The following is a 72089-nucleotide window of genomic DNA, read 5'->3' as shown; positions in this document are numbered from 1 at the left end:
CTTTACAATCACCAAGCGAGGATTATGAAAGTCCAGGCCCCCCCTTCCGGCACTCGGGGTCCGACTGGGCCAAGTTTAGGACAGGAAGGGCCCCCCATTCCGGCCCTCGGGGTCCGACCGGGCCAAGTTTCGGTGCGGGGGTCCCAGTTAGGCCTTAGAATAAGGTATTCAAATTTCAGGGCGGTAGGACCTTCCTATCTCAAAAACTGTTTTTCCACCACATTCTGAACCATAAGGTCTTGCAGGTAACACTTCTGAGGGGCTTTGTCCAAATGACACTCCATTTGGGAAAACTAGAACTCCAAATCTCGGATATGTCGTTCTCGGGGCCCCGGGAAATGTGTGTAAACATTTTAGCATCCCTAGCTATCTCGAAAAGGCCGGAAAAGGGGCGTGACCTCCCACAGTACAGTAAATGTACATAAGACAGAGGTTAGTTTCTAGTCCCCATTTTTTGTGGGATGGAGGTGTACATTTGTGGCTTAAGGTGTGTAGTCACAGCTGGCCTGTGGCCACGTTTTTGAAGTCTGGGGTCAAAAGGTCAAAAGGAGCCGGCACCACGCCGCTTATGAGATAACAAAAAGTGAATGTGTATTTCTCTAATAGCTTTTTGTCATTATTAAAGAGAAGCCTGATTCTCAGATATGCAGGTTGGATGGCTACGGTGTAGGTCTGGGAATAACTTCAGGCCAAAATCTTGCAAGCGAGCCGCTGGGTGCAGGTGCAACGAGATGGAGCATTTGCTGAGTCATTTCCTGTAGGGCTGGAGCCACAGGTTGAAGCGTACGCGTCCTTTGAGACCCCCTTTGATATATAAGAGACCTCAAAGTAAAGCTTACTTAAATGTCGTCGACCCAGTCACCTATTGCATCACTTCCTTTAGGGCTTCGGCCTCCTAATTGATCATTGTAGTATAATTGAATGCCCTCTTTCATATATATGATACCTCCACCACTGGGACGTGGCAACAATTCTCCAAATCCATATGGGGAGGGGGGGGTGATGCTTGTGGACAGTAGGGTTGTACACTAGACATAAATAGGAAGAAAACTCAGGAGAAGGAATGACCTCTCATAAATATTTATTTAATAAATTGTTTCAAATAACCCTGCCTCGTTAAATCAATGAGCTTGGTGTTTTGCTTTCAAAAATAGGTTATAGAAGAAGTCTAAACTGCAGAAAATAAAAACATCCAAGCTGCCTTTTAAGGATACCTTGGAATATCCGTCTATTTTTTAACCATCGGACACTAGTTTACGACAAAAACAACACAATTTACGGCAGCTCATTTGCCGCGTGGTTTTTAGAGCCATGTAAGGATTAGAGGGGCTGGTGGATAGCAACCACCATAGCAACCATGACGGTCAAGTGACTGGATTCAGCCCCGTTGAAAAAAATAGAATACCACCCTCAGGAGATTAATGATATTTAAATGATTATGACCATGAAGTCTTTATTTGCATGGGTTTACATTTCGTTCTGTGTAGCATGGAAAAATCAGAGAAACACTCCCATTCGGAATGCATTGGTTCACATTTCTTTCTTTGGAGCACAGTTATTTTTATTTATTTTCAGTTTTTGAGGAGGTGCTTCAAAGATGCTAATTTTTCTGCAATAATCCAAAATCAAATGGAAAAACCCGTTGGCTTTTTGTCAAGGGAACCCAGGGCGACGCTCACTTCCGGGTTGGCCAACACACGTCATCCCTCCACCACTATACTGTAATAACGCATGTTGAAGTTGAATGATAATGAATTAATTTATTCTTTATTCTGCCTTAGTATTTATTTATTTGGCAGCGAAATGCAGTGTGTGTGTGTGTGTGTGTGTGTGTGTGTGTGTGTGTGTGTGTGTGTGTGTGTGTGTGTGTGTGTGTGTGTGTATCGTATGCACACGAAATGGTCATTTGGCGTATGTACTGCACGCATTTTGAAAGTGTCAAACCGTGCGATCTGTGCGCATATTGGTGAGACTGGAAAAGCTGTCATATTCTTAGTTATCACAGACAATTTTTAACAATAAATGTTCTGTACGGAGCTCCTTAAGGGACAATAGGGAGAAAGCTCCCGGACAGAACCTTAGATGGAAGTTGTGCTTAAATCACGACAAATACTTCCAATTGATATGCATGAGTTTGAAAATTGTGCTTTTTGACACAAACATTTAGAAAATACGTGTACCTGATCACGTTTCAATAGATTAAATAACGTGACAGTGTCACCTATTTTCGTGAGCCCGGGATGCCTGTACGCCGGCCATTATCGCCCGATGAAATATTCTTCGTCATATCTATCAAACCAAACATCCTTCACATTCGCCAAACGACGATTATGAAAGTAAAATGCACATTTCTCGCTACATTTTTTTACATAAACACTTTTAATGGTTTAACTAATATAGTTCAAACAGGTAAACTAATGTTGAATTGAAATCAAATCAATTGTGCTGTTTTGCCTGCTGTACCTAATTTAACAGCTGTATTCAACATGTGATGGGCCTATATTTAAGCAGTAAATGTAAGTAGTACATTTCCCAGCCACCCCCAACAATGCCAATATTTAATAGGATTTAGATATATTAGAAGGCTACACCTAGGCAAAATGCATTATTTATATATATATATATATATATATATATATATATGTCTTCAAAATAGCGCTTACTGAATATTAGGGTAACATTTTCCTCCATGTTAGCAAATCGAAAAAAAGCAGAGGCCCGGAAGAGTGGAGGGGGTCCACCTCTGCAGCCCTCACAGAGGCTGAGGAGATGGCCCTCAGACAACAGAGTATGCGTCCTGTGGCTGAGGGCATCCCTGGGGGGAGCTCCACCCCCCAGGATAGAAGTGCCTTTATAAGAGGTTGGTTATTCAAAATAATTAAATATGTACACGCAACCCAGCATGTTGCAAATTAGATGGGGCAATATTCTGCGCTCAAGTAATAATTTCACTGTCTAATCATCTTCTTCCAGTTACTGATGGCGTCATCGCCCTACTTGAACCAGATGCCCTCACCAACCTCCATGCAATTGTAACAATTCAAAATATGCAAAAGGATGCTTTGGAGATCCAAATTTTGGAACATAAGTTAAAGGTGAGTGAGGTGCAAACGGGGATACTGTTCCCTGCTCTAAAAACATACCCGATATGAATGACTTTTTTTGTGCTTTCAGGAAACAAAGAAATCCTCATAAAAAGTAGATTGTCTTTATTAGAACACGGGCTGTGGTGGGACAAGTTATTTTGTTGAACAGTTTACTCAAAGGGTTGTACTTCAGTGAACAATGCAGACGATTATGCTGAGCATGTGCATGTAGAGAAGAACAGCATCTGGTTAAAAGCAGTACCAGGGTCCTTTCTGCCTTGCATTCTTAAAATTAGTTTCTTGACTTGCAGCAGTTATAGGTCCGTGGTTAGTCAGCTACTCTGATCATGGGAAAGCCACAACGTTAAAGTGACTGTAGTAGCCTACAGAGCGGGTGGGATGCACGGGGCGGATCATTCTGCACATGCGTTAAAAAACAACAACTTAAACTTAAAGCATGCCCCCGGTGCGTTTGACAGTTAACATGGGGACTGAGAAGGTGGTCTAAATAAATGATAGATTGCGCTGAAAAACGATAGCGGTCGGGAAGAAAATTATCAGGAAAAGAAAGTATATCCAACCGGGGTCTTAATAATCGTTCCTCACAGAGATTCCTTCTGAGGATCGCAGCCTCTACATCCACAGGCTCTCGTAGAAAAGGACATGCCATTTCTAACACTTCCTTCTGTCGGAGAGCTGCCTTCAGCCTTATAGAAAACAAACTCAGAGTAGGTCTAACCACCTCCCGAGCAGGTTAGGTCCACGGCGTATGTTGCCGCAGCAACTAACTCTCGGTTGCGCTGAACCTGCTACCTGAAACGGAAAACCCAGAGTTTCCACTAACTCGGAGCGAACAAAGTCGGGGTTGCCTCAAAACCAGCTACCTGAAACAGACCTCAGATATGATCCAATGAAAGTGAACGAGACAACACCTGAGGGGCCCGACCCTATCCAGCTGTAATATGTAGAATAGTCAACACCTATCCTATTCTAGTAGAAGCACCTGTGTCTAAAATAATCAATATCCTGGATTTACTTGAATAACTAATTATTGAACCACCAAGACGGGTTGTGTTTGTTATTATATAGTATTGTTTGGTTGCGAGTGCAACCCGTTATTTCTGTATCGCTGCATTGATAATGGTACTGTTGATCTTCTTTGAGACGGTTGTTTACAGATTTCCTGTTGCTGACACGACAACGATTGAACGCCTGAAGGAGGCTCCCATGATGTGAAAGTAACCTCTCTGTGAGCTGAGCCCTTGACAAGGAGGGACGAGTCTTGGGTTCATGAATTACAGGCCCCGACGGCGACAGAAGAAACAATGGCTGCGATAATAACAACGTCCAAAACCACCCACATGCAACAGCGCACCAATACACGAAGATCACCTGAACCACCCAAATCCATGCTAGCCTATCAATAATCTTGAATTTTTTACATTTTTATTATGACTACTAATTTTGTACTTTACTTTTGCACATGTTGAAAATATTATGACCTTGTTGCACATAACCAAAAAGTATTAGCTTAGGAGTTCTATGGATACTTTTGTTTGTGTGCTGTTTGACCATAGGATTGTATGATAACCAGGATATTGTCGGGTTATTCTTATAATAAGGCTCGTACAACGACGTAATCGGAGTGTCTTTATTAAGCTTCTTCTCCAGCCGTAACCGTACACTAGTGTGCGCATGCACGGGACTCCAGCTAACCCCGCCCCCGGTACAGACGTCATTAGGTTGCTACAAAATAAAGGCATTCCTTACAGTATTATTCAATAATACCACATCTCCCTTTCTTTGAGAACAAAGGGTGGACTACCTTTGTCTCTGCAGGTCTTAAGGGGTTTATCTCGCGTCATTCCTTTTCTTCTCCTTTTCTTTGGCCTCCAGCGCATTGTAGTCAGGCAACACTGGATTCAGCAGGGTTGGAAGGGCAGGAACTGTAGTGCGGAGGCGGCGCCCCATCAACAGTTCGGCTGGGCTATAACCGTTCTGTAGAGGGGTTGCTCTGTAGGCCAGCAATGCAAGATATGGGTCTGATGCCTTTGTTAGCAGGTTTTTCACGGTTTGTACAGCGCGCTCCGCCTCCCCATTGCTCTGAGGAAACCTGGGGCTGCTCGTGATGTGCACAAAGCCATACTCTGCTGCAAAGGCTTTGAAGTGGCTACCGGAGAACTGGGGCCCATTGTCACTTTTAAGAAATTCACAAATTCCATGACGAGCAAACATGGATTTCAGGTGCACCACCACATCTGTGGACCTTGTGGGTGACAGCAGTGCAACTTCCACGTACCTCGAGAAATAATCTACTACCAGTAGATAGGCCTTGCCTTTCAGGGTGAAAAGGTCAGCTCCCAAGGTTTGCCAAGGCCTGTCTGGCATCTCCGTTGGCATCAGCGGCTCTGTGACGTTCCTTCTCTCCTGAATGCAGGTCCTACATTTCAGAACCATGTCATTCAGCTGGCTGCTGAGTCCTGGCCACCATACCGTCTGTTTGGCCCGGCCCCTGCACTTTGTCACCCCCAGATGTCCCTCATGTAGTCTCTCCAGCACATCACCTTGTAAGGCCGATGGGATGACGAGCCGCGTGCCCCGCAGCAGCAGTCCATCGTGCACAGTCAGCACTGCTTTATCAGCCCAGTAATGTCTCAGCACTCCCTGCAGTTGGCTCTTGTCAGGCCAGCCGTCTGTGCAGTACTCCATCAGTGCAGAGCATGTGGTCACGTAGGCTGCTCAGATAATCTCCACTGACAGGAATGTTGCTCATGTCAGTCTACATAGATGTTGGTGTCCTCTAGTAGGCTTGTTTCTGTGTTCGCTCTTGCGGCTCTCAGAGGAGCACGAGATAAGGTGTCGGCCGTCCACAGGCTTTTCCCAGGGACATGATTGACTGTATAGCTCTACCTCATGAGTCTCATCCGAAACCTTTGGATTCTTGGTGGGAGGTCATCCAAAGCTTTCCCTCCCAGCAGACTCACCAACGGCTTATGGTCAGTTTCCAGCTCGAATGGTCTTCCTAGGATGAAACAGCTGAACCTTTCTTCTCCACTTGAGCATAGCGCTGCTCTGTCGGTGACATTGACCTGGACGCATATGCCACAGGTGACCACATGGCATTGCTCTTCTGCAGCAGGACTGCCCCCAGGCCAAAGGAAGAGGCATCAGCAGAGATTTTTAGTGCACTGTTTGGGTTGTATAGTGTGAGCACCGGTGTGGATGACAGCTCTGCTTTTAACCGATCGAAGGCGGTCTGCTGCTCTATCCCCCAGTACCAGTGGTTCTTTTTGGACAGCAGGACTCGTAGCACTTTGTCTTTTTCAGCCAGGTTAGGCAAGAAGCGGCCCAGCTGATTGACCATGCCCAGAAAACTCCTGAGTTTGCTGACATTTTTGGGTGCATCCAGCTCTTGTACTGCTCTCGTCTTCTCTGGATCTGGCTTCACTCCATCTGCAGAAATCACATGACCCAGGAATCTGATTGTGTGGCGTGTGAGCATTTGTCCATGTTGAGCGTAATGCCGGCCTTTTGTGCCTTCTCTAGCACCGCATGTAGCCGCACATCATGCTCCTCCTGTGTCTGTTCCCAGACCAGGATGTCATCCATGTGACACAGTACCCCCTCCAGGCCACCGGTCACTTCTGTCACCATCATCTTTTGGAAGTGCTCGGGAGCTGATGCTATGCCGAAGGGTAGACGGTTAAAATAGTAGTGCCCAAAAGGCGTGATGAAGGTGGTGTATTTGGCCGACTCTTTTGTCAATGGTACTTGCCAAAAACCCATGTTGGCATCTAGTTTGCTGAATACTGTTGCGCCAGCTAGCATGCCCAGAGTGTGTTCGACAGAAGGCAGGATAAACTTTTCTCTGCATACTGATTCGTTCATTTTTGTGAAATCCACACAAATGCGGACAGCACCTGCTTTTTTCGGCACCACCACCATCCCGGCACACCAATCAGTCGGCTCCTCAATCTTGGTGATTACGCCCATCTTCTCCATACGGTCTATCTCCTCCTTCACTTTTCCCATAAGCGGTAGAGGTACTCTGCGTGGTGTGTGGAGAGAGAAGGGCACAGCCTCTGGCTGTAATTTAATTGAGTAGGGCCTCTGAACAAGACCCAAGCCGCTACACAGCTTCGGATACTGTTGTTTCAACAATTCCATGGTGATGCCGTCAACCCTGCACACAAGCTGAAGCTTTTCTATGGCAGGCTTTCCCAATAGTGCCGTGTGCAGGTCTTTTACGACATAAATGTCCTCTATGGCTGTCTTTTTGCCAACGCGCAGTGTTTCTCTGGCTACACCTAGGACAGAGAGTACATTGCCAACTGGCCCAAACAATGGGCGTGTCGACTCTGCCAGGTGCTTCACATCATGCCCCCCTGTAATCTCATGGTACACCTCGGCTGGCAGGGCGGTGACATCAGCACCAGTGTCTATTTTAAAGCACACTGTTTTTTGTCTCACTTGTAGCTGCACCGTCCACGGGTCTTCTCCAGAATCCACAGCCCCCAGGAAAAAGCACTCCTCTTCCTCTGTAGTGACAGCATTCAGAGATTTCGCACTGTTTCTGCACACCTTGCCATAATGTCCATTTTTGCCACAGTTGTGACACACAACATCTTTAGCAGGGCATTCCATTATTCCATGCGAGGGCATTTTTCCACATCTATAACAGGCCTTTGAGCCTGACTGTGGCCATGTATTAGGTTTACCTTTGCCTGGTGATTGTGCCTGAGGCTTTGAGGGAAATTTTCTGTAGCTTTTAGCATGCACAGCATCAACATTAGAGCACCTTACCCGTCAACCGGGTAGAATAAAGTCATCAGAACGTTTAACAATTGCGGTCATATTTGTGTAAAAAAGGTACAAGACCATACAACAAACAATTAAACAAACGTTGCAAGGAGAACTCCATTGCATTGGCTAAAGCCAGGAATTCACATTGCCAAGACAGCATTGCCCCCCAATACTACCTTACCATTTGGTTAATAAAATGGTCATCTATCAGTTGAAGCTGATAATGGACTTCTCCTTGCAACGTTTGTTTTATTGTTTGTTGTATCGTCTTGTACCGTTTTTACACAAATATGACCGCAATTGTTAAACGTTCTGATGACTTTATTCTACCCGGTTGACGCAGAAAACGATTGACGTGGTCCGTAAATTCCCACCACAAATCCTTATACACAATAAATCGAGGTTAACCTACCTGGACAACTCACAAGATCATCTTTCACTTCCTCGAATGAAGTTAGGGCTTATAACTTTGTTTCTTGACGCAAACTCTCTTGACTTCAAGCTGTGGATGGGTCGTCTTCTCCGGTGCTTGAGCTGTCCTTCACTCTATGCGTCAATCACGTGTGCAGTGCGTCTTCCGTCAACAACGTGCCATGCTTGATTGTAGCGAACAATTATTTTGTAACTGTAACTTACATATGCAATTCCTTTAATTTACGTGTCAACAATTGCTATATATTATTTATAAATATATATTATATAAATTATAAATTCCAAAACGTTCCTCCTTGAACTGAACTCCGGCGCATTCGGCAATCGACTTGTGTGGACTTCATGTAAACACGGACCTCCCGGTAATGCTTGTTAAACTGTCTTTTTAAATAAACTCCGGGTTTGCAAACTAAGTTGTTTGTGCTTCGTTTTATGTGTAGTGACCCTAGTCATGCTACTGCAGAGGTTTGGTGCTATTTAGTGGTTCAAAAATGACGATTTAGAAGCGAAACACTATGCCCCAAGTCAACAACATGGACGCCAAACATTGCGCCCGGCAAACTATAATACTCGATTTTCAATAAAAAAGGTATCTGGGAGGCTTATTTGATGGGTTTTAATGCCAAAACAAAGATCCTGGGTTCAATTTGCGCCGGAATTACACTTTAAGCTTCTTCTCCAGCCGTAACCGTACACTAGTGTGCGCATGCACGGGACTCCAGCTAACCCCGCCCCCGGTACAGACGTCATCAGGTTGCTACAAAATAAAGGCATTCCTTACAGTATTATTCAATAATACCACAGATATATGTTCATTGTTGTATTGTTAATATGACTTGTACTACCTATGAGACCCATCAGGGCGAATGCCCTTACAGTGTTATGGTAATCCGTGGTGGTTTAAACTCGGTAAAAACCGAGTTTTCCCACTCGGTTGGTGGTGTTGATGATTTATCCTACTTTGACTATGTTTCGGTGTGGTAAATGGTGTTTATGATTTAAAATATTATTGTATGGTCATCTGAGATGACCAAGGAGGGATTGTTACGTATTTTAAGAAGCTGTATTACCCTCACATAACCACTAGGAAGCAGGACCAAACATATAAGCCGTAAATACTATACATAGCCACAAGGGGAGCAAGACCTTATTGAAGGCTGCTCCATCCACAGAAGGCATCACCTTTAGTTAGGTGAAGAAGCTGAAGCCATTACGTCACCCCGGCCACGCCCACTACATAGGACACGCCCACTTGACGTCCCCTAGCGGGTGATTCGAAGGAAACAGGCCAGAGATCAATAGGTAGACAGCAGAGAGCCACCGGGCCTAAGCCCGGGGGCTTGAAGTAGATCACGGTATTTTCCTCTCCATGCGTTAGATACAATTCCCTCCCTTAAGCTTCATAGTTTACCATACCGAAACATGCCTACTTTATAACAAATAAAGTGAGTTAAAAGCAACCCGGGATTGGACAACTTTCTTCAAGAATGCTGCAATAGTTAACTCATTGTTTGTTAAACCTCCGTTCATGGAACACCCCTCAGCTACCTGAAAAAGGCCTCTGGCTCAGAATTCCCCCCGTAGGACTGCGGCTCTCCTCGGGTGGAGGAGAGCCGCAGTGGGGCTCCGGGAGAGTGGGCGATCACGGGTTCATACGGTGAGAATTCAAGTCATGATTGAAAAATGGAAATAATGTATCGATTTGTTGTTGACCAACAAAAAACTAGATAATATACTGTTATACTGTTTATGTAATGGTATAGGCAGGTCAGGGACTTGCATAGCTAAAAAAGCAGTTTTGGAAATAGTAATGAACATGTCGGGGACATGTACAGCTATGAATACGTAACGATAAAACTGGGTTTTACTTTACTAGAACAAGTCGTATGCAAATTCAGATTCAGAAGTAGTGGGTTCTCCTTTCAAATGCCACTGCTACTGCTGTAACACTTTGAGAAAAACGTTAGCATTTGATAGTACGATATTTGTAACTCTGATAAGTTGCGGTACATAGGTATACTGACGCATGTAACGCTTACGGTTTAGTGCATGACTTTGGGAACAGCGTTGTTTCAGGGTGACTGATGGTTAACCCACCAGTATAGACCTTTGGTTTTGGATATGCTGGTTTTGATTTCTCTTCCCAATAGGTTTTATTTACAGATAGTTAGGAACTTCAACTTGGATGCACCAACGGTGTTGTTAGGTTTGGTTATCATTTAATGCGCATGGCTAAAGCCATGCGCAAGGAGGGAAGTAGTGTGAAATTAAATCAAGGTGGATACTGGAATCAAAAATTATGACTAGAAATGTCATGCCAGGGTTGAAATTAGCTCAGAATATGGAATAGGACACTCAAATCTGTGCAAGCACTAAATAGAATTGTTTAGATGCAATATATATAGCACTACTGAGTTATCACATACAAGCTGATAGAATGACACAGCTAACCTTGGATGAAATGCTTACGGTTAGATTCATGCCTTCCCATACATTTCAAGGGTCCCATAAGGGACTTCCATTAGAACAATTAACTGCTGTACATGAGTTTGTATTCCAACACTAGAAACACAAAGTTCCAGAGCCAGATGCCGACACACCTGGAGCCTACTGCTGAGTTCTTCGAAGAAAGTAGTCCAATCGCTTTTAACTCACTTTATTTGTCAAAGTATTTCGGTATGGTAACTACGAAGCAAAAGGAGGGGAATTGTATCAAACACGTGCGAGTAGGGTTGCCACCTGTCCCGTAAAATACGGAATCGTCCCTTATTTGGCAATTAAATGTTGCGTCCCGTATTGAACCAATACGGGACGCGATTTGTTCCGTATTTCCGTAAATGTCCAATACACATGTCTGTCACACAGGCAAATACTAAATCTAACAATAATGATCAAAACAAAACACAGGGAATACTAAGGCCAGCAAAATTGTCGCGGCGGGATCTACGCAGGACCCGCTCCGGTCCTCTGTGTGTCTGCGCATGCGTGTGGTGGTCACGGTTGCCTAGCGACAGACACCACACACCGGCGCTGCTCAAAAAAACCCGCGCCTTTTAAAAATGTCCACTACACCCGATACTCCACCACGTCCTCAAAAGCGAAAACGCTTGTAGAAGTACAGATGTGAGTGGGAAGAGGCACATCATTGGCTGGACAGCGTCAGTGGAGATGTTTACAAGGCAAATTGTAAAATATGTCAGCGAGTATTTTCAGTGGCGCACGGTGGGCTGTCTGACATCAGACAGCATGCAACAGGAGAGCAACACTGCAGACACGAAAGATCACAGAAGACCCAAGCGTCAGTGTCACAGTTCTTCATACCCCAATCATCTCCTGAGATTGATACGGTATGGGACATTATGTTGTGATTGATTTCCTATTTGGTTGTGCTTTTGCCAGAAGATGGCCCTGCATGGGCAGAGCCTATTTTAGTAAACTGTTGTGGTTTGATTGATTGTTTAGGATGTTGAGTTTTAAAAGTCGAATGAACAACCATTTATTTAATATACAGTAGTATTAGCTAATATAAATATTATATATGGCAATTTAAAGAACAAATCATTGTAATGGATTAACAGCTAATAAATAAATAAATACATTTGTTAAAAGAAAACGTTTATTCTTTAATATATATACATTTCCTAGATTAAAAATGTTTGTAGAGCTTTCTGTGTATTCTGCGTCAAAATGTTTATATTTTTGAGGAATGCAGTGTTCAGTGATCATTACATCAATTACATTATTAGTGTGGTTTAACTGTTTGGATGACCTGACTTCTTTTCAAGTCATAAGACAGGCAGCAGACAAATACTGTTCAATTTAATCAACAATATGTCATCCCACTCCTCCTCTCTAGATTACCGCAGCTGAGGTGACACAGGTGTACCACACAGTCAGACACAACCTCAGCTACAACAGTGCTGACTGTGCACATAAACTGAATCAAAAGATTCTCCCGGATTCAAAAATTGTAAAAAAAAATGTCTATAGGGAGAACAAAGGCAGAGGCAGTGGTTAAAGATGTCCTTGCTCCAAAGGCAGTGGCTGATGTTCTCAAGGCCCTAACATCAGATAAACCCCTCCCATTTTCCATTCAAACTGATGCATCAAATAAAGGCAACAGGAAGATGTTCCCCCTTGCTGTTCAATACTTCAGTCCAGAATGCGGGGTCCCCAACAAAATGCTGGATTTCATTGAAAATGCAGATTAATCCGCTGCTGGGATTGTAGCTCTCATAGAGCAGTCGCTTGACAAATGTGGCTTATCGTTTGATCAAGTTACAGCATTTAGTGCAGACAATACAAATGTGAATTATGGAATTCACAACTCTGTCTTCACCAACTTGAAGAAGAAACAAAAAGATCTGCTGCAAGTGAGGGGAAAAACGGTCTGTCTAGTTACTGGACCAGATGAAATGAGACGGAGAGGTAATAAAGTCTGTCGGCACGAGGACCTTGGATTTATTAAGTAAAGTGGCAACGGTTATACAGAGTCATAAAGCGTGAGAGATCTAATATGTCTAAGTCCCTAATCAGCGCTGATGGTTCGTCCAGAGCTTCGCCTCCGTGGAATGTCTGCTTCAGAAGAAGATCAAGAGTCCCAGTGTGATACAGTCTTATGCTGTATCCTCCTCTCGATGAGGTGTGTGCGTTTGAGGTGTGTGTGGTTCTGTGTGTTTTTGCTTGACCTTGGCTCCCAGACCCTGGTATATGCATGTGTCCTCCTAACGGGGGAGAGCTCCTCAAAGTGTCTCCTGTGTGATAAATTAATGTGGCTCTCCCGTTCTTGAGGATGACTGGTGCATTGTCTGAGTGTCCATCATCTGCCTGGCTGAGAAATGGGGCCTTCGGCTCCGGCCTTGACCTGACTATATATTATCATGTTTGTGTTCGTTGGGTTAGAGCAAGAGTTGACTATATTGTAATGTGTCTGCCATGTGATGTGCTCATCAGGCTAGGGTAGGAGTTAGCTATATTTATAATGTACATGTGATGTACTCAGCAGGTTATTTTGCCCAACAACTGACCCACTTTCCTATGGACAGCCCAAGCTGCTCAGTGAGATGGCTGCAACTGCTTCTCTTTCACTAGGCCTCTGATGTCGGATGGCGATGAAGATGAAGCTACCCGCAGTTGATTTTCCAGGTGTTGGTCTGTTAATCTTGAGCGGAACCGAGATTTTGCAAGAGTCAATTTTGAGAAGAATTGCTCACAGCAGTAGGTTGTCCCAAACACAGACGCAAATCTCAGTGCATGTCTCCTGAGAACAGGAAAATCTGTAGCAGGCACATACAGTTTATAGAACTCAAGCAGAGGGAGGTTGTTGTACTTTGCTTTGAGCTCGTCATTGCTTTGCAGCTCAATGATTTCGTGTTGCAGTTTGTCAGGCACGTCAGCTGGTTCCACATTAAATGACATTGCAAAATCTTTGAGTTTGTTTGTCTTACTTTTAATGTCCTGAAACCTCTCACTCTCAAAAAGCATGAAGGAGTTTTGCGCACTCTGCTGCATATTCAGATGTCACAGCAGGCTTCTGCTCTTGCAAAGTAGGAAAGTGCACGCTGTTGCCCTTTGCCAGTTGCATTTGCCACAGCTTTAGTTTCCCTTCAAATGTCTTCACATTGGAGACCAGAGCACTGAGTAGCTGGTTGGGACCTTGGAGCTTGACGTTCAGCTCAGAAAGGTGTTTGGTGATGTCCACCATGAATGCCAAATCACACAGCCACTTGCTATCTCTGAGTTCATCGACAGGCTTGCCCTTCATATCCATGAATTGTTTGACTTCTTCCCTCAATTTGTAAAACCGTGCGAGCATCTCCCCACGACTCAGCCATCGCACTTCACAATGGTACACCAGATCTCCGTATTCCGACTCAAGCTCACTTAGAAGTTCCTTGAACTGGCGGCTATTCAGTCCTCTGCTTTTGATGAAATTGATGGTGGAAACGACTGTTGACATGACATGACTTTTCTCTTGATGTATGATACAGTGGCATACAACTAACTCACTCGGATCTAGGTTTTGACGGCTCATTTCTCTTCTGATCAATGCGGTTAATCCCTTTTGGCCGCCGACCATGGCTGGGGCCCCATCTGTCGCAAGGCCTCTTAACTTTTCGAATGGAAGTTGAAACTGGTTCATAGCTGACATGACTTGCCCAAATAAATCCTCACCTTTGGTCGTGCCATGCATGGCTTGCAGTGAAAGCAATTCCTCTGTAGAGTCGAACTCTGCAGTAATCCCACGCACAAAAATGGCTAATTGGGCAGTATTCGTGATGTCTGTTGTCTCATCACAGGCTAGTGAAAAAAACTCAAAATTCTGTGTTGTGTCCTTCAATGTCTTTTCAAAATTCACTGCCATATCCGTAATCCAATCGGAGACAGTTCTTCGCGACAAACTCACACTTTGGAACAATTTGACCTTGTCAGGGGCAAGCAGTTCTGCTGTAGCGACAAGGCACTCCTTCACAAATTCCCCATCCGAATGAGGTTTCAGCTTCTTGGCTATTAACTCACTCACCACATAACTTGCACGCACAACGTTTTCTTTCTCCAAATTCGGTCTGGTGAAAGCTGCTTGTTGGGCACCCAAACTTCGCTTAAGTGCGTTTATCTTGTCAGAGCGTAACTGCCCCAGCAATTCACTTAGCCTAGCATGTTTAGTACTGTAATGACGTTCCAGGTTGGTCTTTTTCATTACAGCGAGCGACTCTCCGCACACAAGGCAAACTGGCCTGCCCCTTACTTCAACGAAGAAGTAATCATCAGTCCACTTCTCTTGAAAAACACGACATTCACTGTCAACTTTTCTTTTCTTTGCTGATGCCATGCTAGCTGTCAGATTCAGTAGCTGTTACAAATGGAACTGTGACAAGTGGTTGTTTAGGCAACCTCACACGACCCTCAACATTCCAAACAAAAAAATAAATATAATTGTTTTCCTTCATTTCGTACAAACGTTGTCACTTATGCTGGTAATTTGTTAACATTTTATTTCATATTTTATTTTATTTAATATTATAAAAATATATATACATATAGCCTATTTATGGGTTTCTTGCACTGCTTTTTTTTTTGCCTTGCCTTGCCTCCGCGGTCCGGACGAAAGGCTTTGGCAGGCCGTATACGGCCCGCGAGCCGTACGTTCCCCACCCCTGTTTTAAAGTGTCCCATACAATTTCTGAGGCAACTTCTCCATTATAATTATTTTCCCTTAAGAATTGTTCTATTTCTTTCTTTATTTGTGTTTTAAAAGGCATATTATTAAGGATACTTGAGTTTAGTCTCCATAAAGTATTTCCTACTTGGCTGTTTATTTGAATTGTTACCATAACTGGGGCGTGGTCTGACAAATCAATATTTCCATGTTCACACTGTTCCACTCTATGACGGTCTCTCTTGTAAATAAAAATATAATCAATTCTTGTATACACGTCATGAGGATGAGAATAATGGGTGTAATCACGCCCTGTCGGGTGTATTTCTCTCCAGAGATCTATCACCCCCAGTTCTGACATAAGAATTTTAATTTCTTTGTGAGTTGAGGTTTGAGTATTCATCCTCGAGGAGTCTAATCTCGGGTTGATACGTATGTTCCAATCACCCCCGCATATAAGGATGCCTCTTGCTTCTGACATTAAATCAAATATTTTCCTATAAACAGAGATGTGACTGCCTGGAGGAATATAAACATTTAGTATTGTTACTTCAGTATCTTCTATCTTCCCTGAAACCATCAAATATCTTCCTTCTTTATCTTTTAACTATATACAATAATAAGATGAACTTCAATCTTATTAGAACCATTCTACCTGTTTTAGCGTAAGTCGCTTCCATTGGTGAGGCTCGATCTAGTCAAGCCTTTCTAGTGCCTCTGGTGTTAAGGCACTCATGAAGGGAAAATCCTCTCTTTCCAGAGAGAGGAGCCCTAAAAGGTGGTTGCATATCGTCCATTGACATGCACACTACATCTTTGTGCCCCGACTACTTTCTAGCGTTATCTGTAGGAGTCCTCAGTACTCGCAACTCAAAATAAATCAGTACTGTCTCAGCCCTCGCAGTTTAAGCTAGGAAATACACATTGCGTATAACAGTCAGTCTTATAGTTCCAGGTTAGCTCTTAATAGGTCCACAAAAAAACAGAATTGTTCAATTAAATCCGGTTGCTAGGCTTGAACCACACAAATCAGGCAAATATTTACTTGGTGGAGTGTGTGTTTCGTTTGAATTCCTGCAGTTTTTCTCTGATGGACCGCTGCCTGGTTCTCCCTTCTCGTTGCGTCTCTGCGGCTGTGCCAGCTGTCATCCTCGGGTCCCCGGCCACCTGCCATGCCGAAATGAGTTGAAGCTCCCGGTCATCCTGGTCGAGTGGTGCCGTGATGACGGTGACCGGTAATCCCCGCAAAACCATGTCCTCCGTTGCCTGCGCCGCGCTCTGGTACAGCTGGATGCCATCGTTGTAGTAGACTCGAAGTTTTGCTGGGTAGGGGGTTTGGAACTTGATTTTCCGCTCCTTCAGTATCTTCTTCGCCTCAGAGTATTCAAAGTGACGTTTAAGCACCGCGGGTGGATAGTCATGGTCTATGAAGAAGCGGGTGTTGTTGTAGTAAACCGATTTCTTCTGCTTTGCTCGGCGGATCACCTCTTCCTTTACTCGGCAGCTAGAAAACTTAGCAACAATAGACCGGGGCTTCAGCCGTGCGTCCCCTGGTTTAGCTGCCTGAACCCGGTGAGCTCGCTCGATCCGGACCTCCATGTCCTCCGAAATATCCAATGTTTCTCTCACTAGTTTTTCTAGGAAGCCACACAAGTTCTCGCCCTCATCCTTCTCGGGTATACCATAAATCCGTAGGTTATCCCGGCGGGATAGCCCTTCTTGGTCCATTAGCTTAGCCTCGGTGTTAGCTTGGCGATCCATTCGCTTTTTCATTAGCCTGCCCATAGCCTGTAGTGCTGTCTCGGCTTCTTCAATCCTGCCTTCAGCTTCATCGAGTCTGTCATTTGTTCTGCGTTGTTCTTCTTTTATCTCCGAGAGTTGTTGTTTATTTTCCCGCCTGAAGTCCTTTATCTCCCGCAATATGCAGCTCAAAGTAGTATGTTCTGCCCCATCATCCTCAGCAGGCCCGTGGGTAGGGGAGCTACTCGGGCTGGCTTGCGTTAGCTGAGACCATTCTTCCTCATTCCGTGTCTCTGTTGTGACCTGAGTTCTCCTACTTGCTTTCTTACTAGCTCTTCCCTCTGCCATACTTGTTTCAGTTCGTTATTCGGGATATTCTCAATGTTTTTAGGGCTATTTTCTTAAAGGCCCACTATGCAACTTTTTTAGCCAAAATTACATTAAGTATGCAGGTTGTTACGTATTTTAAGAATCTAAGCTACCCACACATAGACCCAATGAAGCAGGACCAAACATATAAGCCGTAAATACTATACATAGCCACAAGGTGAGCAAGACCTTATTGGAAGCCACAGAAGGCAGCACCACAGACCAGGCGAGAAAGCCGAGGGTTACCTCACATCGGCTCCTCCCACTACTTCTGGACCGCGCTGTTCAGACCATAACAGCCTACAGATCGAGCATGTCTTCAGAATTCTTCCGGCAGCTATTTGGACAGGGTTAGGTCTATTGATCAGCTAGGAGAACGCTCGCACGTGCTTAGATACATCTTCAATCTCTCCTTGCTTCGTAGTCTCAGTTTACCATACCGAAAATACGAGATACCAAATAAACTCTCTTAAAAGCTATTCCTTTGGATTTGACCACTTTCCTTGAAGAACTCAGCAAGGTTGAGAGTTATGCTGATGGTTCTGCATCCATTTCTGGGTCGATTGGTGGGTGTGTCATTTTCCCATGTCGCCTCTACAGTGAAAATGCGCAGATGCAACTTGATCTGCTCGGACCGGGACATTCCGGATGTGACGCAGCGGAAGTATCCTCGAAAATGTAGTCAGATTGTAGTTTCGAAAATGCTTTACGGCACAGACACACACCCAAACATGGCACCGGCTAGATATAAACAGCCAGTTGCGAGGCAATTGTTGCATTCATCATGGATCAATCGACTGATAAGGAACCCAAGAGGCGACTGTCGGTGGAACAAAAGAAGAATGGACCAGAAAAGAGATCAGACACGAGTGAAAGGGGAACTATGCAACTTTTTTGGCTTGATTTACCTTAATATAACAGGCTAGGAGTCATTGCAATGGTTCCATTATACATTTTTGTTCGATTGTTCGCTGTTTCAACTCCCCCTTGCGCATCTTGGCGGAGAAAAGGAATATGTTTCTACCGGCGACCCGCCGCCCACTCTCGCGGGAGTCTCGGGTCTCGCGAAGTAACGAATTGCTTTACGGCACAGACCCCCAAACACGGAACCGGCTCGATATAAACACAAGTAACTAAGGGATTGTTACATTCATCATAGATCAGCCGACTAAAAAGAGACAGAGAAACCCAATGTCGGAAGAACAGAAGAAGAGAAAAGGGAGACTGACCGACAGAGAGGCCACACACGAGTAAACGTTGGGCAAGCTTTTCAGGAATAGCGTGAACTGAAAGAAAAAGAAGACTGCAAATCAGACTCCGACTTGGCCGTGTTGCTTTTGAAATTGAAAGTACCCTTGGGTGAACTTTGTCCTCGTGGTATTCTTGATGTTGATAGTCTCTGTACACATGTGTTTGCTCAACCATTTTGTTGTGAGCCCTGTAAAAATTGTTTTCTCAACCGTTTTGTTGTGAGCCCTGTATGTTTCTAGCTTGCTTGGTTGCAACCATATAAACACCTTTGTTTCCATTGGTGTTTTGCTGTTCGTCTGTCTCGTCCCCCTGATACAGACTGAATCCCCAAATCCAGGTTCTTGTTTATTTAGATTATTATGTTGGCCAACACTCTCACACTGATTGTTCTGTTCAACCTAAGATAAAACAATTATAATCTAGGATATAAATTCTCCCCGTCAACTATAAAAAAGGATGGCTTTATGTTTATTGCAATACAAATACACCATTTTAAAAATGTATAACCTTGCCTACACTTCATGAACATTTACTTCGGACATGGCTCCACGCATTCGCCGGCTTCTTTGAAAACAAATGCACATGGCTCGCGTAGAAGTGCATGGGGAAGGGTCGTCAACGAGTTGTTACGACAGTGTTGTAAAATATCTACTACGAAGCTGTAGGGGGCGCTGTGTAGAGAAATGTGCGTGCCAAAACCAAGAAAACAGCGAAGAAATTCCCGAAGTTGCATAGTGGGCCTTTAACAAGTCGGGGAGCGCAGAAGTCAAGCAGCCATCTTGTGTCAAGTCCAACCGGAACCTCTATAGGGCACAGGCTTTTCATACCATCGACGCCTAGTCGACGAGCGGGAGGGCCATGCCGAAATGATGGTGGGAATAACACCAGGGGATGGAGTCGTTGAGAGGACTTTGGGATGGGAGCTACGATGCAGGTAGCGGGGTCGGTGACGAGCGATGCCAAGGCTGGCGCAAAGTTTGTAGATTCCATCAGGGAGTCGCAGCGATGCTGAGTTCTGTAGAATATTGGTGTATTTTAGTGTCTCTCTTTTGTTCACATTTCTAGTCTCGGGACAGGCCAGGGCCTCTCTTACTGATACAAGGTGTTATCTCCAACATTCTGCCATTGTTATGTTTCAACAAGGTTGAACCGACCTGGTCCTCCGGGACATAGCCAGGGCCAGATACCTTATCAAGGCTGAGAGTGCGTCTGTTCACGTGTTATTCATGTATCCCCTTTTTGTATAATACTCGCCCAACCCTTTGGTTCGACGAGAAGAGGGTTCGACAGCCAAGGAACAAGTCATCGACCACCGGGTCCACTATAGATTATTCAACCTAAGTCTGTATCTCGCTGTATTACATCCTGGAATAAACCATCTATTCAACCCTCTGATCCAACCTGTCAAGCTGCTTTGACTTCGACTTCAAGAATTACTACTACGACTGAAAATACACAACGCAGAGTCTGTCCGAACAGTTTAGAAATAAGCTGAAATCTAACATTTGGTGCCGTGACACCGTCTTGAAGAGAGAGGAGTGAGAAGACGATTGCCTCTGAAGATTGCCCTGTGACCGAGAAGACCGCGCGCCCTGCCTGGGAAGACGTATCAACGCCTGCCCTGCTGAGGGACCTGCATCCACAACGCGGCTGAACCAGCGCATCTCTATGCACCACGTGGGAATCAACGGTGACTGAATCTCATTCCACACTCTCGACCAAGAGAAAAGAACAAGAAAGTAATCTTAAAATAATCTACACACACATAACTGTGATTATTATTATTTGTTTTACTATTAGGCTGCACTACATTTGCTGAGTAATGAAGTTGTGTCATTAAGAGCTTGACGAAGTGAGGACCTGTATTAGTGATTAAGAGAATTTGTTTGTTGCTCCATAATCACTGAATATACGCCATATGAAACTATTGAATTTGCTTGATGAAGTGAGGACCTGTATTAGTGATTAAGAGAATTTGTTTGTTGCTCAATAATCACTGAATATACGCCATATGAAACTATTGAATTTGTTTGTTGAATAAGGCCTTTGGTCTGGGATTGAGTCCTAGAATATTGAATTTGTTTGTTGAATAAGGCCTTTGGTCTGGGATTGAGTCCTAGAATATTGAATTTGTTTGTTGAATAAGGCCTTTGGTCTGGGATTGCGTCCTAGAATATTGAATTTGTTTGTTGAATAAGGCCTTTGGTCTGGGATTGAGTCCTAGAATATTGTATTTGTATTGAATTCACTGGTGAGGTTACATGAATCGCTAGAGGTTTTTTGTTTGTGCTATGTTGTTTTTGATCCCCGCCGAGGAATCACATATATTGTTTTTTTAATCGAAGAGGGAAAAAGTGTGCCATCATCTGTTGTTGGCATACCGAGCTCCGTGGGAGACGTTTATTTGTTTCTTTCTAGGCAGCGCTAGTTTAGCTTTACCTAGATAGAAAAAGATAGAAAAAATGCCGAAAGGTAAAGGCTGGCCAAAGAAATCGATCTGGATTGTTTTCAAAAACTGGATCAAGAAGACTAGACGAAGTAAACCAATCGGGTTGTCACTATTGTCTCAGTGTAAGCGATACTTAATTAAGCATGTCAGCAACAAAAAGAGAGATGAATTGGAAAAGACAACTGCTCTGAAAAAAAAGAGAGCAAATCAAACTGCTTGCCGACGAAATTCTTTTGTTAAAGGATGAAGCGACTCTGAACAAAGAGCAGAGGAAGTTGACAGACCTACACACGACGCTGGTCAGACAAGGAGTGATAGCGGCCCACCCCCTCGACTCAGGGCCCTCTGAGGGGAGTGACCAAGGCAAAGGAGGAGGAACCTTGGGAGCCTATGGTCGCATGTACCCCAAACTGCCATTGTGTGGCCCAGATGGGGAATACATCTTCCCTGGTGGTTTACAGGAGTCGGGACACAGTGTTCTTTCAGACATCAACAGCTATACTGCCCTACAAAGGCAAAGTGCAGTAACTACGCCAACATTGAAACTGAGAAAAATGCCTTCAAAGTTTTCATACTGGCCGGCCAAACCTGTTGCAGGTACAATAGTGGTGATACTTTCAATTAACACCTTCATAGGAAGGAAAATTGTATATAAAAAGAAAAGACAGACGATATGACCTTTGACCCCAAAATTGTAGATACTGCACTCTGCCTTTGTATTACCTCGAACAACTAGAGTACTATTACAAAGGCAAAGTGCAGTATCTACGATTGAAATGTGTTCTGAAAGTAACTTTTTTGTATTACCTATGCATTTTTATTTTATTTTATTGGCTTTTGCTTCGTTTATGAAGGTTTTTAATAGGGTGAGAGTATCGCACACATCGCAGCCCTAAACAATTGAAGAGTTTGGTTCTAACACGCTATATCCACAATTGTAATGAATTTTCATGAATCTTTTTTTTATATAAAAAAGTTCTAGGTTATATCAGTGAACCTGCAGTTGGAATAGTGTTCTGTGATGTATCTTTACTTTAACAAAACAACAAAAATGCTATTTTGTTGACATCACTGGGGTTACATAATATATAGCGTTTTGAAATCAAACCCTTCAATTGCGTTTTTTGGTCATCAACATTGTCATTATCTTCCCAAATATACTTAACATTTTACACACAATCAATAGTATTTTGGTTTGTGGATTTTCTTTTTAATTGGAAAATGTATTCATTAAATTCCAAAACTGCACTTGGAAATATACAAATTAAATCAGTCAAAAAGGCAGAACAACAAGCATTTAGAAAGAAAATGAGGCAGCCTCAGTGCTTTCAGGGGCTGAGAAGGGTGTGTGTGTGTGTGTGTGTGTGTGTGTGTGTGTGTGTGTGTGTGTGTGTGTGTGTGTGTGTGTGTGTGTGTGTGTGTGTGTGTGTGTAGGGGCTACTGCATGGTGGCAGCCAGTGGGAAGCTTAGATAAGTGATTCAGTGGAACTCTTGAATACATGTGCATACATGTGTGTATTAAAGTAAGTGTACATTAGTTTGAACTATAATAATATCCATAAGAACTACAGATAAGGATAACAGATAACAGAAACCAAACAGTAACAACATACAACATGTGAGCGTGCCAGAGAGAGAGAGAGAGAGAGAGGGAAAACGTGTAGTGTGTGGGTGTGTTTTGTGTGTGCGTGTGCGTGCACATTTATTTTCGCTCCTTTTCACTTTCACTTTTCACTCCTCCTCAGCCAAATTCTCCCAAAAGTGACGGCGGTGTGGGGGCATCATTGGGCAGATTTTAGCGATGATGTCCATCTTCTTCTCCCTCTCTACCCCCTTGTCTCCAGGTCTCAACTGCCCAGGGTACTCCAAGGTCACCTGTCAATCAAGATTTTCATATAATTGCATGTTGTACAATGTTTAAAGTTCTTCATGCGATATATCTTATGCTGTCTTACCTTCTTCATGAGAAAGTCACATTCTGTGTACTCTACTTCATCATGAGCCATTTTGATGAACATGCTCCTGGAACCCCTTCTCAGCTGGATGATGGCCATTCCAGACAGATTTGGCACCTTTTTGAGTTTGGTCACTGAGTGGCCGCTGCTCCAGGCAAGGAAGTTTGTGCACTGGTGGTCCACTACGTTCACCCTGCCAGAATTGGACGATGCAATTACTCCCTTGAAGTCTTCAAAGTCCAAGACGACACCTCCAGGTTGCTTCCTCATTGCCTTTTCCACTCCATGGTGGAAGCTATCCGCACTCATGAAAGTGTGTCCTGGTTCGAAATACTTCAGGGTAATTGTTTGGATGTTATTGGCGGCGTGATTTACAACTTTAACCAAAGTGGTCAAAAGGGTCCAGTTCTTATTCTGTGATGTGCAGTTGTCCACCCAGTAACTTACAAAGCGCACATCCCTCTCCTGATGAAGGGAGGTGACAAACGCAGATGCCACCTCTGCTGCTGATCTGCCAGCAATCCCCTCATGCCATACCACAGACAGCGTCTTCTTCTTTGAAGGTTTGAATTTGCCAACACTTGCAAAGGTCTCGTGGAAAGCAGTGATTCTACGAGTGAAGACAGCTGTCTTCACTCCAGGCATTCGGGGCAGCATGATGACTTTTTGTAAGTCCACACTACGGATGACCTCATCCACCTGCTCCTTCTCTGCATCCAATTGATAATGAGTTCTTGCACTCACTGCTCTCTTCTTATGGTCCTCCCACTTTAGACAATTGTGGCATTCAGGGGCATCAGCCTGGTGATCTTGCTTTAGGTGGACCTCGTGCCGCAGGCAGTGTTCACACTCTTCCTCCCCTAGCTTTGTGAAGCTGATGTTTAGCTCCTTTACGGCCTTCCTGTAGGTTTCATAGGAGCCTTTTGTGAACTTCTGCCTGTAATCCTGAAACATGGACTTGATGGTGATGTCACTTGGCAGATACCTCCTGTTCGGGGCATGCTCTCGCCTATAATGGCTGATGGATGGATGGAATGACTCAATGTGATTAAACATTGGAGTCAAGTCGATCTTGTTAGCTGGAGTATGCCTTCCCCTTCTTTCTGGCGGTGGGGTTAGACCTGAGGAGTCAGCACCACCAAAAACCGTCGTTATTAGTCTGTCATTTTTCGAGTGGTACCCTAGGGTGGATAAAAACATTGCTTTGCACACCTCATGTCGCTGGCCCTGGTCATCCTTAAGGTGGTATTTGTATGACCGCTTGCGCTTGCTTGGGCCCCCTGTGGTGAGTCGCTTTGTCTTTTCTTTTGACATCATATGGAACATAAAGCTTTTCCTATCTGCATAGGGCATCTTCCAATATGCACCAAATATTGCACTCCTCTGGCCCTCTGTTATTTTGGATGTGCACTTCTTTCTGCAAATTAGGCCACAAGGCTTCCTAAGCTGTGGGGTCTTTTGTTTGTCAGCCGAGGATGGCTCTTGACGGTTAATGCTGGTGCTAACTTCCTCGCTACCATCCTCATCCTCATCACCTTCATTTTCTGGCACATACGTTACATCCCCTTCATCCACATCCTCCTCCTCCTCCTCCTCCTCCTCCTCCTCCTCCTCATAACAACCATCTCCCTTCACCATGCACTGTTCTTCCCTGTGAGCTGTAAAATAATTCACTTCTGAACCCTGGGTCGAATGGCCCTCAACTTCTGCCTCCATTGAGGCAAAAAAGCCTTTAAGGTACTCTTCCCTCAGTGTCTCATCCTCACTGTTTGGTTGAAATTGGGCTCTCTCATGACATACTGCAAAATCATAAAAGAAGAATGTGATTATCATAACTTTCCTTGTATTCTAAATATTAGTTTTTTCCTCATAATTAGTATGCACATTTTATTCATCCTGTATATCTTATATGTAGATTCCTAGAAATAGTTCTCATGCGTTTGCATGAGAAAAAGTTGTGTTGTTCATTAGACCGTGTGCCCTGGGTCACGGCCAGTGAGACCCGCCCCTCTGGTCAGTCAGTGCGTTTACATGACGCTCAAGAAAGTAGAATCATTGGAAAACGTTGACTATCTATCCGCACCGAAAAAAAATACTTGGCAATAATATTCCAAACTAGATCTAACGTCAAAATGAGTGACGAAGAAGTCGACTGATCTCGATGGTGGGTTTGCGACTTTCTGCTTGAACTTCATTGGCTATCCTTTAGACAACGCGATAATTTACCTAAACCATGTGATGTAGCGTGTGGAATGAGAAGTAAACAGCGACGTGATCGTAATTGGACTATGACAGCGTTTCCAGAGTGGAAAGATGCTACAGGCTTCAAGGGAGCAGGTAGGCTAAAATGGTTTAATAGATTTAGGTCAGTTCTTGATATTTATCCATCGTCCTTACCATTGTCTGGATACTTGCGTTTCAAAGCAAGTTCCACCATGAGTTTTCCTCTGGATTGTGCCATGATCAGTTTTAGGATAGCATATAGCTTGTTTGCTTGTTGGTGGTGTGTGAGAGCGGGAATGCCGTGCGTACAGTAGATTCGGATGGGGCGCGCGCTACTTAGGCAGACCGCAGTATCTACTGTGTCAATACCGGGTGAACAAAGGCAGAACGCAGTAACTTCACTTACTGCGTTTAGCCTTGGTATTGGGTTGGATTTTGTAGTTACTGCAAATTTTACATAGGGATTTCTCTAAAACGGGACACAGTTGGACCAAGAGTTTTTGTCTCAAGACAAAGAAGGTGACATAAAACCCATTTTCAGTCTGAACTCAATTTTGACAAAATACGTAGTTACTGCACTTTGCCTTTGTAGGGCAGTATAGGCGAGTACCCGGTCATCTGCAGTACTCCCCACGTGCCACAGAAGGGAAATCCATCTGCCCCACCTGACTCTGCTAATTATGATGCGACCCAGATCCCACAACAATTTCAACATCCGAACCCCCCAACACAACAACCCCCCGAGGTGAGGCCTGGAGCAGTGACTAAGAATGAATCACGCATTGGAGGATTTGATGACAACATACAACCACACTGCAGCGCGATGGGAGGCGCAGCCACACCACACATGAAGGCCACAGACGAGAAGAAGGAAATAGCCAGGGACCGAGAAAGATTCCCCCAGTCCGACAGGCAGAGAGAACCTCGACCATGCCACAACTGCGGACAAAATGGACACTGGCAAAGAGAATGTAAGGCCCCTCGAAAGATGCACCGGGACCGCTCAAACAAAATGAGGGAACGATGGAAGAAATTACAAGCGCAGAGTGCTGAAGAACTCAGCCGCATATGCGATTCAATGTCGGAAACCAACAATAACACCGACTTGGAATGACACTCGTTAGATTTGGCACGCAAACTAACTGATACGGGGTGAAGAGTAGGGAGTGTTTGTTATTTTCATTCCTTTATTTTCACGAGAGGTTAATGCTGAGTCTCCTAGGATGTAATAGCCAGCAGTCACCCCTCCAATGTTCCTGGTGCGAGCTGGGAAGTGGTTCCCTCGGCTGGCTAACTCCCACAGTTTGGACACTCTCAGAACCCTGACATCATGCATGCTCCCTGCCAGTCCAGCAAACACGTTCCAAAACAGCCCCTTTCCATCGACAACACCTTGAAGGAGGATGGAGTGCCAGCCTTTACGGTTGAAGAAGTCACAGTGATAGTCATGTGGTGCAAGGATTGGTATGTGGGATCCATCGATCGCACCAACACAGTGTGGGAGCCCCCACCTGTTCTCAATGTAGGTAGCCATTTCGCGGAACTTCACCTCGTCTGGAAAACGGATTTGTTCTGGCACCAACAATGTCTCTGCTGCAGCACAAAAATCCTGCACACACCGGCACACAGTTGTGATGCTGACTCCAAAAAGATGTCCAATACTCCGATACTCTGAGCCAGTAGCGAGCTTCCACAGTGCAACGGCCACTCTCTTCTTCAGGGGCACACATCCGCGGAAATTGGTGTCTTGCCGCTCCAAAACTGGATGCAGTTCGTTGGACAAGAAACCAAACGTTTCTTCAGACATCCTGAAGTTCTCCACCCACTGCTCGTTTGTGAAGCCGGGAACAATCACATCCCACCATTCCGAGGATCGGTTGTGCGCCCAGACCGATGGTTTGCGGCGGAAATGTTGTGACGAGAGTAGCATCTGAAACACACACACAGGCTACATATTTTAGTACTTATAGAAATGGCTTGCAATCATTAAAACGTTGTACACTGGACTTATTTTGTACGAGCTAGCTAGCATTAGCAACAGTTAGCCTACCTGGATGCGTCTTTTCTTGGAGGCTTGATTCCTCTCATCTTCGGCTTCACACTGTTGTATATACTCCAACACTCTCCGGGACTTTTCCAGTGTATTTTGTCTCGCCGCGTGCAGCCTTCTCTGACTCTCTTCTCCTTTGTGTCTTACAAAAAGCACCAGACCGAGCAGCACGAATACCATCGCATCGATGTCCTCCATTGTTATTATGTGGGTTCTGTCCATGTGTGGGTTGGGTAGGTCTTGTTTGCGTCGCGTACAAAAATACGTCACGGCCCTTTCGCGCAGCCGACCCCGCCCACGTCCAGGAGGTACTATTTGCGGTGGAAAAGCACCCGTGCTGCTACCGTGTCGAGTCGTGTCGAGTCGTGTCGTGTCGTGTCGAGTCGTGTCGAGCTACATGTGCGGTGGAAAAGCGGCATTAGATGCCAAGTTAGAAAAACTTAATATTTTCAGTTTGCATAATCCGTTTAAAATGTATATACATTTTTTGAGCGTTCAAGTGTAGGTCATTTCATGCAAGAGAGACGATAATGGTCAGCTATCACCTCAACATGAAGGAAAACTTCCTTAAATGTTTCCGTAGCTGGCTGTCAGCGGTCAAAGACTGTATGGTAGCAGCACATTGAATTTTCTCCAGTCAAATTTTTACTTAAATGTTAGTAAAGATGAAAGCAGTAAGGCATCCTCCTTTCTTTGGCTAAAATGTGAAAGTGCACAATGATGTGAACAACTCATTTTGGTGTTTATAAAGTCGCTAGAATAAGGGGAAACAGTGTCTTTGAAGCATCAAAAATTTTCTGGGGGAGGACCACCAGACCCCCCGTTTAAATTATGAGCCCAACTATTCTTTTAAGTGATACATGGAGATGTAACAAGTGCCCCGAATGGGACCTTCAAGGCAGCGCTTGCTAAGATTAGGGGATAGGACCTTCCAGGCAGCGCTGCCTTTAAGGCTCCGTTGGGGGAACAAAACACCATCAAGTTAGAAAAGCCACTGTGTCCGCTGGTGGGGCCCCATGTTGTCCAGAATGTGCCCTTTATATTTTTTCGCCCCTGCCCTTCAAACAGTATGAGTCTGCCACTGGATGATAGGCACAACATGTTGTACCTTTATCCCCAGTAACACAGCTCCGGGATGGGTTGGGTTTGTGGCCTGGGCGCTTGCAAGATTACAATCCCTCAGATTCAAATTGGCAGAGAACTCTGGCATTAATGACCCTTTCACAGGATGGATGAAGAACATGTTCGGGAGGTGGAAAGGCATAATTGCCGGAATTAACTTTTAAAGATCAACAACGCTCCTTTTCGCCAACTCCCAGCTGACTTCACCATCCAGCACTCCTGAGGCTGAGAAGCGGAGGAGGAGACGCTGTGCGCGGCTGCAGATCCGACTGGAACTAGCTTCACAAAACACATCGAGAACTGCTGCAGCTTAATCTTTACGGAAACCTGGCTGGAGAACAAGACCCCGGACTCGGCTATTGAGCTAGATGGCCGCACTGCCTATCGAGCAGACAGAACAGCTGACATGGCTTTGTTGCCATGGCGGCGGCGCACATAGTTGCAACGGCCCAGAGCTCCCAAATCGGGCATGTTTTGTAATTTTTGGTAGCACTTAATATTATTCCACAGTCTTTTTCACACTGCTTTCAAACCCCGACAATGAAGTACAGCCGAAATGTACTTTTAAAGCTCAACAACGCTCCATTTCGCCAACTCCCAGCGAACTTCAACATCCCAGCCGAGATCACCAGATCACCATCCAGCACTCCTGAGGCTGAGAAGCGGAGGAGGAGACGCTGTGCGCGGCTGCAGAAGAGGGGAAAACGCGGAGGTACGTGGGCTAGGCTCAAAGCGAACCCATTCAAACCCCCGCTTCCTACCATCTTTCTCTAAAATGTCTGTTCGATCCGCAACAAGGTGGATGTGATCTGACTGGAACTAGCTTCACAAAAACACATCGAGAACTGCTGCAGCTTAATCTTTACGGAAACCTGGCTGGATAACAAGACCCCGGACTCGGCTATTGAGCTAGATGGCCGCACTGCCTATCGAGCAGACAGAACAGCTGACTCGGGTAAGAAGCTAAGAGGAGGTCTGTGTATCTATACCAATGACTCGTGGTGTACCAATGTCACAGTTGTTAGCAAACATTGTTGCCCTGACATGGAATTTTTGTTGCTCCAATGCAGACCGTTTTACTTACCAAGAGAATTCTCTTCTGTTTACATCTGTGCTGTTTCATTCCACCCGACGCCAATGCTAAGCTGGCACTAGTTAGGCTACAGGACATTGTAAACAAAAGCCTGCTGGCACATCCCGACAGTATCTTTATTGCGGCGGGGGATTTTAATCATGCTGACTTAAAGTCTGTACTTCATTCTTTCCACCGTAATGTAAAATGCGCTACCAGAGGGAGCAACACACTTGATCAGGTTTATACCAACATAGCCCATGCATACAGAACCCAGGCGTACCCCCACCTAGGTCTCTCTGATCATGTTTCACTCCTCCTGCACCCCTGGCACACACCCAAAATCAGAGCCAGTAGGCCCAAAGTCAGGTCTGTCAGGATTTGGCCCGAGGACGCCATCCCTAGGCTCCAGGACTGCTTCAGCTCCACAGACTGGGACATTTTCAGTGGACTGGGTGTGTTGACACGTAGGTCTCTGAATAATTATCTTGTCTCAGTCCTTGACTACATCATTTTTTGTGTGGATATTGTTACATCTTGGAAACAATTCCGTGTCTTCCAAAACGTTAAACCCTGGATGACACCTAAAGTAAAATCCTTACTACGAGCCAGGAATGCAGCGTACAGAACCGGTGACACCAATGCATACTGCACGGCAAGATCCGACCTGAAGAAAGGCATCAGTTCTGCCAAGCAAGCATACATGACCCGCATTGAAGCTCAGTTCAACAGCGCCTCATGCCCCCGGCAGGTGTGGGAGGGTGTTAGGGCAATAACGGACTACAAGGGAAGAACATCCCCCCCTGTCAACAGCAGCGCCCCCCTAGCGGAGGAGTTAAACATCTTTTACGCACGTTTTGACACGAACAACAAGGACCCGGTGTCGCCCCCTCTCCCCTCTGACGGCTCCACCCTAGTCCTGAGCACTCATGAGGTCAGACTCATCCTACGCAACATCAACATCAGAAAGGCAGCAGGCCCAGATGGAGTCCAGGGACGGGTGCTCAAGGACTGTGCGGCTGAACTAGCTCCAGTTCTCACCACCATCTTTAACCTGTCTCTGGCCTCATCCTGGGTCCCAGGATGTCTCAAGGCAGCAACAATAGTCCCGGTTCCCAAGAAACCAAATGTTGCAGGTCTGAACAACTACAGGCCTGTGGCACTCACCCCTATCGTTGCAAAATGCTTTGAGAAACTAGTCATGAAACACATTAAAGCCTCCATACCGCCATCATTAGATCAGAATCCGTTTGCTTACCGGAAGAACAGGTCAACAGAGGATGCCATTGCCATTGTGTTACACACTCTACTAGAACATCTTGAGCACAGTAACACATATGGGGGACTCCTTTTTGTTGACTTTAGTTCAGCTTTCAACACTATCCTGCCTAACAAGCTACACAGCAAACTACACAAACTTGGCCTGAACACCACTTTATGCAATTGGATTTTGGACTTTCTAACACACCGCACACAACATGTCAGGATTGGCAAGCATGTCTCCCCCACCCTGCCCATGAACACCGGGGCCCCCCAGGGTTGCGTGCTCAGCCCACTTCTCTACACACTTTTCACTCACAACTGCTGCTCCTCTTCTCCATCTGTGAAGTCAAACTAACACAATAATTAAGAAACTCACATCGCAAGCTGGAATGGAACCTTTCGGCAGTCCGAGTTTGCCACACGGACTATAAAAGAGGTGGCACAACATCTACATAAGGAAGTGAAGAGAGAAGACGCAAACTGAAGCCTGCTTAGTATCTGATCCCGTGCAAACAAATCTACAAACGCCAGAGAGGCAGCCGGTAAGACACCGAGCCCATCAGGAGGGACTGCGGATCCCAAATGAAATGTTTGTGCATGCGATAGCCGCTAGTGTTAGCCACGGGGCCGAACCGGCAGTGCCGTGGTTAACCCTGTAAATGCCAGTGTTTGTCAAGTTTGATTCTCATTCATAATTTAATGATGTCATGATTGTTTAAATTAGGAACATGATTGTTGAGTGAGCTTATATGTTGCAGATTAATTAGTTAAAATGATTATGATGGAATTATATTATCATGGTGACATTTAAATTAGGTAAATGTAAAATATTTAAAATCTGTAATATTAACTTAATAAGATCCCTAAATACATTAATAATGATAAAAGTGGGAGAATTTATGTTGCACTTTGTTTAATTGAAGAGGGAAAAGGCAATAATTGTTGAAAATGTATATCTTCCAGAACATGGTAGAAACAACCTTTTTCTTGTTTCAAAAGGTTTTTCACCTAACTGCGAACTGCTAACTGCTACCTGCTTACTAGCAAACGACCTACTTGCCTGAAACCTTAAAATCACAAAATAAAAGAAGATAAAAAGGAAACGAAAAGTGTGGTTATTGAGTGAAGCCCAGCAACTCTGCGTAGATTTGCAACTTCTTCAAGTGGAGACTGCACAAAGAAAGGGAGTAACTTGACAGTGAAAAACCGCCAGTACCATAAAGCTGGCCAGGAAAAGTACAGGAGCTTAAAGCTGGAACAGCAGGAGCAAAAACCTGGAATCCTGGAAAGGAAAGGAAGTGGAGCATAAAGCAACATGGAAGCACCATAAGCAACATTCATCATCATCATCATCATCAACCTTTTATTATTAGACTCAAGGTCCATTTAAAAACATACAATACAAGAAATGGACAACACACACATAAATAAGAATAAAAACATAACGACCAATTATAAAAGGCACTTATACCAATGCCTCCAAAGGTATGACTGGTAGCGTACTGCGCTATCATTAACATTAAAGGCACCATTGGAGAGTTGCACCGACCTCCACTTTTCGAATTCACAGAGAAGGAACCTGAAAATAAAAGTAAACATGGCTGATCAAGAAGCTGGAAAATCAGTTGAACAATTGAAACTTGAAAGAACTACAGCCAAAAGAGTGTTTTCCCGGCTGGTCAACAGTATAACCCGGTCACATACAAACATGTCTGAAGAAGAACTCAGAAATAGTTTCAGCAAACTCAAGGCAGTAGGAGAGAACGTCATGGAGGCAAACGATGAGCTGGAAGCTGGCTTTATTGCAGACCTCGAAGCGGAGCTGGAAACGGATGAAGTCATGTTAACTGAGCAGCAAAAAGCCGACCTGGGAAAAACTACAAATGAGTGCCAAGAGAAGCTGAAGGAGGTCAAGAGGTTGATCCAGGAGACTCTTTGGGTCAGTTTTGGAAGTAGTGAAGTGTCTATAGCACTACAAGCAGCAGAGGCAGCATGCGAACGCGTCGCTGCTGTGCAACCGAACGTTAGCCAGGAAGCGTATGAATTCATGCTGGACCAACTGAAAGGGCTGGCAGAGACAGCGAAGGACACGCTTGGCCGGTGGAAACAGTGGGCCCCACCAGAGACTCGGAAGGAGCTAGAGAGTCATTTGAGAGGGCTCGAACTTCACGTCCCCTTGATGGTCTCCAGAAAGGCTGACCTCATACAAGCAACCATAAAGGAGGATACTGAAAGGCAAGTCCAGGTGGGAGCGACATCTAAATATTGCGTACCAACCATCAAGTTAAAGCCAACAGCCCTCCCCAAGTTTGGTGGCATCAAACGGGATTTTCACAGGTGGAAAAAGGACTGGGAAGCACTGCACAGTCAGGGGGAGCCAACTGGCTCAAAATAAGTGAAAAAGGTCCAGCTACTAGACAGCCTGGAGGATAAAATCACACGAGACCTTCGGCTCACGGCTTACAACACGTCTGATGACATCTTCCGTGTGCTAGAGAACCGCTATGGCAACCAAACATCCATTGACATAGAGATAGTGGAGGAGATACAGAAGATGCCAGCTGTTAAAAGTCACCAGCCACGGAAAATCGTCGACTTAATTCAAGCTGTGGGGAAAGCACTTCAAGATTTGAGTGACCTTGGGGACACAGGTGCTATTAAAAATCCCCTTGTGACTAAGTCCATTGAAAGAAAACTCCCGGAGACACTCAAGAAGGAATGGCTTGTGTATGCAGCTGACAGAAGAAATTATGTGACATCAAGTAATCGGTTCGACAGTCTCTTGGCATTCCTCAAAGACCAGGAAAGCATATATGAACAGCTTGAGCAATTGAAGGAGGAAGAGCCAAGCAAGAGAGAAACCAAGGTGGAGCCAAGATATGCCGGAACCAAGTCAACCAAATCAAGCAAAGACCAAGAAGGGTGTGTGGTCTGCAGTGATGTTAAACACAGGACAAAGATCTATTTCTGCAGACAGTTCCGAGCACTGAAACTAGCAGAGAAGAGAGCTGCAGTAAGAAGATTGGGAGTATGCAAGAGATGTTTGGAGGTTCATGGCGAGGGCTCACAGTGCAAACCTGGATTCCTGTGCAGAAACCAGGACTGCAAGGATGGAGATACTCCTGAGCACCACTTCTATCTATGCCCCAACGCTGAGGCAAAGAAAAGCAGCGAGGGTCAGAAGAGGAGCAGGTTTGGTCCGGAAGGGGATAAAGGCAGGAGGAAGTACACAGAGGAGCAGGAGGATTTCTTCGGGAAACTCTCACCTGAATTGGCAAACAAATGCCGAAATGTGTTTTCCAATACTGCATCCAGGGCTTTCAATACTGTTAAAGACCAACCAAGCCTTTTAGGGGAAAGCGGACTTCAAGAGCTGCCAGTACTGATGATGCTTGTCGAGGTCACAGCAAACGCTGGGCAGAAAATTGGAACATTAATCGATTTGGCTTCTGACACAAATTACATAACCCACAAGACTGCAAGCAGGCTAAACCTCAAAAGTGAAGAAGTCGCACTTGTCGTCCATGGAATTGGGGACATGCAGGTTTGTGTAGAGTCGAAATGATACCTCCTCAAGATCAGAGTGAAAACACCAAAAGGCACTCTCAGAGCCCACCAATTGGTGTGTTATGGACTTGACAGCATTGCGGAGATACACTAACATGTGACACCAAAGCAGCTCCAGAGATTCTTCCCAGATATACCGCTGGATGAACTCCGGAGACCTAAAGAAATAAGTCTGCTCATTAGCCACAAAGAAGGTCAGCTGGCGCCACAGAAGAGCAGAGCTGTTGGAGACCTTGTGCTGTGGGACGGCCCACTGGGGAGAACAGTGGGAGGAACGCATCCTGAACTCTTTGAAGAACTCACCGTGTCAGCCCACATGTCCAAGGCACACTTCGCAAGGTCGATGAGAGCAGCGGCTGCAAGATTTGAGGAACAACTCACCAGCATGGTCCCAGAGTGTCCGCTGGCAAGTAGTCAAAAGTTCAGAGGTGTGAGCCTGAACGACCTACTGATGAAAGGCCCAGATGTCCTCAACCAGATTCGTGCAGTGCTTCTGAGATTCAGGGGTGGAGTGCATGCTGCTCTGGGGGACATAAAGAAGATGTACAACTCAGTCTGGCTGGAAGAAAAGGAGATGCACCTGCATAGATTCCTTTGGCGTGATTCGGAGGACGAAGAGCTGGGGGAATATGCAATCACCAGGGTAAACATCGGTGACAAGCCAGCAGGATGCATCGCACAGCTTGCGATGTGTGAAACTGCCAACCTCCCACCTTTCACTCACCTCAAGGAGGAACGGCAGGTCATTCAAGAAGACAGCTACGTTGATGACATCCTCACGTCCCACAATGACTTAAACCAGCTGAAAACCATCACAGCGAATGTGCAACAGATTCTGAAAGCTGGAGGGTTCGAGCTGAAACCTTGGTACGTAGGGCATTTCAGGAAGCAAAGGGTGGAAGTGCACCTGTGAAGGACTCATGGGATACAGCGCTCTGAGATGCACTCAGGGAGGATGCAATAAAGCTCTTTGAGGAGTACGGCCAACTTGCCAAAGTCAAGTTCACCAGAGCACTGACTCCCCCAAGCTTTACTGATGGTCCCCTGGCAATCACATTCTCTGATGGCAGCGAGCATACTTATGGAGCAGTGATGTACCTCCGATTGAGTTCAGACCAGGGCCCGGTCATCCGGCTGGTGGAGTCCAAAGCAAAACGTACTCCTTTGGATCAAGGAGGGGATGCTGTCAAAGCAGAAATGTGTGGAGCAGTGTTTGCCTCACGGCTGAAAAAGTACTTTGAACTGCACAGCCGAATCCGGATTCAGAGGTGGTACCATTTTGTTTATAGCCAGACCATCCTTGGTGCCATACAGCGGGAAAGCTATGGGTATCAGACGTTCTTCGCCAATAGGATCGGGGAGATTCAAAGCAACACAAGGGTCCAGGACTGGTGGTGGATTCCTGGCCCACAAAACATTGCCGACGTTATAACAAGAGGAGCCAGCCATCAAGACCTTGAGGAGGACTCAGAGTGGCAAAAAGGTCCAAAGTTTCTAAGCTTGCCAGTGGAGGAGTGGCCAATCACATCAGCCAAAGAACTCGCAGCCACTGCCAGGGAGAACGTCACTAAACTAAAAAAAAAAGGCATATGTTGCTGCACTGACCAGAGCTCAGGCTAAGAAGCAGCAAGTGGAACACGAACTGAAACAGGAGGCCCAAACAGAGCAAAGGAGACTACCTGCGGGGTCAGCAATCCAAACGCTGGTGGATGTCAGGAGATGCAGAACTCTGAGCCGTCTGATAAAGACAGTTGCATGGATCTGGAGAGCGGCAAAACAGTTTGGCAAACGAGGTCAAGCCGTGGAGAGTCCAAAGTGGGAGGCAATCTCCTCCACAGGAGTCATCTCTGTAAGGGAATGAGAGGATGCCCTGAGAGACATTTTTCTTGCAGCACAAGAAAACACAACCTTCCCTGGTACCACGTTAGACAGGCTTGTGGTCCACAAAGACAAAGAGACTGGGCTGCTGGTCTGTGGAGGCCGAGTACAAAGCTTCAAGGAAGCTCAAGTTAGCATCCCCCTCTTACCCTATGACGCCTGGGTGTCCAAGCTGATAGCTCGAAAGGCCCACAATGAAGGTCATGAGGGAGTGGCTGGAACCCTCCTAAAGATGAGGAGGAAGGCATGGGTCGTTAAAGGGAGGAGGATCGCACAAAAAGTTGTTGCTGGTTGCATGGTCTGCAGGAAAAGAAAGCAAAGACGTGTCAACAAGTAATGGCTGACTTGCCGCCAGAAAGGACTGAACCTGCTGCACCATTTGAGTTGACCAGTTGACCAGTTGACCTCTTTGGCCCTTACCAAGTTAAAGATGACGTCAAGAAAAGAGTGACACTAAAGGTCTGGGGAGTTGTCTTTTGCTGAATGGCAAGCAGAGCCATTCACACCGAGCTGGCAAACACCCTGTCAACTGAAAGCTTCCTAATGCCCAACTCTGAGTAGATTTGCAACTCCTTCAAGTGGAGACTGCACAAAGAAAGGGAGTAACTTGACACCAACAGTACTTGGCCTCATCACAGGAAATGATGTGACCTCATACAGGAGGGAGGCCGAGAGACTGGTAGAGTGGTGCGGTGATCACAACCTGGTTCTCAACACCACCAAGACCAAGGAAGTGATCATCGATTTCCGCAGGACCAGACACCTCAGCCACTCTCCACTCCTAATCTGAGGGGAAGGAGGTAGAGAGGGTGTCCAACTTCAAGTTTCTGGGCGTGATTGTGGCCGACGATCTGTCCTGGAGGACCAACATCACCTCTGCCGTGGGTAAGGCACAACAACGCCTCTTCTACCTTCGGAAACTAAAAAGGGCTAAACTTCCACAGGGACTGATGGTCAACTGCTACCACTGCGCAGTAGAGAGTGTACTCACCTACGGACTAATGGTGTGGTTCTCCAGCTGCACCAGGGCCGAAAAGGAGGCCCTCCACAGAGTGGTTAAGGCTGCGGGGAGGATCATTGGGAAGAGCCTACCAGAGATCTCCAGTCTTCACCTCCCACTGCCTACGCCGGGTGAACAACATCCTAAAGGACCAGGGCCTCGTTTCCCGATAACGACGGATCTTCGGTCGTACGATCATTCCTCACGATGGATCTTGTGATCCATCGTGAATTTCTTTGTCGCGTTTCTCGAAACTTCTCTTGACATGAACACGCATGCACTGCGCTAACAACGTCGTAGGATTGTAACTGTCTACTGACACAGTGCTGAAATGGGCTCCGTAGGAGGGGGAGACGCAGGAATGTCGCAGGAAAATCGTGTTAAAAAGGGTTAAGATATCTCCCCATCAAGGACAACAGCAGAGTAGCCTACGAAAAAAATAGACTGCAATTATATGAATGCTAAAGACATTAAAACACAATTGATTAGGCTTAAGCCGACATATATCAGTCCTAATCATGAATGCACTGTGCGTTTCACAGCATTTCCCCTGAAATAATTCCATATGACAAAAAAATAAAAATAGCTTGTGTGACAACTACATTTATGTTAATGGGCTGATTTCTGAAACATGCTTCGCGCAGCAAAGAGAGCCGACTTAATCTGATTCCGCATAAAGTTTCCTTGATTCATCATTTGATTGGCTATAAAAGACCCTCCGGAAAAAGGGTAAGGCCTCAGACGTGCTACAAGGAGGAGCTTTGCGCTCACACCGCAAGTGCAGCTCTTGGCCGCCCTCCGATTCTACGCCACAGGGAGCTTCCTGCAGGTGGTAGGAGATGGCCAGGGCCTGTGCAAGGCGTCAGTGTGCAGATAGGTCCAGGCAGTGACATACAGCCTCCTTCGTCTCGTACCGCGACACGTCCGTTTCCACAGCAGAGACGAGATGGGTGCGACCCAAGATAACTTTTTTCGGTCGTTCCGCATCCCACAAGTGGCCGGAGTCGTGGATGGAACGCCCCACGTTGATGGCCACGTCTGTCGGAAGGGATATGCCGCTGTCAACTGCCAGGTGGTGTGCGACCATCAGGGCATCATCCTGGATGTCGTAGCGAGATGGCCTGGAAGCACTCACGACTCCTTCGTGTTCCGCGAGTCCTCCATCGGACGGCTGGCTGCAGCCTCCAGGGGAGAGTGGCGGCTCCTCAGAGACAGTGGCTATCCGCTTAGGCCTCACCTGTTCACCCCAGTGGCTAAGTCAGAGTCGACAGTCAGAGTCGGAAACAACTCCTCAGCGACCACCATCATAAACACGGGGGTGCTGCAAGGATGTGTGCTATCCCCCCTGCTGTTCACGCTGATGACCCACGACTGCTGTGCCAAATTTGAAACGAATCACATCATCAAATTTGCAGATGACACAACAGTGGTGGGCCTCATCAAAGACAATGATGACTCAGCATACAGAGAGGAGGTACAGCTACTCATCAACTGGTGTGAGAGGAACAATCTGCTTCTCAACGTCAACAAAACAAAAGAAATGACTGTAGACTTCAGGAAGAAACAACCAACACACATCCCACTCATCATCAACGGCAGTGCAGTAGAGTCTGTGAAAAGCACAAAGTTCCTGGGAGTGCACATCACGAATGACCTCTCATGGACTACCAACACCACCGCGCTGGTCAAGAAGGCGCAGACACGACTCCACTTCCTGAGAAGGATGAGAAGAGCTGACCTCCCCACTTCTGCCCTCACCACCTTCTTCAGAGGTGCTATTGAGAGCATCCTGACCAGCAACGTCTCTGTCTGGCACGGCAGCTGTCTAGCTGCAGACAAGAAGGCACTGCAGAGGGTGGTGAGGACAGCAGAAAAGATCATCAGGTCACCCCTACCAGCCATTCAGGAACTGTACACTTCACACTGTTCCAAGCGGGCAATGAACATCATCAAAGACACAACTCATCCAGCACACAGTCTGTTCTCCCTTCTACCATCAGGGAAGCGGTACCGCAACCTGCGGTCCCGCACAAGCAGACTGAGTAACAGCTTCTTTCCACAAGCCATCAGACTCATCAACACACTGAAGAAAACCACATGAACATTCCATAGTCACTTCACCATGCCACTGGCACTTTACTGTTGCACTTTACTTTACTGTTGCACCTTGTGACCACTGATTGTACTTCTGCTGCTATGTGTGTGTGTGTGTGTGTGTGTGTGTGTGTGTGTGAGTGAGAGATTATTGTCAATGTCTTATTTAAATGTTTTTTGTTAAACTGCACATTGGAGACTGGTCAAACGCAATTTCAAACTTCTGTGCTAACCCTGTTACATAGATTTTTGACAATAAAGTACACTTGAACTTGAACTTGAACTAACCCGGGAGACGTCCACGAGGAACAGTACAACGAAGCCCACCGTCTGGCCCGGTGCATTGTCGAGCGCACGATCGGCAGGTGGAAGTTGCGCTTCGGATACCTCCACAAGTTCGGCGGAGGGCTCCAGTTTGCGCCAGCCAAGTCGTGCGCCGTGATCTGCGTGACAGCAATGTTGCACAACATTGCAGCCAAGGCTGGGGTGGCGTTGGGTGAACCGGACGAGGACGAGGACGAGGAAGATCCGTTTCGGGACGGCCTCCCGGATTACGCTGCTGGTTTGGAATCACGCCGAAGAGTGATCGCGCCGAAGAGTGAATGCAGATATGGGACTGTAGATAGACTGTATCCACTCCAGTCAAGATCTAATGTTTGTACCGCGTGGGAGACGTATTACCTGCGGTTTAATTGTTGAATGGTGAATGTACTGAAGTTAAGCCGGTACACGCCATAGGCATTATTTAAAACCGACCACAAACGTTTAAACCGTCACGGAGCGGTGAGGACAGGTCAGGTATTGACGTCAACCTAGCTTAGTTGCATATTATACCGGTGGCTTGGGCTTTGTTTGCCCTGGAGTTCGAATGGGATTGGTTCCTTCCGGCACGGTTCATGTGGAAATCACATTGTGCAATTTTGTATAGAATAAGACGCATCCGTAGAGGCAAACTTGCGCAGTTTTAACCCAACTGATTTGCATGCTTCGCTAACCCGCCGTTGTAACAAACTTGCTGGAATCTAATACTCCTTACAGAGATCCAATACAGTACGTTTGACCAATACTATCTGGGTCAAATTGCGACGCACATGCTTGTTCTGCGAATATTGAGTGGGACACGTGGTGTGGGGGTTTAAAGAGACGGCGCGTCTTGATGACGTGGGTTTCTTTTGCTACAAACGCCTGCGCCATCTTTGTAGTCTGGGCCCTTTTTTGTAAAGACAATAAACGTCTTGCTTTGTGTAGGGACCGCTTTGTCTGTCTGTCTGTCTGTCTGTCCCTCATCCTCTACGTCTCATTAAATCCATAGCAATAAGTTGGAAACCATCGGTAATGACACTAGTTTCTGAGCACATAATATTTTGGCTATAATTTTGTAACTTATAGCATTCAACATCTTTGGGAGAATAATATTTATGCATACATCAACTTTGTATAGGCCCTCCCTCCCCCCTTCCTCATGAAAACACCGTCCCCTCTGCATTACAAAGCCCCCCCCCCCCCTGCCGCACAGAGTGGCTTTGTCTTTCATGCCCCACTCTTGAGTCGTTTTGAGTACTCGTCGTTAACGATTGTTCTTGGTTCTGGGTGCGAGGTGAAGTCATCCACTATCGGTCTCTGTGAAGTTCGGGCCACATAGAACATTATCAAGAGTTCCAATCTTTATTATCTTTCACTTCTCCCAGTCTTCTGAACTTTCCTGAGGCCGGCACGGTCTGTGTTCCTAAGCAGTAGCTCCATAGTGGACGTTCGGCGTAAATACCATCTTATCTGCTGATCCGCTAATACCACCCTAAACTGCATGCTTACATTTTACATTGAAGTCTGTTGCAGTGATGTTGCTAGGTACGCGTCCTGCGTCCCTGACGCATTAAAATCTGAAAGGACGCACTAAACTCACTATCCATGTGTCCCGGGGACGCATCTAATTTTCCCCATGAAAAACGATACATTGTGAACATTAAACAACTTGTGTTTAATCACAGTAACTGGCCAAAGAAACCTTTTGGTGAGCAGACCGGACAAGCGCTGTTTCAACCCTCTGCGCATCTACTCGGCACAGACGTACAAAGTATCGCGACATGCTAATTTAGCCGCTACCAAAACAACTAGCTCGTCACCGCTGATTTCATTTCAACAATTAAAAATACGAACTTCATAGTAAACAAACCCACGTTTCCACTGCTCGATGCTGTGCTCATTCGTGTCGATTATGTTGTAACGTTTAGGGGACGTGCTGTAATGAAATAAATGAAACATAATCCGGTGGTGAGGGGAAAAACGGTCTGTCTAGTTACTGGACCAGATGAAATGAGACGGAGAGGTAATAAAGTCTGTCGGCACGAGGACCTTGGATTTATTAAGTAAAGTGGCAACGGTTATACAGAGTCATAAAGCGTGAGAGATCGAATATGTCTAAGTCCCTAATCAGCGCTGATGGTTCGTCCAGAGCTTCGCCTCCGTGGAAGGTCTGCTTCAGAAGAAGGTGATGAGTTCCTGTGTGATACATTCTTATGCTGTATCCTCCTCTCGATGAGGTGTGTGCGTTTGAGATGTGTATGGTTCTGTGTGTTTTTGCTTGACCTTGCCTCCCAGGCCCTAGTATATGCATGTGTATCTTCTTGTGTTCTTTCTAACGGGGGAGAGCTTCAAAGAGTCTCCTGTTTGTGGCTCTCCCGTTCTTGAGGATGACTGGTGCATTGTCTGAGTGTCTACCATTTGCCTGGAGGAGGAATGGGGCCTTGGTTCTGGCCTTGGCCTGACCATATTATCATGTGTGTGTTATGTGTTAAAAGTTGACTATATTGTAATGTGACTGCCATGTGATGTGTTCATCAGGCGTTAAAAGTTGACTATATTGTAATGTGACTGCCATGTGACGTGCTCATCAGGCTAGGGTAGGAGTTAGCTATATTTATAATGTGCATGTGATGTACTCAGCAGGTTATTTTGCCCAACAGTGGTGGTGATGAAAACTACATTGAACGGCAGCCGCCATATTGTTATGCCCATTTTTTAAACTGGGGAGTCGGGACCCATTGAATTTCTCAGGGACCCACCCAACTCGCCACCTGTGGGTCCCGGGGACTCACTACATTGAAAACCTATCAACATCACTGCTGTTGGTATTTTGTTATTTAAGACGATGAATTATTAAAGTACGAGTACCCCCCACCCCACCTCTTCCCCTCCCTCTGCACCCCCCTCGTAATCTACCCCTCTAACGCCTCCCTCCCCTTGAAACCCTTTCATCTCCCTCTTCAGATCCCGTCCAACACCCCCCTCCCCTCCCTCCGAAACCCCTTCGTGGATCTCCTCCTCGTAAATCCAGAGCCCCCCTCTCCCCTCCCTCCGATCCCCCTTCGTGGATCTCCTCCTCCTCCTCTCATCTATCTTAGTGAACCCCCGACCACCACTCTTCCTGCCGCCAAACCCTCCTCGTAAATCCAACCCCCAGCCTCTCCCACGACACATCTCTCTCTCTGTGACTATTTTTACCAGATAACTTCTATTTGTAGTTCCCCTTATCATCCAAGGATCTCATAGGGCTATCTGTGTACATATAAATGTACACGCAGCGCAGAGACAGAGTGTACTGAGAACACAAATTGCGGTTAAGTGGTAGCCTTATGCTATAAGGTACCACAGATTTCAGCCGGACAGATAGAACTCAGAAAAGTTTCTGTAGTCGGCTGATACGTATGTAGTTTGCCCCGCCGCCATATTTGTAGTTCTTGGTAGTGCCCCCTACTCGTTAACACAAGAGTATTCCCAATTCCATCTCAGCATCTCCAACTGTACCACAAAAATATAACTATTATAAGTCCCAACTGGACGACCCCCTGATTTCCAAGAAGCCGACTACCACTGTTTTCCCCCCATCCAGCTTAAGAATCCCCTTAATTGTCTGCCCCCACCAGGCGAGACCAAGTTTGCCTTGCAACAATAGGGTAACCCATTGAACAGCTGTTCAAAACCCCTCTTGACTTTAACATTCATACTGGAACAGAGGGATCTCATACATTTCTATACACCCCCTACTCCACATCAACTTGATAGACAAAGACCTATTGATTTCCCTGCAGATCACACAGACCTGCAACTTAAAGAGGAACACACCTAGTCTGTACCTTCAAACGCTCTCTTCCACACACTCCCTTATTCATATTGCTGAAAGAAGGAGGCTAAACCCCTTCCTATTGTAAGTTAAATTGAGGTATTTTCTTATTGTTCTTTCTCCCCCTTGCCCCCTCCCACCCCAAACACCTGGTCATGTGTTGGGACCAAAATGTAAATTTTGTATATTTGTTTGTATAGTTGTGTGTCTGGGTGCTGAAATACAGGGAGCCAGTCCCTTGTTAATATCGGCAGAACACACAAGTATTTGTGTAAGTTGTAATCAATGTATTTTGATTCACCAACATTAATAGTTTAAACGATCTATAAATGTCTGCATTTGTACTAAATTTGTTCTCCTTTCTCTTCAGGCCCTTGCAACCCAAGCAGTGATGGATGCCCGGCATTCATAATTTTAATTGTTTACATTACTACAAATATTCTCTTTTCTCTTCAGGAAAGTGGCAACACGAGCACTCCAGTTGCCCAACACTCATCATTTTACTTCTGTGCATTAATCTTAATTCTCTTTTCTCTTCAGGAAGTGGCAACTGTTGGGAAAAATAACCTGCTGAGTACATCACATGTACATTATAAATATAGCTAACTCCTACCCTAGCCTGATGAGCACATCACATGGACACATTATAATATAGTCAACTCTTGCTCTAACCCAACAACACAAACATGATAATATATAGTCAGGTCAAGGCCGGAGCTGAAGGCCCCATCTCCCAGGCAGGCAGATGGTGGACACTCAGACAATGCACCAGTATCATCTCCAGAACGGGAGAGCCACATTAATTTATCACACAGGAGACATTTTGAGAGCTCTTCCCCGTTAGGAGGAACCAAGAAATACCTCTGCCCACACCAGGGGCCTGAGAGCCACATTAAATTATCACACACGAGACATTTCAGGGGGGCACTCCCCGTTTTAATTTATCACACCGGAGACACGAGGAACTCTCCCCGTTACGAAGCTCTCTCAGGGCCTGGGAGCCAAAACACACAGAACCGCACACACCTCAAACGCACACACCTCATCGAGAGGAGGATACAGCATAAGACTGCATCACACAGGGACTCTTCCCCTTCTTCTGAAGCAGACCTTCCACGGAGGCGAAGTTCCAGACGAACCATCAGCGCTGATTAGGGACTTAGACATATTCGATCTCTCACGCTTTATGACTCTGTATAACCGTTGCCACTTTACTTAATAAATCCAAGGTCCTCGTGCCGATAGACTTTATTACCTCTCCGTCTCATTTCATCTGGTCCAGTAACTAGACAGACCGTTTTTCCCAACACAACACAAGCACTCCAGTTGCCCAACACTCATCATTTTACTTCTGTGCATTGATCTTAATTCTCTCTCTCTTCAGGAAATGGCAGTATAAGCAGGAACGAATGCCTAACACTCAGTCATTATTTTTTTCCAGGTTACTGAGCCCTTCTGTCTATTTTCATGCGTTTTGTGTAGCAAGACAGGCAGAGAACCAGGATGGTTCAAATAGACACGGGGCCCTATCTTGCATCCGGCGCAAGTGACTTAGTCACTGGCACATGCGTCGTTGCTAGTTTACAACTGGCGCAGAGCGTTCTTTTCCCACCACCGCCACTCGCCGGTAAATTAGGGATTGATCATGCGCCCCAAGGGGCGGTTCGGCGGAAGGAGGAGGCGTGTTCTGGCGCAAACGGTATTTTGCCGTTTCTGAATACCATTGCGCTACTGACCAGGAAATACCTGGTTTAAAGTCAGTGGCGCGTTGTTCAGATGCTATTTTAAGGGGGCATGCATACATGCGCATGCAATGCATACGGATTGCTTGTGCACCTCGCGCATACACTTTGCCTCTCCCATCTACCTAGCCGCACATTCTTGGTAAATTATTTGGGAAAGAACAGCTGATGCAGCGGTAATAAGTTGTACTTTTAAATCAATGCATCTGCAAACACCGTACAGCAAACACATATTTTCTTGACAGAGACATCGTGTAGGCCTACATGCCCATAACTTTTAGGATTGATGAGTATTTGATCGTGAAAAACATTGTTTTACCGCGAGTGAGTGTTAAAAAGAATGAATGAATGCGGGCGCGCGTGTGTGCTCTGTTTAAACACACGCAAACGAAACCCGTAACGCATAATACAATCAATGGCAATGTCTATTACCGCGGGGACACATCATGCATATTAGGATAGCATACAATACTGATTAGAAGCAGTTTATAATGTATTGCATATATCATTAAATAGAACCACAGTTACCGCATATCATATGTTATATCATATACGTTTTCTTTGCCGAAATTTATTTGAGGACTCAGTATTTCTGAAGTTGTGGAAGAAAACCCCTTATTCCATGTGTGAATTAGGCCATATTATTTGGCAATAAACTGAGCCATTTGCAGTTTGAAATTCATTTGCATCTGTCTCATCGGAGACTGCAGACGCGCTGTCAAAATATGAACTTGTCCGATTCAAATGCATTCATGGCTCTTAAAGGGGATGGGAGCTGGCACTCTCATTGGTTTGTTGGACGTTACGCCCAAACCACACCTACGGGTAACTAGGCTGCTTCAGACCAACCCTTTTGACACTTGCGCCGCGACGCAAGTGTCATTTATCCGCCTGTAAAATAGCGATAGCGCCGTAGAACCGCACACAAAGCTACTTGCGCTTTGCGCTTCCCACTTGCGTTTCAGACCGTTAAAATAGGGCCCACGGGGTTCAACTGCTAAAATAATATGTCTAATTAATAAATGGTGCACATGGTTTTAAACGGTGCACAAGGAGGGAGTTAGCTCAACTGCTGTAGCCACAATTACAATACATTTTTTGCGAATATTAAATCTACATGGGTTAAATTCTGCAATACTCATTTACTACATACGAATAAACTGAATAATACTGCGTGAGATGTTCAAAGGTCAACTATTGCTTCCATTGGAGCGATTGCAATAGATATAATATCGTACCACCATGCATTATCTTGCATTCAATAATTAGGAAAGCCGGAATCCAGAACCGAAAGAGGTCCTACAAAAGGACACCAACCCAGGGGTCTTACATCAAACCAGATCCCTGTACGAGAGTTACACGGTGATCTTAAGATAGGAATAATTATCTAGACTCCACATCATGAACGGTTAGCCTTTAAAGTTGTCCATAGCATGCATACGTTACATATACATAGGTTACTGTTACAACATAAATACCTCGCCTCAATTCATCTCAAATGTATTATAACCAGCATGGTATTTATCAACTGATTGCACTTTATATTTATGTCATATTTGACACATTGTACACTTTTAAGCGTCAGTTCTCCATTTCTAAACATGCACTTTGCATATTTTATGCATATTTATTTAAATGTGTGTATTTGTAGACACCTGTGCTTGTGTGTATTGTCTGCCAGGTAGCAATGCTGTATTTTTGTTATTGTTTTTGTTTGTTTTTTGTTTGGACATGGCCCTGTCCTTTGTAATGCTGCTGCTATGTGCCCTCAATTGCCCCCTGGGGACAAATAAAGTTGTTGTTTTTTTTGTTTGAATTTTTTTGAATACCGCTCGTCCACAGAAGTCTGGGGATTATCCAGGCCTGGGGATTCTTATTAAAAGAGTTCTGGGATAACCTGCCTCGTAGGAGAGCGGAAGAGTCCCCCCCAATAGAGGACCCTGAGGACAAGCGGCAGAAATGTATAGTTCAACAGACCTGACGAGGTCCAAATACCAAAATAAAAAAGAATAAAATATATATTTCCTTCCAAATTATGAAAATAACAACATTTCAATAAAAGTCTTCACGTAATCTATGGTTAATAATTGGCAATATTTACAATTAAATTACATAAGTCGAATAAAATGTTATCCATAATTCATCCTAATTGGGCATTGCAGGTATCTCGATATCACAACCAGTTTAATAGTCAACCAAAACGCACAGCCCTAACATAACCCCGACTGTCCCCGACTGACAACGTTCCGGTAACAACAGAAGTGTGATGCCTAATATTGAAAATGCAGATTTTTACATTAATGTTAAGCTTGCTGGTAGTTCTACCAGGAGGACTCAAATCACGCGCGGCTGGCCGCCAATCACCAATCACCAGCTACCAATCACCTGCCTACACCTGCTCTATAAAGAGTAGTCTAACATATGTCTTTGCTGCTCAGGTCTTCGTTCGACGCATGCTGCTGCTTTACTGTGCTTCTGATTATCTCGCATATCTCGTCGCTTAGTTGCTACGTCGGTTAATACACACCAAGAGGTCATAACTTCGGATTCGTGCTGGTCGGCCTACTACTTCTGGTCCCGGCAAGCGAGCGCAGAAAGCCGTTCTTTTCGGTCCCCGGTATCCTCAACAACACCACCAACAAGTTCTCAACACGGACATCCGCCCGGTTCTACAAACCCTCGCCGAGTTGGTGCAAAGTATTGGCGCCAGGATGGACGCCGTCGAAACGCCATGCGGAACTCCCGGACGGGTCCAGGCCCCAACCCGCTGTCGTCGGTCGCCACGGCGCCTTTCTACTTCCAGCAACCATCAGGCTCGGCTTCCTCCGCCATCACAGGCTACGCACCTGGCACGTGCCCTGCTACCATGGCTACTGCAGTCCCCGCGTTAGCCCCCGCAGCGTATTTTCTCTCACAGCTCTACCAGTCCAGCTTCAGGATGCGGCTCCCTCGGTTGGGTTAGGGGGTTTCTTCCAAGGGCAATGGTTTGCTGAGGGATGGCCAGTCGAAGCTGGTACGTTCGCCCTCGGGTCAGAGTCGTCTGCGCTGTTCGAGCTTTACCCTATCGCAGCAGCTAGCGTTCTGTGGGGCAAAGCATGGCGGTGTTAACGTCTGTTGATGTTTTGCGATAACAAAGCAGCGTCAAAACGGCTGGGAAGGTGGATTTTACATCCGGTTGAATTCGTTGAGTTCGTTGCACACGTCGGTGTGGTACAACACAGAACTCTACGTTCGCAATCAAAGGTTCATAATTATCTTTATACCGTGCACTGTTTGGTTAACTCCTTGTGTCTGAGGTTTTTCCCTTCACTTTAACATGAATGAAGTTGATGGGTTTTAGGCACTGTGGTAACTGATTATTACTAAAGTTTTTATTGACAAAGGGCCTTTTAGATTGGTTCAGCTGCTGCTCACTAACTCTCAATGCGATTCACATATCGTTCAATTTATTCAAAAGATCCAAAGACAAAGAACAGGTACATTATGGTATCATTTTATATGATTATTTATAGTCTTATTGTTAATAGCTTCAGTCGCGTTGGTATTTTTTCATTTGCTCGTTTAGCTACGTATGACAGTTAACAATGTTGGTGTAGGCCTATTACAATTATTTACGCGTGTAGGTCACTCCAACTCGCTCGATATTTCAAAAAGATTAGTGTGCTCTCTCAGAGCTGGGAGATTTCATCCTTATTTTAACATATTACTCGAGACGGTGTTTTCTCACAGTTCTACGGGTTCATGCGTTCTCGGGTTCATGCATTCATGCGTCCACGTCTCCTACTCAGACTTTTCCCCCACACGGGGTATTTAATTTTTCATTCGCTTGTTTAGCCATGTATGTCAGTTAACAATTTTGGTGTATTACAATTATTTATGTGTGTTGGCCACTCCAACTCACTCGATATTTTGAATAGATTAGTGTGCTCTCTCTGGGAGTTTTCATCCTTATTTTAACATATTACTCGAGTCAGTGTTTCTCACAGCGTTCTACGGGTTCATGTGTTCTACGGGTTCATGTGTTCTACGGGTTCATGTGTTCTACGGGTTCATGTGTTCTACGGGTTCATGTGTTCTACGGGTTCATGCGTTTTACGGGTTTATGCGTTCGCGGGTTTATGCGTTGGGTTTATGCGTACACGTCTCCTACTCAGACTTTTTCCCCTACACGGGGCCTGACTTTCGCTGATGTCACCTTCTCTGCAAGGCATTTTTCATCTAAAAGCGATAGCCTAGGAGCAGCTGTTACTATTATCATTTCAAGAATCAACAACTCTCTGTCCTTACGCTTCCATGTTCCTTTATCTCAAGCTTCGGCAACGCACGTCCCCGAATCACCTGTTTATTTGCGGCCTGCCAATGACTAAAGGGTGGTTCAGAGTCAATCTCGCGACGGTGGTAGAAGGGTGCGGCCCACCATCTCCCCCTACATTGGCCACTCCTTCCGGATTGGAGCGGCAACCACAGCCGCTGAACAAGGGTTGCCGGTCGCGTCTATCAAACGGCTGGGAAGGCGGTCTTCCACAGCTTACGAATCCTACATCCGGTCGAATTCATGGTTCTTCCTTCAAGCGCTCACGATGCTCTAACGTCGGTTAAGGCAGGTTTATCACGTTTGCTACTACAGCTGTTTTTGGCGGCCTGTTTCCATTCTAGTTTTAGTCTTTGTGTCAAGGTGTCACTTTTGTTTTTATTAGTTTAGACACGTTCATACTCTTTCTAGTGATATGTGATAAGTATTTTAAGGAGCTGCATTTTCCCTCACATAGCCACAAGGGGAGCAAGACCTTATTGAAGGCTGCTCCACCACAGAAGGAGCCGAAGCCTTTACGTCACCCCGGCCACGCCCACTAGGCCACGCCCACTTGACGTCCTCTCTAGCGGGTGGTTTCGAACTCGAGAGGCCAGAGATCAAGAGAGGCCGGAGAGCCCAGAGAGCCAGAGGCCAGAGAGCCACCCCGGGCCTAAGCCCGGGGGCTCGAAGTAGATCACGGTATTTTCCTCTCACACGCGTTAGATACAATTCCCTCCGTTAAGCTTCAGTTACCATACCGAAACATGCCGACTTTATAATAAATGAAGTCAGTTAAAAGCATCCCGGGATTGGACAACTTTCTTCAAGAATATGCAACATATTGAAATTCCGTTTAGGTATTATCAAAGATACAAGTGCGTAGATTTGTTAAATAAGGTAAACGGTCGAAAATTGATGTTATGTCTTAAACAGTTGAAGTTCCGTTTGGACAAAACGTTATTACAGTTTATCACCTAGTTTACGTCAACGGAAATGAAGACATTTTAGCAGTCTTACTTTGTAAAACACTTTCAGTCTCGTTTGTATTCGCCAACAACATCGCACTACGCATTTAATTATAGTTATTGTCATATGACCAGCATTGTTTTCCTCACGCGAAAAAAGGTTTGTCGATGACGACATTTAGTCATAATTTTCGGTGTCAAAAGCAACACTATTTGCAACTACTGGTGGTGGTGGTTATCAGGTACTAAACTCATAAAGCAAAATTCGGCTATATAACTCAAGGTTAACCTGCAGCAACCCCGGCAAGTTCGACCACGTCGGTGGATCATCTAGTAAACACTCTTTGAGTTTGGTGTCATGTTGGTGGTAGGCCTATATCATGGAAAAAATAAAACTCTGTTCGCTGCGGCGACCCCGGTGAGTGCGTTGACCAAAGCGCAGCGGTAACAACTCGGGCACTCGTGACTATGACCACGTCGGCGGCACGTTATCTATTACTCATGGTTGACTGCAGTAACCCCGGTGAGTGCGTTGACCACGTCAACGCACAACTGGGGCACAACTCAGGCACTAGTCGTGAGTTTGTTGCACACGTCTGTGCGGTACAACACAGAACTCGACGTCCTACATCCGGTCGAATTCAAGGTTCTTTCTTCAAGCGCACACGATGCTCTCTAACGTCGGTTAAGACAGGTTTTACACGTTTGCAACCATAGCTGTTTTTGGTGGCCTGTTTCCTTTCTAGTGTTGGTCTAGTCTTGTGTCAAGCTGTCATTTTAGTTTTAGTTACATTCATACTCTTTCCAGTGTTATCGTATTTCCATTTAGATATTATCGAAGTTACAAGTGCGTAGTTTTGTTAAATAAGGTAAATGGTTGAAAATTGATGTTATGTCTGGAACAGTTGAAGTTCCAGTCGAACAAAATAACGTTATAAGTCTTTATCGCCTAGTTTAGGTCAACGAAAATGAAGAGACATTTTAGCAGTCTTATTTTCGTATAACACTTTTTAGTCTTGGTTTATTCGCCAACTATATTGTACTATGCATTTAATCACTGCTATTGTCACATGCCCAGCATCCACGTTGCGTCCAGTCTCATTTTTCTCACGGGATAAAGGTTTGTTGATGACGACTTAGTCATAATTTTCATTGCCAAAAGCAACACTATTTGCAACTACCGGCGGTGGTGGTTATCAGGTACTAAATTCATAAAGCAAAATTCGGTTTCATAACTCAGGTTAACCTGCAGCAACCCCGGCGAGTGTGACCACGTCGGTGGATCATCTAGAAAACACTCTTTGAGTTCGCTGTCACGTCAGTGGCGTAAATAGGAAAATAAAACTCAAGGTTGCAGCGGCAACCCCGGTGAGTGCGTTGACCACGTCGGTGGTAACAACTCGGGCACTCGTGAGTATGACCACGTCGGTGGCACGTTATCTAATACTCATGGTTTGACTGCAGTAACCCCGGTGAGTGCGTTGCTCACGTCGGTGGGAACAACTCAAGCACTCGTGAGTTCGTTGCGCACGTCGGTGCGGTACAACTCAGAACTCTAGTTCGTTGCAGCAACCCCGGTGAGTGCGTTGCCCACGTCGGTGGGAACAACTCAAGCACTCGTGAGTTCGTTGCGCACGTCGGTGCGGTACAACACAGAACTCCACGTTCGCTGCAGCAACCCTGGTAGTGCGTTGACCACGTCGGTGGGCACAACTCGGGCACATGCAAATTTAATTACCACGTCGGTGGCATAATATCAAACACTCAAGTGCAGGGCACTCGGAGTTCATTGAACACGTCGGTGTTCAACACGGAAGTACACAATATTTGCTGCAGCAACACCGGTGAGTGCGTGACCACGTCGGTGGCACATCAAGGGCACTCGTGATTTCGTTGACCACGTCGGTGTTCAACATAGAAGTTCACAATACTTGCTGCAACAACACCGGTGAGTGCGTGACCACGTCGGTGGCACATCAAGGGCACTCGTGAGTTCGTTGACCACGTCGGTGGTTCAACGCGAAAGCACTCAGGTCACGCAGCGACCCCGGAGAGTGAATCGACCACGGCAGTTGGTACAGCACGAAAGCACTCGTGGCTCGCTGCGTAACAGCTGCAGAGTGCCCTAAATTTTAATTGATCTCGTTTCATTTCATGTCAACTGCTTTTACGTGATTCATCGATCTCGCTGACGGTTTTAAGCTTATCGTTTTACGGTATGTATGATTGACTCTTAATATGTCGTATATTGGGTATGCCTTTTATCTTCCAGAAGCAGTATAGATCCTTGTCCACTTCTTCTACGCAGGTATGTATGGTCTCATTACCCCCTTTCGCTATTCTATTTTTGGGGTCGGCTCCGCCCCTGCCAGTCCCGGCAGGACATGCCGAGTTATCACCTATTTCCGGCGTAGGCCTACGTCCTCTCTTTTGGGGAAGGCTCCGCCCCTGCTAGTCCTGGCAGGATACGCCGAGTCCGCACGTCACCCTGGATCAGTGACGGGGCTCATGCCAAAGATTTACCATGCAAAATATTCCCATGTCGTTATTTAAATAAATCCTGTTCATACTTATCAGTGATCGAGTCTTTATGGGAGAAATGTTAAGCTTGCTGGTAGTTCTACCAGGAGGACTCAAATCACGCGCGGCTGGCCGCCAATCACCAATCACCAGCTACCAATCACCAGCTACCAATCACCTGCCTACACCTGCTCTATAAAGAGTAGTCTAACATATGTCTTTGCTGCTCAGGTCTTCGTTTGACGCACCTCCATCCACCCCCACCACCACCAGGTCGGCCTCAGTCTACTTGTCCAGGGGAAGGCTCCGCCCCTGCTAGTCCTGGCAGGATACGCCGAGTCCGCACGTCACCCTGGATCAGTGACGGGGCTCATGCCAAAGATTTACCATGCAAAATATTCCCATGTCGTTATTTAAATAAATCCTGTTCATACTTATCAGTGATCGAGTCTTTATGGGAGAATGATATTTTGTTAATGTTATGAATTTAAGTTTTGTATGTTTGTGTTTTCCCATGTGGTCTTGTCACCCTGTTATTCTGCAGGGTCGTTTAAAATGTAATCCTTTGAGGTTAGTGGAAATCAGTTCTCACTCTGTTCCTTTGTTATCCTGTGTGGGTTTGGGCCTGTTATCCTTGATCCCCAGGGAAGCGCAGAGACGCAAGTGACAAGGAACGGCCAACCCCATATTTATAACATCTTAAGAAATGATGACTTAGATGACCATATGCTTAACAAAGGCTTTTGGTTTGTTGTGAGGCAGCTGCCCTCAACAACCCATTCTGAATGTGTAAGAACTCCTGGCCACTCAGCGGACCCTTTAGAAAATGAAGGGCTCCGCAGGGAGAAATTCCATCTGAGGCCTCAGATTGTTGAATAATATGCTTATTTTTAGGTCTGTTGATGCATGTTATGATGCATCTTCGTTCGTGCTTTTCTTACGAATGTGTATATATATTAGGCCTTTTCATACCACTGACTTGGTTACCAGGCAGCGGAAAAAACTGTACTAGTTTATTCTAACTATTATAGTAGTCCCAGTCCCCAATCCCATTTTACTAAATTGATGCAGTTAACTTAAACATACCCATCAAGAGGGTACATCTAGAGAAAATATGTCCATTATTTTAGTGTCTCATTTCTCCTAGAACAAAATCACTGTGAGCCAAAGAGTCAAAAATAAATGAATTGATGTATTTATTTACCATCTCTTAACAAAATAAATTGTACATCATTCAATTTGCATCAAATGTGAGTAATCACCACAGACAATACAAAGCCAGCCATTAAGTATCGTAGCACAAATGACATCTGTTCCTTCTTACTAACGTCTTTGGTTTCGTCTGCCATAAGGGCAAAGACCTGGGACTCTTTCACTCTCAGCCAACGTATCCAAAACCTCGTTTTGGATTTGATGGCTGGTGTATTTTGCATTTTGCACTCCATTCATTTTCTTTTCAACTACGGGGTCATGATTGGCAAGAAGCTCCAATATTGCAAGAAAGTTCCCCCTGTTGTCAACTTCCTCACTTTCCCTATGGCCTCTTGGGGCAATGTTTTGTGTGGCGGTTAACAATAACACCTCTGCAACACTTTTAATGTAATGACGATTTTCTTGAACGAGTATTGAGTGGTCCTGAGACAATATATTCCACAGAGAGGTGTTCTCTTGTCCAGCCTTCTCAAAATCTCTCCAAGCCAACACTGCATTGCTGTGTGCCTCTGATTTTGCATGGGCAGCAAAGCCCCCATCCTTGTACATGGCCCTTTTCCAATTTCTAAACCCTATACCAGTGAAGGTAATTTCAGAATTTGGAAGGTCAAACTGCCTATAGGCGTAACAAAACACAGCTCCCTTTACACAGAGTATTCAATCCATGCGTGTTGCGCATACCATGAGGCATTGAAATTTCTTCTCCTATCACCAAATGCGGTCCTAGGAAAGTCTTTGAGCTGTGGCTGGACAGGGGCATCCACTCTTGATCTAGAAATGTCTTAGACAAGAACAAGATCTATAAGCCATCAACCATGTCACCAAATATCTCTATATTCAACATGCACAACATGCACACATATGAATGTGATTTATGTACCCGAAGGAGCCTCTTCCACCACAGGATTAGTCATCTTGTCCTGTTGATCATCCAGGCACGGTCTGATGACACCTGTCAGTGTAACCACAAGATAAAAATATAGCTGCGAGCAGCAATGTGGGGGTCAAGCAGACTAGGACTCCATAAACTTATTTTGGTGGACAGACATAATCGGTTAGGTGGCTACATGATGACCGTCTCAGTAGTTTCACCTACAATGAAAGCTATTGAAAAATGGTTATCACAATGAAAATACATTGAAGTTGCTTTCTAAGGGCCGGAATAGACTTGCTGCTCACAACACCCCCCCAAGGCGTTGATGATGCCCAATTATCATCAGGCATCACCAGGGGCCCGTTTCAGAAAGCAGGTTTAGTGAAAACTCTGAGTTAGTTAACCCTGAGATGAGGGAAACTCTGGTTTTTCAGTTTCACAAAGCCAGTTCAGCTTTACTCTGAGTCAGTTACCCTGGCAACATACTCCGTGAACCTAACCTGCTCGCTGGCAGGTTTTCTTCAACTAACCCCGAGTTTCTCCTGCTCTTAAGTTGAAGCCTGCAGATTGAAGGCAGTGGCAGACATGGCGTGTCCTTTTATTAAAGAGCCAGTTGATGTCGAGGCGCAGATACTTGGATGTTTTATCGTTCCCTGATGAGTAGCTACCTGTTTGAGCGTTTCCGTTTCTCTGCATCATCAATCATTTATATAAACAATATTCTCAGCCCTCACATCGCTCACATGACACATCGTGGACACGCTCAGTTCCGGGTATTGCACTTCGTTTTTTTCCCAACGGCAGTTTTTTGTATAACGTCGGTGATGTAGAGCATGTGTCCAAGGTAAATCTGTCGGGCTGTCCGAAATGTGACACTTTCACTGAAACGGCTACTATGCACGTTTGTAGTGTTCCCAAGTCACAGACCAACCAGACTTCTCAAAGAAGAGTTCCACAGAATTGCAGGTATCAGTCTAAGCAGTAATTAATTTATGTCATAAAGCTTTGAGACTTGAAGCACTAATCAGTCAATTTGATATATTTTAGGGTTTCCAGGTGTGATTGGCTGCATAGATGGCACTCACATTCCTATCATAGCTCCTTCAATAAATGAAGGAGATTATGTGAATAGGAAATCTGTCCACAGCATTAATGTACAGGTAGGCCTAAATAGTAGCCTTTAACATTCCAAATGAAATATGCTTCAATACAGCTAATTACTGTTCTCCACTGTGAAGATCATATGTGACGCAGCCCACATGATAAATAATGTGGAAGCGAAGTGGCCTGGGTCTGTGTACGACTCATGAATGTTTCGTGAGTCTACACTGAGTGCCAGATTTGCCCGTGGTGAGTTTATATATATAGTTTATATATCCAGTATATAGTTATATCCAATGATCAATATTTTGTTTCCTCCTATTACAACTGAAACAATAAAGTGTATCTTGTATTATCATAGGAGAGTTTGATGGTTATCTACTTGGAGACAGAGGGTACCCCTGCCAGCGCTATCTGCTGACCCCTTACCCTGACCCTGACCCTTGCCCACAGCAACACTACAACTTGGCTCACTGCAGGACACGAGCCAGAGTGGAGATGACCATCGGCATACTCAAGGCCCGGTTCCAGTGCCTTCGTTGGCTCAGGGTCACCCCGGAAAGGGCTTGTGACATTATAGTGGCATGTGTGGTTCTCCACAACATTGCCACTATTAGAGGAGAACAATGTCCTACTCTTTCCCCCAATGATCCAGATAATAATCCTGACCCCCCTGCTGATGCACGAGATGGAAGAGCTGTTAGAGACATGATATGCTTCAATCATTTCTAACTGACTCTGCCTTTTTTCTGTTGGCTATAATGGAGGTCAAATTTTAAGATAACCAGAAAACACAAATTTGGAGACTTGTATGTATAAAATGCATTTAGGTGTTGCTTTCATATAGACAATATTAAATACTGGCAGTGTTGGGATTTTTCTTTGTTTGGCAGATTTCCCTAATTACTTAAATATATTTATCACATGTTGAATGCAGCCACTAAATGCTGTTTAATGAGGGCAGGCTAAACAACGTCACAATTGCTTGTACCGTACTTAAATTATACCTTATCTGTTTGAACTACATTTTTACATTTCATTTTTAGTTGCAGCCAAGTCCGTTTGGGGCCTGTTGGGTTGCACCTGTGCGCACAAACACACATATCGAATATAATTGTTGAATAAGTGGAACATTCAAGAGAAAACATTTTCTTTTTCTCAAATACTCTGACTCTGTCAGCTATTTTTTTCCAAGCGAGCTCCCGCTTTTTGGCTGCTGCCATAGTATTGCTTTTTAATAAAAAGATATGCTCGCTTTCTGCATATGCAGTCATTAAGATTTGCAACTCCGCTGGGGAGAAGTAGGAGGATCGAAGCTTGTTAGTACTTGTTGCCATGGTGAATCATGTTATCTGTGTTCCATTGATGAGGGCTTTTTATATCCTCATGCACAAGCTTCACTCAGAGTTACATTGACTCAGAGTTGATTGAACTAAGCGTTATCACCTGTTCTGAAACCGAAAATTCAGAGTTTAACAGCTCAGAGTTGGTCAACCTAGAGTTAAGGTTTTAACTTAGAGTTTGTTGAACCTGCTTTCTGAAACGGGCCCCAGGATAGGCTCATAAGCAGTGTGAAATGTTATTTACAATGGGTAACAACATGGGCATACTATTTACCTTGTGAAGTGCTAGGCATGGGCTGTGTTGCAGCATCACTGTCAATGTCTGAAACATACAGTTGTCATGGTAAATCAACGGTCATCATGGCAAATCTTGTACCTGTAGGTTTGTTTCCTTGAGAGATAAGGTAGTCTGACTCGCTCTCACTCTCAGGCTGCACCTCCCTCTCAGTGTCTCTCTCTCCCTCACTCTCAACCTCTTACTCTCGTCCTGTTTTACCACATCACTGTCCCATGTTTACTGGGCTTTTTGCTAAAGTATGAGGTAATTTTTCTTTTCATTCTGCCGGACAGGTGAAGAGAGCAGATATATATCAACCACATTATTTAATAGGGGTTTAGATCATGCCCACAGGCAGCTTGCAAGATAACATACATCATTTCATCTTGGAACAAAACACTGATGCTACTGCTGCTCGCCACTCAATGATACATTTTGTAACAAAAAAAAAACAAGCACTAAATAGAATTGGTTAGATGAAGGAATACAAATGAGGGATTATCAATTATAATACAAACATATTTAAAACACATACAATTTTCAGGTCCAATGTTTCCAGAAGCAAGATGAGTACCTTGTATCACTCTGACACAGCTAACTTTGCACGTAATGCTTACGATTAGATTCATGCTTACACTTACATTTCAAGGGTCCCATAATGGACTTCCATTCGAACAATTAAAAATAGAATTAAAGGAAATATGCTTTTGAACAACTAACTGCTGTACATGAGTCTGTATTTCTACAATAGAAACACAAAGTTCCAGAGCCAGATGCAGACACACCCGGAGCCTACAAACTACGTCCGCCGAGCAAGGAGTAACAGTCACATGAGGAAATCAAAAATTCAGGATTTGAATCGGTTCTGTTTTGGTTGTCCACCATTAGAAAAAAAATAATGTTTGGATAAATTACATATATCATAATCAGCACCAGTTCGTACAGTTTTCCACGAATAAGGTTAAAGGAATATATAAGGTATGGATATGTTATTGACAGAGCAAGGAGGGGTGTATGCGATGATAGGCACAACATGTTGTACTTTTATCCCCAATAACACAGCCCCGGATGGGTTGGTGACCAGGGCGCTGGCATGATTACAATCCCTCAGGTTCGAATTGGCAGAGAACTCCGGATTAACTCCACATTAATGTCCCTTTCACAGGATGGATGGAGAATATGTTTGGGAGGTGGAAAGGCATGATCCAGTCAGTGCCCATCGCGGGAATAATGGCAGTAACCGTGTTAATTGTAGCCGGCTGCCGTTGTATTCCCTGCACACGAGGGCTACTGCATCGGCTGATCACCACAGCAGTGGGCGCTACAGAAGCGCCAAGTGCCATTCAGGCTTACATGGGGATCAGATATGATCTGGTGAAAGTGGACGATACATCACCTGAGGGGCCCGACCCTATCCAGCTGTTATATGTAGAATAGTCAACACCTATACTATTCTAGTAGTAGCGCCTGTATACAAGATAATCAATATCCCGGTGCAGAGTTCTTCAAGGGAAGTGATCGAATCCAAAGGAATAGCTTTAAAGAGACTTTATTTGTATAAAGTATTTTCGGTATGGTAAACTGATACTCTGAAGCAAAGAGAGATTGAAGATGTATTCTAAACACGTGCTGAGCGACTCCCAGCTGACCAATAGACCTAACCCCTGTCCAAGAGAGCTACCGGGAGTTTCTGAGGACAATGTGGGTCTGTAGGCTGTTAAGGTCTGATCAGCGCGGTCCGGAAGTAGTGGGGGGAGCCGATGTGAGATAACTTTCGGTATTTTTCTCGCCTGGTCTGTGATGCTGCCTTCTGTGGCTAAAGTATTTATTACAGCCTTCAGTAAGGTCTTGCTCTCCTTGTGGCTATGTATGGTATTTACGGCTTATATGTTTGGTCTTGTTCCATTGGGTCTATGTGTGGATAGCTTAGATTCTTAAAATACGTAACACCGGATTTACTTGAATAACACATTTTTAAACAACCATACCAGGCTATGTTTGTTATTGTGTAGTGTTGCTTGGTTGCGAGTGCAACCCGTTATTTCTGTATCACTGCATTGATAATGGGACTGTTGATTTTGCACTCGACCCAGCAGCAACGGCTGCTGGGTCGCAAGACAAATGTCAGCACCAGCTGACGAATAAAGTTCATATCATATCATATCATATCATTTTCTTTGAGAAAGTTGTTTACAGGTTTCCTGTTGCTGACACGACGACGATTGAACGCCTGAAGGAGGCTCCCATGATCTGAAAGTAACCTCTCTGTGAGCTGAGCCCTTGACAAGGAGGGACGAGCCTTGGGTTCATGAATTACAGGTCCCGATGGTGACAGAAGAAACAATGGCTGCGATTACAACAATGTCCAATACCACCCACATGCAACAGCACACCAATACACGAAGATCACCTGAACCACCCAAATCCATGCTAGCCTATCAATAATCTTGAATTTTTTTAATTCTTAATATGGCATAATTTTGTACTTTACTTTTGCACATGCCGAAAAAAGTATGACCTTTTTACACATAACCAAAAGTATTAGCTTGGATTCCTATGGATACTTTTGTTTATGTGCCCTTTGACCATATGATTGTATGATAACCAGGATATGTGTTCATTGTTGTATTGTTAACAATGACTTGTATTACCTATGAGACCCACCATGGCAAATGCCGTTTCAGTATTATGGGGACGCGTTGTGGTTTATCTCCAATATGGAGTTTTTTCCACTTCGGTCGGTGGTGTTGATGATTTGTTATACTTTGACTATGTTTTCGGTGTGGTAAATGGTGTTTATGACTTAAAATCTTATTGTATGGTCATCTGGGATGACCAAGGAGGGATTGTTACGTATTTTAAGAACATATGCTGCCTCCACATAGCCTCTAGGAAGCAGATTCAAACACACAAGCTGTATTACCCTGACAGAACCACTAGGAAGCAGGACCAAACATATAAGCCATAAATACTATACATAGCCACAAGGGGAGCAGGACCTTACTGAAGGCTGCAATAGCTGCTCCATCCACAGAAGGTAGCACCTCAGACAAGTGAGGAAGCCGAGGCTAATACATCACACCGGCTCTGCCCACTTCACAAAGGCCGCGTGGATTTGAACAAAACAGACTACAGAGCCAGTAGAGAACCCAGAAACTTCTAGCAGCGCACAGACTAAGGGTTATAGTTTTTGATCAGCTGGGAGTCGCTCAGCACATGTTAGACACGCTTCCCCTCCTTTTGCTCCATAGTTACCATACCGAAATACTTTAACAAATAAATTAAGTTAAAAGCGATCCGGATTGGACGACTTTCTTTGAAGAATGCTGCAACACCGAGATCTGCAGATTTCAGGCCCAGGGAAATGTGCTGATCTGTGGTGACCTCAATGCCCGCACATATATTTGGCCAAAACTTTCCCCAAAACACCACTAAACTTCCTCGCCATAATTCTGATCCCCAGACAAACATGGAAGAGAGCTGCTCCAGCTATGCCAAAGCCTCGGTCTGTACATTGTTAACGGTAGGTTTAGAGGTGACTCCTTGGGAAGACCCACCTTCTGCTCACCTCTTGGCATTAGCACAGTGGATTATATGATAACAGATTTAGACCCTTTCTCTCTCAGCTCATTCACAGTCAAACCACTAACCCCTCTTTCTGATCACAGCCAAATTACTGTGTTCAATAAAAGGACAGAAACTAACAACCCACCATCACAGCCCAGTAATCTGATTAACATCCCCAGAACCTTCAGATGGTCCCCAAACAGTAATAATATGCGTCTATGCGTGATGTGACAAATGAGTGAATGAGGATTTCAGTGCTGGATTGGGTCAGTGATTGGCGGAGTCTGGCGATGTTGCGGAGGTGGGAGAATGCAGTCCGGGTGATGTTGTGTAGATGGGGTGCGAAAGAGAGGGTGTTGTCCAGGATGATGCCGAGGCTCTTGACTTTGGAGGAGAAGGGTACTGGGAATCTATCGATGATTATGAGTGGAGCTGGGGTGTGTTGTGATTTAGTGAGGGTGGATTTGGATCCGATGAGCAGGGCCTTGTTTCCATTGAGTTTCAGGAAGTTCCTGCTCAACCAGCTCCGGATGTCTTCCAGGCACGTGATGAGGGAGGTGGGGGGGATGGCAGCGGTGGGTTTAGTGGAGATGTAGACCTGTGTGTCGTCAGTGTAGCAGTGAAAATGGACCCCATGGTGACGGAGGTGTGCCCAGCGGGAGGAGGTAAGTGGTGAACAGGAGTGGACCCAAGACTGACCCCTGGGGGACACCCAGTGAGACACCTGAACACCCAGACTTGTGGTTTGTTGGGAAAAATAACCTGATGAGCACATCACATGGCAGGCACATTAATATATAGTCGACTCTTGCTCTAAACCCAACGAACACATAACACAAACATGATAATATATAGTCAGGTCAAGGCCGGAGCTGAAGGCCCCATCTCCCAGGCAGGCAGATGGTGGACACTCAGACAATGCACCAGTATCATCTCCAGAACGGGAGAGCCACATTAATTTATCACACAGGAGACACCTCGAAGCTCTCCCCCACTAGAAGGAACACATGCAGATACTAGGGGCCTGAGAGCCACATTAATTTATCACACAGGAGACATTTTGAGAGCTCTTCCCCATTAGGAGGAACCAAGAGATACACCTGCCCATACCAGGGCCTCAGAGCCACATTAAATTATCACACACGAGACACTTCGGGGGACACTCCCCCGCTTTAATTTATCACACCGGAGACACGAGGAACTCTCCCCGTTAGGAGAAGACCCAGGGCCTGGGAGCCAAGGGGCAGCAAAAACACACAGAACCGCACACACCTCAAACGCACACACCTCATCGAGAGGAGGATACAGCATAAGACTGCATCACACAGGGACTCTTCATCTTCTTCTGAAGCAGACCTTCCACGGAGGCGAAGCTCCGGACGAACCATCAGTGCTGATTAGGGACTTAGACATATTCGATTTCTCACGCTTTATGACTGTATAACCGTTGCCACTTTACTTAATAAATCCAAGGTCCTCGTGCCGATAGACTTTATTACCTCTCCGTCTCATTTTATCTGGTCCAGTAGCTAGACAGACCGTTTTCCCCCACAATTTGGTGACCTCCGACGTGATTTTTTCTGAATTGAACACGCAACTGGGAAACGAGAGACGGAGAGCGGCACGACCTCGGGACCCCGGAGCACCGGACCGATTCCTGCAGTCTCACCTCGCGTACGCCCAACAAAAGGTAGGCAGAACCTGTTGATAAAATCCAAACTCTGCATAGTTATGTAGGAATCACATTAGGAGGTGAGACTGTGAGAGCGGTTCGCTATGGGATATCTCGTGGGGACGAATTGGACTGCATCCCAGTATTTCCCCATAAACCCAATTGACCCTGAACGCGTGACACATCGAATATCGGCTCGTTGCATGGTGAAAGAATACCCTCGAGACCATAGGGCCTGTAAGAATCGGGCATAGTGATACAAGACTACCGATGGCCAAGTAATGGATGTGTAATGGAGACACCTATGTCTTAAAGGGGGGGTTAGAGTCCCCTTCTTTGTTTAGGTATTAAATAATTTCGGTGGTAAGGGGGTTAGAGTCCCCAACTATGTCTTAAGGGGGTTAGGGTCCCTCGGGTGGGATTAGAGTCCCCACCTATGTCTTAAGGGGGGTTAGAGTCCCCTTCTTTGTTTGGGTATTAAATAATTCTATGTGGTAAGGGGGTTAGAGTCCCCAACTATGTCTTAAGGGGGTTAGGGTCCCTCGGGTGGGATTAGAGTCCCCACCTATGTCTTAAGGGGGGTTAGAGTCCCCTTCTTTGTTTGTGTATTAAATAATTCTATGTGGTAAGAAGGTTAGAGTCCTTTATCAGGGTTAGAGTCCCTTTGCAGAGGAAACGGTGCCTAGGGCATGAGTGACACACAGAGAGAATAAGATAAACTAGGCTCGTTGCGTGGTGAAAGAACACCCTTGAGGCCTAAGGCTCGCCGCCCTTGATAAGTGAATCTGAGGCGCCCGAAGAAGCACAACGATTTCTTGGCCATATATTCATTGCATATGCGGGGACTGACGGACAGACACCTGAACTGACGCAGACTAGGGATAGCAGAGACCTCTCACCCCCACCTTCACGACCAGAGAGCAAGTGCGTGTGTACGGAGTCGAGAACGAGAGTCGGCGTGAGTGGAAGAATAGGAGAGCATGGGTGAAAGAGAGAGACAGAGAGACAGTGTGTATGCGCGTGAGAGTGAGAGAAAGGCTGTGAGCGACTCCGTGTGTGCGCGTGTACGCAAGAGGTGATGTTTCTGTGTGTGTAAGAGGCTGTGAGAGACAGAATGAAAAGTCTGTTGATATGTTTCTGTGTGCATCTGCGAGAGACAGAATGAGAGGTCCGTTGATATGTTTCTGTGTGCATCTGCGAGAGACAGAATGAGAGGTCTGTTGATATGTTTCTGTGTGTGCGTCTGCGGGAGACAGAATGAGAAGTCTGTTGATATGTTTCTGTGTGCGTCTGCGGGAGACAGAATGAGAAGTCTGTTGATATGTTTCTGTGTGCGTCTGCGGGAGACAGAATGAGAGGTCCGTTGATATGTTTCTGTGTGTGCGTCTGCGGGAGACAGAACGAGAGGTCCGTTGATATGTTTCTGTGTGTGCGTCTGCGGGAGACAGAACGAGAAGTCTGTTGATATGTTTCTGTGTGTGCGTCTGCGGGAGACAGAATGAGAAGTCTGTTGATATGTTTCTGTGTGCGTCTGCGGGAGACAGAATGAGAGGTCCGTTGATATGTTTCTGTGTGCGTTTAGAGGAGACGGAGTGAGAAAGGCTGTGTGCGTCTCTGTGCGCGTGTACGCAAGAGGTGATGTTTCTGTGTGTGCGTTTGGAGGAGACAGAATGAGAAAGGTCTGTTTAGGTGTGTGTGTGAGAGGGAGCGAGAGAGATAGCAAGGAGAGATAGCAAGGAGAGCTAAAGTCGAAGGACGATCGAGAGGGACCATTTTCCCTCTAGACAGTTGGAGGTAGCGATAGAGTGCGTGTTTTTCTAACAATGAACGGCTGTTTCAGGACCACGAGAAGGGACTCTGTATGGTTTTCAGGCCCAGAGTGTAATCCCCTTTCCCATATGTGTAGTCCTCCCATTTGAGGTCCCCGTCCACCATATTTGAAGTCCTCTACTCCACCTCATGTTGTAGTTCCCCTCCCTAAAACCATATGGAAGTTAGAACCTGTGAGGGTGTTTTGGTTCGGCCTGACGAGGCCTGTACCAATTTCGGTGGTCAGCTTCTAGTTTTGTGTATATAGAAATTTGGAAAGGGGGAGCAGTATTAAGTTATATATAATAAAGTGAAAAGTTATTTGTGAATGAAGGGACAGAAGGATCTTTTTGTGTGTGAGAGATAGTTATTAGGCCTTGTTCCATGATGGAGAGTTGAGGATGTTGCATTCCAGGCTTATCTGTTAACGGTCCTAGCTGCTGCTTGACCCTAAGGGGAGCGAGGAAGGGTGAGAGAGAGAGAACACATTTCCCCCCCCCATTTGTCGACCTACACCATTCAGGCAGTACAGAGAGACACACTAACACACAGTACAGCGAAAGGAAATAGAGTGCGTTCAACTGAAAGCGTGTGGTGGCCATACGCCATAAAATACCACATATCCAAGGAATGCAGGTAGAGCTCTGTTGAGTTTTCAGGCTTTGATAAATTTGTAGTTCCCGGTCTGCGATGTTTGAAGTTCCTTGTAGTCTCTGTCCATAGGTTTCACCTGAACAACCCCTCTGCTGGCCGAGAAAAGGAACTACCCATGGTCTCTCTCACACCCAGCCCCCAGAGCACACTCGCTTTCAAGGCGTTATGGCCGCACCCAACGTGGGAGGGAGACACGCAGAGAGAGAGAGAAGCCACATTCCACCCTTATCTGTTGTCTTGCACCAAACAGCACCCCGTACTGAGGAGGGAGAGAGAGCGTGTTCTCCCGAAGGAGGGAGAGAGTCACAGGGAGATACGCAGCGGATATTCACATTATGGCTAATTTGTTTTTCTTTAAGTTTAGTTTTAGTTTTGTTTTTTATTCAGGATGATGAACATCCTGACACAGTTATCATTCAGGATGATGAACATCAAAGTTCATGAGGCGGTTATAAGGACAATAACGTTGATACTTTAATAGGACAACAGTGATGATAATCTAATGCAATTGGACTAAAGAAGGTGTTGCTATTAACTAAGTGATTCATATTATTTTCACACAGGAACGAATAATTGAATAAATATGGATATGATAAAGATGAGGATAATAATTAAAAAATATACATAAAGTAAATACGTAATCTTGATAAACTGTACAATAGGACTACACCAATTAAAATATAGGGTAAATCTCTTCGGTCAAGGATGACGGGGATTAGCGCTACATCTGCTGGGAAGGGATCCTACATGCTATGTTGTCAATTTGGATTCGGAAGTAGTGGGTTTACCTTTCAAATGCCACTACTGCTGCTGCAACACTTTAATAATTTTAACTCTGATAAATTACCTTTTGTTTTATAGTTTCCCTGATGTGTATCCAATACGCAAACACTTGGCTGCATAGGGCAGATGGGGCTGAAGACTCTGTCTCCATCCCTCCACTTTGCGATCTATACCACCATATAGGTGGGGATTGATTGTATCCCAAGTATGGCATCCTGCAGCGAGCCAGTATGGAAGGCTGGTTAGCCAACGACGGGTAAGATCCCACCTTGACACCCGGGACGACCTAAGGCAGGCACAGTCACGATTACTTGGCAGAGTCGCTGTGGGCACTGGCTCACTTGATCATGAAGTCACGAGCTGCAACAATCATAGGAAGTGCCGGGTGGGGTGTAAGGTGGAGGAGGAACAGGAGTCAGACATGTCAGCTCTGGCAGCAGAGGTGGTCTTGGAACGGGGCATGTCGCGTTTTATTTTGTTTTATTTTACCTTTGTGGTATAGAAGCCCACTAACGCACGTACGTTTTTCGGTTTAGTGCATGACTTTGGAACAGCGTGGTCTCAGGCGGCTGATGGTAAACCCACCCATATTGGGCTTTGGTTTTGGACATACTGGTTTCGATTTCCCTTCCCAAAAGATTGGTTTTAGTTTGCTGATGGTTAAGGTTAGACGGTTCGACGTTGGTTGCACCAACGGCGTTCTTAGATTGGCTTATCATTTAATGCGCATGGTTTTGACCATTGCGCAAGGGGGGAGGTATTGAGGAGAATTAAAAAAATAAATAATAATAATAATTAGAAAACAAGGTTTTTCTTCACCATACTTGCAAACAATGATTGACATCCAGCTACATGAGTGTGAAATACAGTGTTCAACAGATGGGTAGAAGCAGTCCCATCAAAAGACCAAAGTACGACTACAGTAATCAAGTTTCTGACTGGAGAAGTCAAGGCGAGGTTTGGACTTCCGTCAGAAATAAGCTCAGACAAAACGTTTATTCAGAGAACACTCAAACATGTGATTCAACATTTGCATGTCAAATAAAGACTAGATTACGCCCCAATCCTCAACCACAAGGTATGGTGGAAAGAGTGAATGGGACGCTCAAGACAAAAAATTAACAACATTTGTGCAAGCACTAAATTGAACTAATGCACTACGACTGACACTAATGAGTTATCGCATGAAAACTAACAGAACGACGCATCTAACCCCGCATGAAATGCTTAAGGGTCGACCCATGCATTCACCTAACATTCAAGGGTCCCAAAAGGGACTTCCATTAGAGTAATTAGAAATAGAATTAAGGAAAATATGTTTGAACATCTAACTGTTGTACATAAGTTTGTAATTCCAGCAAGAGAAACACAAAGTTCCAGGGCCAGAGGAGGAGCCAGATGCAGACACGCCCGGAGCCGACCAACTACCCAAGGATGATGCAATCAGATTTCGGCAGGGTTTAAATCAGTCCTGTTTTGGTGGTCCACTATTAACAAAAATGTTGATTGGATAAATAATATATACTATAATCAGCAACGTTTTGTCAATTTTTCCACGGATAAGGTCAAGGGACTATATAGATATAGATATGCTATTGGCAGAGCAAGGAGGGGTGTGTGGGATGATAAAGACGACATGTTGTACTTTTATCCCCAATAACACAGCACCGGATGGCAGGGTTACAGTCCCTCAGATTAGATTTGGCAGAGAGCTCCGGCATTAATGACCCCTTCACAGGATGGATGGAGAGCCCAATGAGCGATGGGCGCTACAAGTGCAACAGGTGCCATCCAAGCTTACCTGGGGATCGAGTATACACCGGAGAGTTTGGACGCGGGACCACCAGAGGGGCCCGACCTGATCTGGCTGGAGAACATAGAATAGACCCCCTGCACCATTGTCCAAGAGCCCCCACGCAATGCAGCGCACCAATACATGAAGATCACCTGACCCCCCCCTCCCTTCCCCATCCCAGCCACTACAAGCAGACCCCACCACCAACACCCCCCTCCCCCCCCGCCTGTGACGTGCTAGTAACCTCTCCAGGTGGGCTGCCCCATTCCCGTCCCCGCCAACGGCACCACCCCCCTCCCACCTGATGCACCCACGTCGCCCGGACCAGGGATCTGCGTTCCGGTACCAGGGGCTGCGGCCCGTTCCCTTAAGGCTTGAGGGCGCCCCTGGCTGCATTCGCTTCTGTACGCTTCACTGTTTTTAGCCGCTCCCATATCTATGCCCGCGTCTACGCAACCGACGCCGGGAACGCAAATGTTGTTGTTTATATCGCTGTCCCACTAGATGGAGCTCGGGGATACACACGGGCGAGATTCCAGGGGCCTTGATTGCCCGTTTATCAGATGAGGTCCTGAGCGCAGTTGAATAAAAGGGTCTAATGCTCAGGTGGCGCCTTGCGACCACCTGCCCGTGATGACGCTCAGGACTATTCCGTGGTTTCAGTTGTTCCCGTGCCCCGGGCCTACCCTGAATACCCCATGCGTGTGATTGCTTATTGTTACACGACCAGTTAACTCCTCCTCACATACTTAGTGTGTGGTCATCTAGGGATGGGTTGAGGGGGATTGCCATTCGTTGTGTACCTCATATCTTTCTGATATTATTATTATTATTTAGGGACACGTTTCATGGTTGCATTTCTTTCCTGTGATTGTTATTGTGTAGTGTTTGTGTGATTGTTGCATTTTTTTTTATATCGTTATTGTTTACTGTTAGTTTTGTTGTTGCATTTTGTTGTTGTTGTTATGGTTTGGTGTTGGTTTTGTTGTGTATCATCTGCTGCCAGTATTGTTGGTATTGTCTGCTCGCGATGTAAGGCCGGGGTGGATGCCACCCCCTAGGTGGGGTGTGTATGGCATACCCATGTCTGACGCATGGGTAGCGTTTCTCCCACGTGGTTCCCCATACACCCGGTCCAGCGAGTTGTTTTAGTCCCATGCTCATGGTTGTTTGTTTTTATGGTCATTTTGCCTTCTTTCTGTTATTTCTAATGGTGTTATAATGGTAGTCCCTCGCTGGAGTCCTATCCCTCGTACCCCTAATGAGTAAAAGTCGTCTTGCGACGACTTGAGGGGGATATGTTGGGAAAAATAACCTGATGAGCACATCACATGGCAGGCACATTAATATATAGTCGACTCTTGCTCTAAACCCAACGAACACATAACACAAACATGATAATATATAGTCAGGTCAAGGAGCTGAAGGCCCCATCTCCCAGGCAGGCAGATGGTGGACACTCAGACAATGCACCAGTATCATCTCCAGAACGGGAGAGCCACATTAATTTATCACACAGGAGACACCTCGAAGCTCTCCCCCACTAGAAGGAACACATGCAGATACTAGGGGCCTGAGAGCCACATTAATGTATCACACAGGAGACATTTTGAGAGCTCTTCCCCATTAGGAGGAACCAAGAGATACACCTGCCCATACCAGGGCCTCAGAGCCACATTAAATTATCACACACGAGACACTTCGGGGGACACTCCCCCGCTTTAATTTATCACACCGGAGACACGAGGAACTCTCCCCGTTAGGAGAAGACCCAGGGCCTGGGAGCCAAGGGGCAGCAAAAACACACAGAACCGCACACACCTCAAACGCACACACCTCATCGAGAGGAGGATACAGCATAAGACTGCATCACACAGGGACTCTTCATCTTCTTCTGAAGCAGACCTTCCACGGAGGCGAAGCTCCGGACGAACCATCAGCGCTGATTAGGGACTTAGACATATTCGATTTCTCACGCTTTATGACTCTGTATAACCGTTGCCACTTTACTTAATAAATCCAAGGTCCTCGTGCCGATAGACTTTATTACCTCTCCGTCTCATTTTATCTGGTCCAGTAGCTAGACAGACCGTTTTTCCCCACAGGTTGCTTAGTTTAACAAATTGTTGACGGCCGGTGAGGTAGGATGTAAACCAGGAGAGTGCAGCACCAGTGATCCCAATGCCAGCCAGGCGGTCCAGGAGCAGCGGGTGGGAGATGGTGTCGAATGCTGCGCTGAGATCGAGGAGGATGATAATGGTGAGTAATCCAGAGTCGGCTGCAAGGAGGAGGTCGTTGGTGATTTTGACTAGGGCTGTTTCAGTGCTGTGTTTTGGACGGAAGCCAGATTGGAACGGTTCGTGGAGATTGTTTGTGTCAAGGTGGGACTGTAGTTGTGCGGCAACCACCCTTTCAAGTGTTTTGGAGATGAAAGGGAGATTGGAGATGGGCCGGTAATGGTTAAGGTCAGTTGGGTCAGCACCAGGTTTTTTCAGGATGGGAGTGATGGCAGCCAGCTTGAGAGTGGGGGGTACAGTACCAGTAGTGAGGGAGGAGTTAATTATGTTGGTGATGATGGGGGAGATGGACGGTAGACATGCTTTGACAAGGGAAGTGGGAAGTGGATCGAGCTGACAGGTGGTGGTTTTGGCTTTGCGGATGAGTTCTAAAACGGTCTGTTCTGTTACTGGGGTGAAGTCAGAGAGGGAGCTGATGAGAGGTTGGCCAGGGGTGATCATCCAGGGTGGGTCATCAGAGGGGGTGCGAGATGAGGCCAGTTGTTGGTGAATGGTGTTGATTTTTGAGCTGAAGAAGTCCAGGAACGCAGTGCATTGGGTGGTGGAAATGTCAGGAGGGAGGGTTTTAGGAGGCTGAAGTAAGTGGCTGACTGTTGAGAAGAGGACTCTGCTGTTGCCTTTACCAGTGTTGATGAGGTTGGAGTAGTATGAGGTTTTGGCAGTGGTGAGGGCATTCTTGTAGTGATGGAGGTGGTCCGAATACATTTGGCGGTGTACAGTGAGTTGAGTCTTATTGTAGAGTCGCTCCAGTCGACGACCAGTGGCTTTGAGCTGGCGCAGATGAGGAGTGAACCAGGGAGCAGTGTGGGTGAATGAGACTGAGCGGGTTTTCAGGGGGGCCAGGGTGGTGAGGGAAGAGGAGAGGCAGTTATTGTAGTGAGTCACCAGGTCAGTCAGGGAGGAAGCTGGGGGTGGGTTGGGGTAGGAGCTGATCAGGGTGGAGAGGTCTGTGGTGTTGATAAGTTTGATGTTTCTGAAGGAGATGGTCCGTTGTTCCTTGGTTTTGTGTAGTTGGGAATGAATGTCAAAAAGTACAGCTTTGTGGTCGGAGATGAAAATCAATGACATCAAGGTTAGTGGGAGTGATGTCAGTGCAGCAGATTAAATCCAGAATGTGACCTTTGTTATGGGTTGGGAGGTTGACATGTTGTGTGATGCCAAGACAGTCCAGAAGTCATTAGCAAAAGTACAGGATGGGTTGTCAATGTGGATGTTGAAATCACCAAGGAGGATAAGAGTGGGGGACATTGCACATACAGATGTAAGTAGTGATGAGAATTCATTGAGGAAAACGGCAGAGGGTTTTGGTGGTCTGTAAATGGTGACAATGATAGTGGGTTTGGGGCCTGAGAGTTTTACAGCTAGACATTCAAAGGAGGAGTGATGGGGGACTGTGACAGTTGTGACTTTGATGTTATCACGATGGAGGAGAGCGAGGCCACCCCCCCTCCCATTAACCCGGGGTTTACTAATAAAAGAAAAACCTGGTGGGACAGCCTCATTTAGATGGGTTGTAGCTACGCTGGAGACGGGGAAGCCAGTTGGACGGCG

The 72089-nt window shown here is 45.6% G+C and overlaps 1 protein-coding gene and 2 long non-coding RNA genes across 4 annotated transcripts; 2 read left to right on the top strand and 1 right to left on the bottom strand.

Moving 5' to 3' along the window:
• The first annotated feature begins 17618 nt into the window (after positions 1 to 17618).
• On the top strand, positions 17619 to 19117 carry LOC132465801 (uncharacterized). Its single transcript, XR_009527692.1, has 2 exons — positions 17619 to 17672; positions 18110 to 19117. It is a non-coding gene; the product is annotated as an uncharacterized LOC132465801 (long non-coding RNA).
• A 4498-nt stretch (positions 19118 to 23615) lies between these two features.
• Positions 23616 to 27899, bottom strand: LOC132460071 (uncharacterized). Its single transcript, XM_060055090.1, has 5 exons — positions 27518 to 27899; positions 26665 to 27397; positions 24751 to 25043; positions 23782 to 24189; positions 23616 to 23621 (listed from the first exon to the last, which is right to left on the bottom strand). The coding sequence occupies exons 1-5, from the start codon at positions 27737 to 27739 to the stop codon at positions 23616 to 23618; spliced, it is 1662 nt and encodes a 553-aa protein (XP_059911073.1). The 5' UTR covers positions 27740 to 27899.
• A 28190-nt stretch (positions 27900 to 56089) lies between these two features.
• On the top strand, positions 56090 to 57164 carry LOC132464259 (uncharacterized). Of its 2 annotated transcripts, XR_009527216.1 has the most exons (4): positions 56090 to 56206; positions 56288 to 56400; positions 56479 to 56590; positions 56703 to 57164. It is a non-coding gene; the product is annotated as an uncharacterized LOC132464259 (long non-coding RNA). The 2 variants fall into 2 exon arrangements; XR_009527213.1 differs by lacking the exon at positions 56090 to 56206 and having other exon boundaries at positions 56220 to 56400.
• Positions 57165 to 72089: the final 14925 nt, after the last annotated feature.

Source organism: Gadus macrocephalus, chromosome 1 (assembly GCF_031168955.1).
Source record: "Gadus macrocephalus chromosome 1, ASM3116895v1".
NCBI classification, from domain to species: Eukaryota; Metazoa; Chordata; class Actinopteri; order Gadiformes; family Gadidae; genus Gadus; species Gadus macrocephalus.
The sequence above is the reverse complement of the archived record's forward strand: the minus strand, read 5'-3'. Positions and strand labels throughout refer to the sequence as shown.

Bases quoted from the DNA above. Each gene is read 5' to 3' on its own strand.
- LOC132460071 (XM_060055090.1), bottom strand. From the start codon at position 27,739: ATGGACAGAACCCACATAATAACAATGGAGGACATCGATGCGATGGTA. The intron at 27,398-27,517 runs GTAGGCTAACTG...TGTGTGTTTCAG, and splicing joins CCAAGAAAAGACGCATCCAG to ATGCTACTCTCGTCACAACA. The intron at 25,044-26,664 runs GTGAAAATAAAG...ATGATTTTGCAG, and splicing joins AGACTCAGCATTAACCTCTC to TATGTCATGAGAGAGCCCAA.